Source organism: Schistocerca americana, chromosome 8 (genome assembly GCF_021461395.2).
Source record: "Schistocerca americana isolate TAMUIC-IGC-003095 chromosome 8, iqSchAmer2.1, whole genome shotgun sequence".
NCBI classification, from domain to species: Eukaryota; Metazoa; Arthropoda; class Insecta; order Orthoptera; family Acrididae; genus Schistocerca; species Schistocerca americana.
The window spans coordinates 335,328,241-335,400,329 of record NC_060126.1 but is presented as its reverse complement, the minus strand read 5'-3'; the positions used below and the strand labels follow the sequence as shown (position 1 = coordinate 335,400,329).

Below are 72,089 nucleotides of genomic sequence, written 5' to 3'. Positions count from 1 at the left end.
CTGATTCTTCAGTACCGAAGAAAACATGCAAACAAAAGGAGAAAGCGGAGATACTCGACATCTCACTGGAGCATGTTGATTTCATTATGCTACACATGTGCAAGCCTTAAACGAAATGGGTGTCAAACGTTTGAACTGTGATCAGCGAGTCCGCAGCTCGTGGTCGTGCGGTAGCGTTCTCGCTTCCCACGTCCAGGTTCCCGGGTTCGATTCCCGGCGGGGTCAGGGATTTTCTCTGCCTCGTGATGACTGGATGTTGTGTGCTGTCCTCAAGTAAGTTAGGTTTAAGTAGTTCTAAGTTCTAGGGGACTGATGACCATAGATGTTAAGTCCCATAGTGCTCAGAGCCAATTTGTGACCAGCGAAAGGAACGGGTTGTGATATCGAAAGACATTCTGCGCCATTTGGAAGCTCCAGAGACCTTTCTCGCGCGATTAATGGCTGAGGATAAAACTTAGCTTCATATTTATGACACTGAATCCAATGATGAAATGATGAGGACAACACAAACAGCCAGTCTCTGGGCAGAGAAAATACCCAATCCGGCCGGGAATCGAGGCTGGGACCCCGTAATCCACAGCCAGCAACGCTAGCCACTAGACCATGAGCTGCATCCACCGACCTTGGCAACATGGCGCTATCCGACGCCCCGCCAAAACAGCTGTGGTACACCACGGGCCTTAGGTGAGTGCGGCGAACGACGGCTGCGGAGATGTGTACGGGCGGAAACACGTGGAACTGTTGACCAACTGCCCACCCAGATGAGCCAAGGGGCTACCTACTCTGTCTCCTAAACGACCGTTCAGCATGAGGGCCTCTGAAGTAGGTGCTCGACTGATGCATACTTGCTGAATACTGTTCATTGGCGACTAAGTATAAAATCTGGACAGCAATACCGCAGATACAGATGAATTACGTTTTATGCTCTGTCAGACAGACGCCCGGTATGGCCGTGCAACGTTAGTCGTAAGGATCCAGGCCGTGGAAGGACCATTAAGGACTGGGCGACGCATTCGACACTATGGCATCTACCACCAGGAAAATGCAACGTGCCACACAGCTCGCAGCTCACGTGCACGGTTCGAAGAGAATCAGAATTAGTTTACCGTACTCCTCTGGCCACCAAACCCCCCTGGACTGAAACCCAACTGATAATCTGGGGACGACCTCAATTTGACTGATTGAGCTACGGATACTCCACCGAGAAATCTACCGCAGCTGGCCACGACGTGGAGTCAGCCCTGCTCCATGTCCCTGTCTGTGCGTTACAGAATCTCTTCTGGTACGTTCCTGCTGCAAAAGGTGTTTACATAGGCTTTTGACAGGTGGTAAAATTAATTCGTGTTTACTGTGTATTAAATGAAGTTACAGTAAACGTTTTTCATGAAACTGCACAGTTTCAGTATAGAATTCTAAATGCGTCAACAATACTGAATTTGTTCACGGACGTGTACATAAAGTTATGACTTTTGTCGGTACGTTAATAAAATGCAGCAAAACGTAGGTTTTATGTAAGTTAAAAATGCCGTCCGCTGCGATTACTTTAGCAAAGACCAAGAAGAGCAAATATGGTCTTCTTCGACACGTTGCCATCTACTATCAGGGCACTGTAACGTGTCACACAGCTCACAACATAATATTATTCTGATAATTCTGAGGTTACGTCGGTGTATACGCAACCCAGTGAAACAAATTTTTTTATGCCATACACGATTTTTCTTATACTTTTAACGTGGTTTCCAGTAACAGTGCTAGTAGATGCCATTCAGAATGTTTGCTTGCTTTGGTGATTCTAAAGCTCTTCTTCCACTTTCAGTCTGGAATCAGAATTGACATATCGAAACACTGGAAAGAGAAAACGACGCTAAAACGAGCAAAGAAAGTACATCCGTCTAGCCCCGTTGACAAAACTTACCTTTCAAAAAATAAAGACGAAACAGGCGTGGCAGAATGAAATTGGTTTTACCCTGTTGCACACGGACAGACAGAACCTAAGGATTGTCAAAATAATAAACAAGCAACTGGAAATAATTTGTTTTACTCAGCTACAAACAGACAGATGTAAGCTGAAAATTATCATCGTGCTACACAAGCAACTGAGGAGGTGAAGACAACAAAGGTGATAAAAGCTGTGCTGTTATTATTTCTGTTCAGTTTCTTCATTGTAAGAAACACTGATGAGCAACGACGTAGGCGAAGATTTTGCAAGAATAATCCCGCTTTGCCAGAGTTACGCAGTTCTGGCAGGCGGGGAAACATTGAGGCATCGCCGAAGAGACATATTTCGAGCGAATGTGTGAAGGTCCGCAGCGGTTCACCTGAGCCCTATACCCTCCTACCCCCTCCTCCCCCGCCACAACCGTATCTGAGCCGCCGTATATTTCATCCCAGGGCGCCGTACTCGGAAGCGACCGTAGTGAAAGATTTACAGTAAGCTGAGGATTACCGGCCCAAATCGGAAGGCCGACCCCTGGCAGGAAGCCGTGTATCACAAGGCTGACGATGGGCCGATCGCTGACGGCCGAAACTCGAGCGCGATCCCTGCCGCGAGCAGACAGAGCGGCCGAGAATTCTGCCCGGTACATCTACGAGAATTATTTCTCCTTTCGTATCTCTAGACAGTTGGCAGCTGGCGAGTGTATTACACGCTTGTCACGAACCACGGAATTCACTATATCATAGGAAAGACGATCTCTTAAGAACATATGGAAATATTACGAATTGTTCTAATTTTCTTATGCTGGATCAGTTAGCCGCTGTTTTTCTTCGAATTTTTCCGTTTATAAAGATACGGAAGTCCTAGGCATATGATTTTTGAGCCAAATATGCAGCATAATTACGTTGAAAATATAATAAACTAAATTTTAATGTTGTGATCTTCATTAGAGAGACCATCATACAGCTTCACTGACAGGGGTTTTGAGTCACGAAATCTCTTAAAAATGTCGTAGCTACAGCCCTTCGCGTGTTCACAGCTCTTCCAGAATGAATTCTTACAGTGAAATAGTGATACGTATTGCGTCATAACCTTGTGGTAACTCAAAGTATTGGATGCTTTATTTCCTTCCGTGTCAGCAAGTGATGCTTTATCACAGTCAACATAGGTAGATGGATCTTAATATACTCTCCGCCCAAAGTGAAACCGAGCGAGGTGGCACAGTGGTTAGACACTGGACTCGCATTCGGGAGGACGACGGTTCAATCCCGCGTCCGGCCATCCTGATTTAGGTTTTCCGTGATTTCCCTAAATCACTCCAGGCAAATGCCGGGATGGTTCCTCCGAAGGGGCACGGCCGACTTCCTTCCCCATCCTTCCCTAATCCGATGAGACCGATGACCAAGCTGTCTGGTCTCCTTCCCCGAACCAACCAACCACCCCAAAGTGAAGCGAGCACCCACAAAGGCGTTTGCTACGTGACAATTTGCTAATTTTAATTTGTCTAACTTGTTTGTTACGCCTTTCACGTAAAAATTTATATGTATGTGTATCTTGCAAGTGAATGAATGTAGCTTAACCACGATCTGTGTAGTAGTATTGCTTCGTTACAAGATTTAAGTGATGTCAGGTGGAACTGATCACTGGTTTTAATATTCCATCAATATTCCCAAATGTCATACGTCAAATCTGTTAAACCAGCAAACCCCAGATTTAAGAATCTAACTTCCATGTATGAAATAGTTTTAAATATCTGTACACAAACAAGTATTTCGCGAGATCTAGGTAGCAGACCCGGATGGTTATCAATAACGCATCGCGAAGGGAAATCGTGTACGCTCTAGTTCAGCGCAATAGTACGATTGCTTCTCTTTACTCTTCTAGTGGTCACAGTGGGATTAATCAACATCAGTCTGTGGATTAGATTCTAGAACCATGCCCATGATAGACCGGAGCTTCACCAATGGAGGGGAAGGGTGAAACCTACTGTTGCTAATAAATATTAGTTTACATTTTGCCTGTTGGCTTTTGTCTCTGATTCCAAGCTGACTTTTGTCAGACGATTTTTCTTGCGTTTTGCCAACACGAATGGCTGGCAGTGTCAAAGTTCTACCCTCCATTGCTGGCGGCAGATAGTCCGCCACCAACGATGGAGGATAAAGTTTTCACAACGGCAGTCACTCTTGCTGCGAAGCCTCAAAAAGTTGTCAAAGAAACGTCGATCGAAGAATCCATGAGAGAAACCAACAGGCAATATGTCAAAAAGTGCTCACGAAAGCGTCAACAATTGTGTGAATATTAATTTACTTAGTACCTACAGTACTTTTTGCAATACTATTTCTGTGGAGACCACGAAACTCCATCATTCGTCTGTGGTCACACCAGGGTATGTGGTTTCCTTTTGCCTTCGAAACGGTGAATTACCGACCATGACAGTAGCATCACGTGCGAGTTTCGCTTTCAGCAAGATGTACTTTGATTTTTGTGCTGCTATCGCAAGTTCACACCCGTTCAACTGTTGCGTTAAAATGTTCATAGCACTATCTGCTTCTTCTTCTTGTTCGTCTGCCAATCCACGATCAGGCCTCATGGCCTGTTCCGCCTCACCATCGCTTCCTTGGACTTCATACATTCTTTCTTCCAAGAGGATTGTATTCCATCGCTTTTAGTTAATGGCTGTACTTCTAATTATTTTATTACTTATCCATTTACTTCACTTGGGCAGCCTTTCGCTGATCTAAGAACCTTCGTTTCTGATGTTTCAAGATGTCTTAGGGCTTTTGATCTTAATGTGCAAGTTCCTCTTCCGTACAGTACTGTGGGTAGTGTTATGACTTTATAAAATTTTGCTGGAGGTTCTCTGCTCGTTTTACCCTTCAATTTAGTTATTATATGTTGATAGCTGTTAATTTTCGTATTTATATCATTCTTGTCCTCAAAAGTTATATCACATCCAAGGTACTGGAAACCGGACACCTGACCTATTACTGTATTGTTGATGATTATCTCAGTCCTTATGGGGTATTTTCCTAGAAAGGCCATTGTTGTTGATATCTATTCAATAGATTATAATTTAGACATATATTGTTTAATCTCTGTACCGTAATTTGTAATTCGTCTTCACTGTCCTCTATGATAACCTGGTCGTTGGCAAAAGCATCGTATTTAGTTTTCCTGGCTCAGTTCTTATACTGTCAGGTATTGTGTCCTTCATTCAATCCCTGACCAGGTCATTAATGTAGATATTGAACTGCTGAGGTGACTTACTACTGCACTGCCTTACTTCCTTTTTCATCTAAATTCCTAGCACCAGCTCTTTACCAGTATCTATTCTTATTCTGTCTCTCAGCTTTTGGTTCGATTTCTTGACTAGTGTCCCCTGCGACCAGCAGAAGCTATCACTTCCTGTACAGCTCATTCCTGTTATAACTACCACGAGATTGGTTCCAAGTTTAGGAATTATGCTTAAAGTTTTTTCGAAGCTACTACGTGTTCCAACTATGAAACACTCGATGTATATAGTCTGGATAATTTCGCTGCCTTTTAACCTAAAAACTAGTTTTTAACGTGTTTTAATGTTTGTGATATCGTATCTCGTCAACTATGTGCCTTACAATAATAAATTTTTGCAGTTACATTCATTGATATATGTCGACTTAATCTACAAAAGTGTCTTGCGAAAAGAAGTAGCAGTAAAAAAATCATAAATTACAACAACACGCGTCATGTTGAAGTTTCACTGGGTGCCATTTTATACAAAAGCTAGTTTTCCTATTCATCTAAATATTTTTGACGTCATATCTCCTGAACTGTGTGTTGTGCGTTGATATAATTGACAGGTACGAGTACACTGAGTGGTATATGCGGCTACTGTCTACAAACTGAGTTGCGAGTAGAGTCAGTAGTTAAGAAATAATTAATTTAAAAGTCATTCGTCACGCTGCAGTTTGGCTGCACGAACAGCACAACTGTAATTAAAGTATTTTTCTTTCATCATTTTTTCTGGGGAGAGGAGCACCAAAGAGAAAAGTAAAATTTCTTAGGAGTTTGAAATCGCGTTTAGTCAGGATTGTTGCGCGCAATCAAGACAAACACACAACTTCTAATTGTATATCTTATCTTGCTTTGTTAAACTTGTAACATATGATTATAACTCTTAATCAATAGCTTATGACAGAATATTATCGCATTCGGAAGGACGGCGGTTCAATCCCGCGTCCGGCCATCCTGATTTAGGTTTTCCGTGATTTCCCTAAATCACTCCAGGCAAATGCCGGGATGGTTCCTCTGAAAAGGCGCGGCCGACTTCCTTCCCCATCCTTCCCTAATCTGATGAGACCGATGACCACGCTGTCTGGTCTCCTTCCCCAAAACCAACCGACCAACCAACCAACCAGAATTTTAAATGACTCATTTCAGTCTACAACCACGCGAAGTATTGAAAATCTTTAGTACCCCCAGCAGCCATTAGGTAGGACATCTTTGAATAGAACGTGATTCCGGGATAGCTGTGTACTTTCATAGTAATCCGCACAGCACTATTATAGTTTGCTGACCATCCAAAGTTTTGGTAGTGTACCGCCTCAATGTACACTGAGGTAACATAAGCAATGGGATGCCTCCTAATATAGTGTCGGACTTCCTTCTGCACGGCGCACTGCAGCTACTCGGCTTGGCGCATTGTCATCCATAAATATTCCATTGTTTGTTTGAAACCATGAAGTCCATGTACGGTTTCAAATGATCTTCAAGTAGCCGAACATCCAGAGCTACCACTCTCTTCCATGTAAACACAGCCCACACCATTATAGAGCAATCACCAGCTTGTTGACAACTTGGGCCCATGAATTTGTGGGACCTGAGCCAAACTCGAATCGTATCATCAGCTACTACCAACTGAAATCGACACTGATATGACCAGGCACAGTCTTCCATTCAGAAATGGTTCAAATGGCTCTGAGCACTATGGGACTTATCTTCTGTGGTCATCAGTCCCCTAGAACTTAGGACTACTTAAATCTAACTGACCTAAGGACATCACACTCATCCATGACCGAGGCATTATTCGAACCTGCGATCGTAGCGCCTAGAACCGCTCGTCCACCCCGGCCAGCAGTCTTCCAATCGTTTACGGTCCAGCTGATATGGTCACGAGCTGATATGGTCACGTCCAGCTGATATGGTCACGAGGAGAGATGCTGCAGGCTATGTCGTGCTGGTAGCAAAGGCACTCGCGTCAGTCGTCTGCTGCCACAGCATATTAACCCTAAATGTCGCTTCAGTGTCCTAAGAGATACGTTCGTCGTAGGTCCCACATTAATTTCTGCGGTTATCCAATGCAGTATTGCTTGGTGTTAGCACTAAGACCTCTTCACAAACACCATTGCTCTCGGTCGTTAAGGCCGTCTACTGGTGCGTTTCCGTGTTCAGAGGTTATGCTTGAAATGTGGCACACTCTTAACACTATGGTCTCGGAATACTGAACTACCCACCGGTTTCTGAAATGGAATGTCCCATTCCTCTAGCTCCAACTACCACTCCGCGTTCAGTGCCTGTTAAATTCCGCTGTGCGGACATAAAGAAGACAGAAACCTTTCCACACGAATCACCTGAGTACAAGTTACTTCCGTCAAAGAGATGCTCTGTTATACCTTGTGTACACGATATTACAGCCACCTGTAAATGCGCATAACGCTACCCCAAGACTCTTGTCACCTCAGTGGAAAAGTCTTCTACATATGTAGCTACCTGCTAACAGCTTTTACCAAATTTTAAGATGCATCGATATAAATACAGTTCTCTCCCACCTGTTATAACTTTCAATAAAGTTATTTGTTTATGCCATATACTCTGCTGTAGGCTAGAATCTAAAAACTCAATTGTCCGTATCCAAAATCTGACAGTTAATCAACATCAGAAAAACGAACAAAATGCCATCGTGAGAGACAGAGCATATTGACCAATTTTGAAAACCGCCGAGCAGTTGATCCCTCTCATGGAAATGTGGATTATATGTCGCATTGGAGGAGGGACATTGAAAAATTCCATAAGAAACTATACTATCAAACAGGAGGTTAGACTTTGGTCACAAGCAGGGCAAAGGCGAGAGATCAGCCCTAGGTGGTTTTAGTGTACAGCCAGCAGCGCAGGCCACTGTGAATTCTGAAAACCATATCAATTTTGATGGACAAAAAGAACGAGGAAAGCCAATAAAGCTAGGGTCTAACGTTCCATCGTCTACGATATCATAAAAAATTATGGGAGAATTGGAAAGTAAGCTCCCCTTGAAAGTATACATCCTGGCATTTGCCTTAGACGATGAAATGAAATGATCGTGTTACATTCTGACATTGTTGGCCTGGAGGCCCCATCCGGGGAAGTTCGCCCGTCGGGTTGGAAGTCTAATTACAGGTGACGCCGCATTGGGCGGCTTGCGCGTCTCCAAACGATAAGTCTACGACCAAGGACGAAGAACATTTACCTGATACACTTCATCACTTTACACACGTAGGATAAAATGCACTGGATTGAAGAAGGAGCAAATGCTCCTCCACAAACAAGAAACCATGGAACAGTGATAGAAAGAAAAAGATTACTGCCTCAGCGTTCAACGGTGCCTAGTAAAATCTCAAGTAAAAGTGTTATAGGATTCGAGTACAAATTAATGGTAAGTCATCGGCGGATTTTTGTGGGTACCTTTCTCTGTATTCCATACACAGCTACGAAGGCGAGCATAGAGCACGTTCACGACAGTTGTGCCACTTAACACCGCCTGCCCTGTTGGATACTTGCTGTTTGTAAACTATTTCCGTTTGTCCTCCTATCTTCAGCAGCTGTTAGCTTGTAAAGCATCAGACATTAAAGAGGAATAAATAACATCAGGCAACGGAAGAAATGCATCGGACGTGTTTGCTAAATATACCACTATAAAAAGGCACACAAGGGAAGATTAATATTAAAATCCCACTAGTATCAATTTCAGTAACTCTTTGTTTCCCGTCTGTGCCGATAACAGAGTTCTCCAATTGAAGATACCTAAGTCACGTATGACACTTGATGAAAGTGTGGCAGTTGCACCGTATTTTGTTGTCATAGCGAGAATAAAGCATCAGACAAATCGATGGATCGCCCCCACGCTATCTCCGTCCGCTGTCTGCGAGACTGTCGACAGCTCTGTGGCATATACTATCTCCTGAGGAGACTTCCAGTCGCATGTCTGAATGTCTACGGAGGACTGACAGCTTGTGGTCACACAGAGTATATCGGTATATCATTACCGAGTTTGGCCGCATTAGCGATCTGGATAGTCACACTACTTCTTCATTAATTTTTATACTAGGCAGTTAGTACATATTACGTGAAGTCTAATTTTATAAAATAGGTTTATGAGTTTGTATCCTCTTTTACGTGAGGGACACGGCAACTGAGTGAGTGGCGACGGTGATCACGACTTCACTGTAGACTAGGGTCGCAGGAAGTAAGCTTCACAGAGTTGGTGGCTGTGCAAAAGAAGAACATGCCCAAAGCTACGCTGAATTCATGTGTGCACTATTCTTAAACAGTATAAAATTAAGTAAAATGGTGCATAAAATCTTATACCTTCAGTTCTGTCTGAAACTTATATTGGTCAAAATCGATATTACCCACGATTACTTTAATATAACCGCTGACGAATTTCAAGTTCTTATGTGGCAAAAGAATGTAGCTCTGTGTAATAAAACTGTTTAAAGTGTTGAAGAGAACTGTGTTGGTGTAATAAATTTCTTCGAATGTTTCTTAAATAAAGATGAATTGAGATTTTTCTACTAAACTAATCATAAAGTTGACAGGAAACATGGAGATAAAATCTCAGCTGATCGCGATGCTTTAGGGGTGATATGTAGTGACTGGTAAATAGTCATATCTTAAGTTCCAATATTACAGATTTGCACTTTTAACTTGGAGTATTTGATAGTAGAGTAGTGAAGTAACAAGAAGTGTTGTAATAGTGGGAAGTCCTTCAAGTAAATTTCCATAAAGTGATCAGATTGAGAATAAAATGAAAATCATAAATGTGCTTTTATGTGACTATACTTAGTTGACTTATCAGATAGTCTGGTTGATAAATTACTGCAGTTTTGTGTTATGTTTGACTTCGAGCTTTGCAATTGTCTCAGTCTTCTATGAACCACGTCCTGATTTACCAAGTCTAAGTGTACTGTCCACGTTACGAACTTAAAATAAAAACAGGTATTGACTCGCATGTAATCTTTCTTGGCGGTTTTCCCAAAACTGTCTCTTATCTTGTTAAATCCTTATGTAGGCACAATGCACTAGTAAATCAAATCGTATCTATAATTGTGCATGATGACTACAAGCAATAATGACATATGCGAACGATTGCAGTTCTAATTCGCTCCATCTTTTTTCCTTTTGACGTGGTGAATGGTCCCTGTGATGTGTTGCGTCCTGAGGCTTTTGGCTGTCTGGCGAAGACGGCGGATAACTACAGGAACTGCAAGTGTCATAAAAATATTTTTCCCGTAGGCCCAAGTCTCAGCCAGGTAAACGCTGAAAAGAGCATTTTCCAAGCTGAACCCAGTAAGGCGATGAATAAGGGTGGCACAGCCTGTTAAGAAGTTTGACTGTGCATGTAGTGCAAAGAATCTCTTTTACCAGAGATAAAATCTGAAAGACAAGAGAAAACATAATACTGCTAGGAGCCTGTACATAAGAACAGAATGAGTCCAACATTAATTTTTGCTTAAAATTTACCAGTTAGGCCCCTGATTCGCATGTGGCATTTCTTTTTATTATTCAGGAGAGTTCTCACATATGTGTACTTACGTACATTCTCATTGGCCATAACCAGAAATCTTCTACTGCCCTCCAAGGGCGCAAGTACTGCTTTGGTTAACCATGGTATTAGCATATTTACTAAACTGTCATTGGCCAAACCTCGCAAGAGCTGTAGCTGTTGGTCAGCAACATTATGGTGCTGGCAGAACCAGCTAAGCTTTGAAGAGGAATTAAGGAACTACTTGCTCCAGAGGCCTGATAGGCCTTAAGACAGCTTAGTGACCATTTGCATAATAGGCATCATCAAGTACAGTATGCCTCGTCTCAGAACTGGACAGTGAGACGTCTCCAACAGAGGACATAAGTCAGATTCCAGGCCTGAACTTAGAATGCTCAGTGATTGCTGCAGCAATCCCTTATTGTCATACGTCACTAACATCGTGAGCATGGCCATATCAGCATTGACCCAGCCAAAGCAAATGCAGAAGTCGTCTATCTTGATTATTTTATCATGGTTTGAGGCCAAAGTCGTATAACACTTTTTAAATGAAAGTTCCGCCATATGACTTTATAGGACGTTTTTTTACTAAACGATCATGATTTTAGCCTTCGGTCATTTTCAAGCATCGCAGTGTTGGTTATGGTCAGTATATATTAAACTACGTAACCAATATTTCGATGATAACTTCCTTTATAGAAGTCTGATCATGTCCATCATTTTAGCAAGCAAACTGCCCCAAGACCGAAATCTTTATTGTACAGTAGAATAAACGGTCTATACAGTTGCATGGCGGTACTTACATGTAAAAAACAATAAAAAATTAAGAAACCGTTTATTTTGCAACAAGGTTGCATTTTGCTGATCTAATGTTCGGAGCCAGTTAGCTGCGCCTACTATGCTCTTACGTGAGGCTACTGATGTTCGATCATGCTTTTCCTGAAGTCTAGGTCGGAAGTCGTTGGTCATATCTGCAAACACTGTTTTATATCATACCCATTGTACCTAGCCATTTGTACCAAGGCTGTAGTACATGTTTTCAATCTCTTGTTTTTTCAGTCTCTTGTTCCCCTGATAACTGATTGTATTCTTGATTCAGCGGACAAGAGGTTTTTGCTGTCCTTTAGCAATAATTCAGTTTGCTATAGAGACCCTCAGTTTCATGTCATGGTTTGATGGATCGTATTACCAATATGTCCGTGTGAGACATGGCCCCCCATATTTTCATTCTTAGTTGCTTGACCTTGGAAATTTAATAACACAAACCCTTTTCATCTCTGTGACTTCGTTTTCTCTTAATTTGTATGATTTTATGGAGAGTGGTCTATCGCTGTGTATCACCGGGGATAAATTATGTAGCATCTCAGAATTGTGCTACATGATGAACCGACACCGCGGAGTACGTAGTTCATATATCAGCAATTCATAGAAGTCGAAGCTAGAAACCAAATCATTATGTCACCTAACTATGCAGCTGTTGTATTACAACAGCTGCTATAGCCGGAAGAGCTATTATGTGTAAAATGTAACAATTTACTCGATTGCAGGCCTAGGGAAACAGATATTTCAGTTTTTGTCCCCATTGCCACTATCGGATTATGATTCGTGGATGACGGGTATTCACAGCCCCTTCGACGGTGCTGTCCCCTTAGAAGGAGCCGAGTACTTCTACCTTTTGGTTTCTTAGTACTGAAGTGCGTCTTTACCTTCACGTTTTGATGAACGACCGATTTGCTAAGGTTGAGCAACCAGGCGATGTGCATTAGTTAAATGCAGCACCTCTTGTGCCGTTCTTATCGTCCGTAGCAAATGTTGTGGGTTGGCAGGAGAGCCAACACCGGGTTACAAGAGGAAGCCAAAAGGCACGCGTCTTAGCTCACGCAGGCTGGCGTGAGGTCTGGAAGAGGACAAGGAAATGACGGACGTAGCTGGTGGAATACTTAACTTTAATCCATAAATGGTGAACGTCGCTCTTGAAGGTACTTTATTCTTAATATCAATAGTAACTGGTAATGGCGCCTTGCTAGGTCGTAGCAAATGATGTAGCTGAAGGCTGTGCTAACTATCGTCTCGGCAAATGAGAGCGTATTTTGTCAGTGAACCATCGCTAGCAAAGTCGGTTGTACAACTGGGGCGAGTGCTAGGAAGTCTCTCTAGACCTGCCGTGTGGCGGCTCTCGGTCTGCAATCACTGATAGTGGCGACACGCGGGTCCGACGTATACTAACGGACCGCTGCCGATTTAAAGGCTACCACCTAGCAAGTGTGGTGTCTGGCGGTGACACCACAGAAAATATTTCTCCCAATTACAGCTCGTAACGCCACATTCCAGACAAACGCTAATTGGTGTGGTTAAAAAATACAGTAACCCCTGGCTTAGGAGTTTTACCTATATTTTAAATCAACATCGTGCATTTTCTGCTTTATTTATCGATGAGCCGCAGAAGATAGATATTTTCTGATGCTCATTCCATTTAATATTAAAAAAATTATGTTGTGTGTCCCTAGCATGTGTAGCATACACGACGCAGCGCTTCACGTTATCCATTAGTTGGAAAGCTCTCGGCCATGTCTACTCAGTACAGGAACTGTACCCAACAAACGAAACGCTTTAGAATATTGGTGAAAACATTCTAGCATCCTAAATAAAAGAAATGAGTTTTCTTTATGTTACATGGGAATATTAGACTGATTGTTGATAGCTGATAGCAGGGCACAGGGCTGCTGGAGTGGAATATCCGAACGGAATTGAGGATACTATGTAACAATATTCATTATTTAGCAAAACATAAGGGTACTGCACACTGGTAGAAACGTCGACATCCAGATTGTAACAGCAGGTGTTTAGCCCATAAAAAAATTAAATACATAAAATCTTGAGTTTAATATATGTATGAATATATACGTACTCCTCAGGTCATAAAAAATTAATAATCGTACGTTAAACATTTTTAATGTGAGAGGGGGTGGGGTATCGAAACTAAATCGATGTTTCAAAGTAAATTCAGAATTTAAGTCCAAAAATAATAATTTCATGAATCATAAGCACGCTGAGCATGAATGATGCAACCAGCCCTTCCGAAAAGGGGAAATTTAAGCAAAATACAATTCTGAAAAATTGATATAATCAAAATTACTGCGGGGAAAGTCATTTAGGCAAGAGGTTAAGCTATCAAAACTCTGGCCGGATGGGCCCAGTAGAATAGGAACTCTTTAATCCTTTAACTTAAAACAACATGGCTTATAAACTATATAATTTAGAGAGAGGGCATTTTCTTGGCAATATACTCCATTTATGGTGCCATTCCACTACGGCACCCCTCAGAGAGCAGGTCCGGCCTGACTGCCGTCCAGTGTAGTCAGGACTGCCACAACGCCTGAGTAAGCGTCCGACACGACAGGGATAACATAGATCCCACTCTACAACACAGAAAAAAACAATAGTTTCACGGCCAAGAGTGACGGTATTTGTCTACCCGACAAGCATCAGTATAAGACAACGAACCTTCAATTTAATCATCAAGACAAAGCAAGTATATTTTTAATAATTCTCAACAAGGGCAGCTGTCACGGTTCATTTCGCCAACATCAATCTATTTTTAAACAGCCACCGAAGGAAGTGAAAATCAATGAAACCACTACTCCACCTTTCTGATGTAGCTACAACCACAGGAGACAGTGCACCAGTATTTAATTCCATAAAACAATCGACTGAAGCACTAGGTAATGAAAACAAATACAGATTCACCTAAGCAAGCCCAATTTTATGTAAGGTGTGGAACGTCCCCTTTGAACTATTATACATGACTGTGCTTAAACTGACACACAGTATTTTTTTGGCGCAACGCAATCTGACTTTCAATAATCCCTACAAAGGAATGGCCCAGACTAACATTAACCTATACCTTTCACAAATCACTTACCTCACAAAAATCTTCGTTACTCGAACTACTGCAATACAGCGAGCGCCACTACTGCCAGCTAAATAAAAGATTCAAACTACTGAAGGCACTGACTACTGATAGGCATAGATAGCAAATGAAAGATTTTAATAGAGAACAAACAATGTATTTATCTTAATAGTCATAATATATATAGCAGTTCACGACATCCAGTCTTACAAATTTCAAAACACCGCCATCTCTCTCCCCACATCCACCACCTCTGGCGGCTCACCTCCAACTGCGCAACGCTACGCGCTGTTAACATCCAGCTGCCCAACACTACAATGGCAGATATTCCAACAACAATGCAAACCAGCCACAGGCTGCACACAGCACATACAGAGCGCTACGTGGCGTTACCAGTATAAAAAATTAAACAGCCTACTTACAGGTGAAGCGGACAGCTTTTGATCTTACAGTGATTATAATGATTAAAAGCAGTTTGCGAATAACGGCAGAACTACGTAATCAGGATTTGTACTGGTTTAACACAAGAGCACCTGAAACAGTACGCACCTTCCACTGCGATCGCCAACACACTTCGAAGGCACAACAGTTAACACTGGCCTCATCAACAGGCACAACCTAACCACCTAAGCATACCTGTCTGCTGCACTGTAGGAGGTACAGAACTGGGGTACTGCTGAACCTAAACAGACAGTGCAGTCACAGCATTACCGTTTCAGACAAGAAATGAGCCGATAACAACTTGATACTTCGGGGTGCAGTATTTACACTACTGGCCATTAAAATTGCTGCACTACGAGGATGACGTGCTACGGACGCTAAATTTAACCAACAGGAAGAAGATGCTGCGCAAATGATTAGGTTTTCGGGGCATTCACACTAGGTTTGGGCCGTTGGCGACACCTACAACGTGCTGACATGTGGAAAGATTCTAACTGATTACTCATACACAAACAATAGTTGATCAGCGTTGCCTGGTGAAACGTTGTTGTGATGCCTCGTGTAAGGGGGATAAATGCGTACCATGACGTCTCGGAGACCATGGCTGCGGTTACCCTTGCCGCTGCATCACAGACAGGAGCGCTTGCAATGGTGTACTCAACCACAAACCTGGGTGAACAAACGGCAAAAAGTCATTTTTTCACATGAATCCAGGTTCTGTTTACAGCATCATGATGGCCGCATCCGTATTTGGCGACATCACGGTGAACGCACATTGGAAGCGTGTATTCGTCATCGCCATACTGGCGTATCGCCAGGTGTGAAGGTATGGGGTGCCATTGGTTACACGTCTCGGTCTTCTCTTGTTCGCAGTGAGGGCACTTTGAACAGTGGACGTTACATTTCAGATGTGTTACGACCCGTGGCTCCATCCTTCATTCGATCCCTGCGACACCCTACATTTCAGCAGAATAATGTACGACCGCATGTTGCAAGCCCTGTACGGGCCTTTCTGGATACAGAAAATGTTCGACTGCTGCCCTGGCCAGCACATTCTCCAGATCTCTCACCAATTGAAAACTTCTGGTCAATAGTGGCCAAGCAAATGGCTCGTCACAATACGCCAGTCACTACTTTGATGAACTGTGGTAACATGTTGAAGCTGCATGGGCAGCTGTACCCGTACACGTCATTCAAGCTCTGTCTGACTCAATGCCCAGGCGTATCAAGGCCGTTATTACTGCCAGAGGTTGTTGTCCTGGGTACTGATTTCTCAGGATCTATGCACCCAAATTGCGTGAAAATGTAATCACATGTCAGTTCTAGTATAATATATATGTCCAATGAATACCCGTTGATCATCTGCATTCGTTCTTGGTGTAGCAACTGTAATGGCCAGTAGTGTATATAACAGCAAACAACTCACACGTAGGTAAGGGTGCAGATGGAAGCAGCACTGGGAAGTCCGAAGACACCGCACGATGCCACAGGACAAGACACTAATCGCACCCAGGCGTTAACCGCCCACGGACAGAAAGGGCTTCCAATGTGGACACTGCCAAGCCCAGTTGCCCTGCGCTAATGATGTCCCGCTCCGGTCAGTCCCACGCAGCTGCGCGGAATCCGTGCCTTGCGTCGAGCCAACAGCGACCCCGCCCTACTTCAGCGTTGGAAGCCGGTCCCTGCAACAATCACCTCGCCTGTAACTGTCTCTCCAACCTCAGCTTAATTATATCACAGAAGCAAAAAAAAAAAAAAAAAAAAAACACTTCTACGAATGTCTGTATGAAGCCTTTCCACCTGTGTGCTGTCACCTCGCTAATATTGACGAAACAATGTGCTGGGAAGATATCGCAAGAACCATAAGCTACGATCAAGAAAGCCTATGCTTCTAATATGGTTCACATCTTTCCAAACGCGACGACGAAAGTAAATGCTCCTCAATGGACTCAGAAATGGCTATTACCCTACGATCGAAATCTGTCTTCTTGGTAAGAGTAGCCGGCGGTTCTAGGCGCTACAGTCTGGAACCGCGCGACTTCTACTGTCGCAGGTTCGAATCCTGCCTCGGGCATGGATGTGTGTGATGTCCTTAGGTTAGTTAGGTTTAAGTAGTTCAAAGTTCTAGAGGACTGATGACCTTAGAAGTTAAGTCCCATAGTGCTCAGAGCCATTTGAACCATTTTTGGGTAAGAATACCCACTGGCAGGCAGTACTTGAAATGTAAACTTATCTACATATCACAGCGTAATGCAAGGTGTATTGTTAAAGGACAAGAGACGCAGCCTCAACATATCTGAGCAACAACGAGGGCTGTATGTTCTAACATCCTGTGGGTCGGGAAATTAAAACTACATTGAAAATCTGGTGAAGCTTTGCGTAGATGTGTTGCACAGCGTCGCTAGAATGCTTTCTGTCGCGTCATGTCACACTTTCCAGTTCTGAGGGCACAGTAAGCACTCAGAATGCCCAGAGAATGGTTTCTCTCACAAAGTGTGAAGTGCCTACGGAAAGGATCCCCTGATTTCATGCAGCCCATAAAACGTAACTGTCAGACGGTTCCTTCTTCATGAAGAATCTAGGCTGCAGAGTGTAGGTGCAAGAAAGTGGCTCCTGCAGCGTTTTTTATGTTTTATTATGACCAAAAACCTCGGACTTGGTAGTCTCAGATTTTCGTCTCTTCGGTAACATCAACTGTTGGCTATGGGGACAGTATTTTGACACAGATAGCGAGCTGCAGACCAGCGAAGGGACTGGGCAGGAATCACAAGCGGGTGCTTTCTATGATCAGGCTATTGGCAACAAGCGACGGCACTCTAAGCCGGAACGGCGTTTATATAGAGAAATATCTGGAACGTTTAGCTTAAAGTTGCAAATGTAACAACATTTTTGATTTTCACTGTGGTTTACATTTCACTGCCAGTCAGTGGTTAAAAAAGTAGCTCTCGCTCAAATCGCAAACATTTTAAAATATTATATGGAATTGGACTTTATCCCTAAGCTCTTAGGAGGAGGTAGATTATATAGCGCAGTATAGCGACTGCCACATTTATGTTATTAACCGCATGATCAGGCAGTCAGATTGAACAATGATGATGTATGTACACAGAGTGAAAAACGTGAACGAATATTAGAACCAAGCCCGGGAGTAGTACAAATTTTCATTCGTCGCTTCAGTCTCCGTGTATTGGTCATAGATCTCTGAGACCCGACGATCTCTCTGGAACCAAACAGTTTCATTTGATTATGCCTTAAGGTTCGTTTATGTCTCTTCTCTTCTTAAGTCTGAGTCATCTTGTAGTATATACTTTATATTCCTCGCGAGCATGTGATTTCACTTGGAAACAACTCAGTGATACATCGAATTTAGTTATTATTTATGAAACACGTTAGTCCATTTCAACGTCTTTAAATATTTAAGCACAAGACAGCAAGTAGAAGATAACAAAGAAAATACGATTAATACAGGTGTAAGTGAGCTAATCTGAGCGCCTTAAAAGTAAAGCTACAAAACTATAAATTTAATTAAAACGCAGATATCTTCATGGAACAAAACGAATGTTTTCTTAGTAACGTGTATGAGTTCTTACAATACTAACCTTACGGAATAGAGCTCGAGTACTTTACACACGATGCGAAGGATAACGGGCGGATTCTGTTCTTTGGGACTTTTGGAAAGCTTTTGCTTCATTGGTACAGGGGCGTCTGTTTAGGAAAATATGTTATTAAGAAATCCCTAGCCGGTCTGGGACAGTCAGTTTTCTAAAATACAAAACATTAGGCAGCCTGAGTGTCAGACACAGACACTGTTTTCGTATATTAAAGACTGTTCGTATCCTAAGGTCTTTCCACCTGACCGTAACTTCTGATTTTGACGGTGATGGGCTACCTTACAACGAAATTTTACCTGACAAAGACTTTTATAATTTTTAGGGTGGACTTTTGCTATACATCAGAGTGTTTGAAATGCTAAATGAAACTTTTCAATATAAGTACCTTTTTCTGCACTTCTTGAAAGTAAGTAACCGTTCAGTATATGATAAAATATTCACAAACGGAGCAGGTCAGGTTATTGACGTACGTGAGGTAACAGTACCTGAGGAGATGAACGAGCTCGTAGGCTGGAAAAAACAAAGAGCAGGCTACAACTCATTGGCGTCATACTTTTATACATAAGTGATCACCTATGATTCCTTTTGTAACATCAAGTAAAATTAACCATACACGAAAGAGGTTATTCGTATTGTCATTGGCTTACCTGATGTGTCGAAGAGAGAAATGCGAGTACTGCATTAAGTGGGCTCACACTACGAGGTAGTCACATTCCATCCTAACTACTGTCTACACCAAAATGCGGAAGAAATGGGTTATCATGATGGCATATGGATTATTTCCTGTCTCTACACTCTCTTATAGTATTAATTCACAGAGATTATTCTTTCTACAGCTTCCCATCACTGCAAATCAAGGAATGTTTGATATAAGGGGCGATCAAAAGGTATCCGTTTGAGGGCGTTGCTGCAATGTACATGCAACACAGCGCGAATCCAGATTTGAGAAGCAGATTAATCTTCGAATCGAAAGAGGTTAGGGTCGCCTTTGAAGGAAAGTTTTTTGATTGTGCCTTATGCTGTATTTTGTACTTTTGCCATATCTTTTATAGTGATTACCGGAGTCGAGAAGTAGATTAACCTTCGAAAGGGGTTTTACAATTAACATTAATAAAATTGAAGCAAGGCTCATGGAGGGCTGTCGACTGAAATCAGTTTCTGCTAGGGAAAATACATTAAGAAATTAGTAAACGAGTTAAACAACTCCGAGTAGTAAACAACTCCGACAGAAAAATTAGTGACGACGTCTGAAACGATGTGAGTATAAAATGTAGGCTACAATCGCAAGATGTATTGAGAAACAGAAAAGTGTTACATGAAAGCGGAATTGAACAATGTGGTTGTCATAGTAGATAATATTTGCAGTGTATTCTTACATGAATGTGAAATGTGGACAGTATACAGTTCAGGCATGTAGGTAACAGTCGTCCTTTTACTACGTAAGATCGCTCAAGGGAAAAGCTATTGATCACAAAGCTAGGTGTGTGTGAAACGAATCTGTGAAAAAGAGTTACGTGGTAAGCATTGATCAACACATCCTAAGAGTTAAAGGAATAGTTAATTTAGTTACGGATCAGGAGTGGGAGGTGAGTGATTAAGTGAACGTGTTCAAGTGTATGTAGGCTGCACTGTGTTTGCAGTGATAAAAGGGCTACCATTGGCCATTGGACAGAATAGCGTGAAGAACTCATCCAACTACAGCAGTAACAGCAGCAAGAACTACAACATACAAAGCAAATATAAATATACCCTGTGATAAATAAAAATAACAAGTCAAATATATCTTATTGTAATTAAGGCTTCGAGCTGAGTTAAAAAACACTTGGCGACAGGTGAAACGTAATAGACTCACTAAACGTCTCAGACAAGCATCATTCTCAATTGCATGTATTTTTTCTAGGTTAAAATAATTACTCACCAACTTAAAAATACACAAAGAGTCATTTGCATTGGAGGTACTTTTATGGTGCTGTAAAGTGTCTGTACAGTTGTTTCAACTCACGTATCAGAGGTGTATATTGTATATCAACGATGTATAATATGACTTATACAGTAACAAATAGTTTCCAGTGCCTGATTTCATTCCATTTGCGTCCTATTAGTAACAACAAATGAATTCACAGCCATAGCTGCTCGAGGGCCAAGAATAAACTAGTAAACAAAGGCCTTCTGTTCAACACACAAGGTCCCTACAGTTTTTCTCAAGCACATAAAAGTCACAGTCGAGTTCCAACAAATTTTAAGTGGAGCAAACAGAACGAGACCAACTTGGCGCCCCATAACTTTGAAGCTAGCGGCAGCGGGGCGACTTGTTTCTGAATTATTCATTCGCACACCCGCCAACTTGCGGACACTATAGTCTTTCAGGAAACCGACGTTCCTCAGTGTTTGCCCGCACTGCCACCGCCGCTGCCGCCGCAACTTCTAGGAGACTTATTTAGTCCATAATTTTGCCGTTAATATTCATGACCGACGGCAACGGCAGCCAGCAATACGGCAAAGTCAGTAGCACTGCGGAGGGCGGTTCAAAGAACTGCACCGGAAAAACAATCGCGCCACCCAGCTGTAAAATTACGGCCTTGACACTATATTAGGTTAATGCTTTTGAAATACTATTAGCGTGCTTTCGCTTTTCTCTAGCCCCTCTGGCACCGCACGAGGTGGCGCAGGGTTGGAGAAGTTCTCGCAGTCGAGCGAAGTACGGAAAAAATCTTCATCTGGTGAAGCAGATTTGCGTTACCTCTATCTTCCCAAAAATGGTTAATTGGAAGGTCGACGTTGTGCCTTTGAAACGGAATAGACCGATTTTCTTCTTAGTATTACAGCAACCCTCGCTAGTGCTCTAATGACCATGTTCGCGACGGTTCAATAAATATAACAATTCTTCACTCCATCTTTCCTCTCGGCTCTATAGCCATGGACCAGTAATGTCCGACAGTCTTCAGCATACGTTACATCTGCATCAGTATTTCCTGAGTACCACGAAAGAATAAAAAGAAAAAAAAGAGATACAGAGAACTGCACCACAGAATTATTAGCACTTTGGGACACCTTTGGCCTTCACGCAAATAATGAATCTCCTTGGGATTGACTGACAGAATGGATGGATGTCCTCTTGAGGCATATCGTACCAAATTTGTACAATTGAAGGGTTAGATCGTCAAATCCCAGAGCTGGTAGGAGTGCGCTTACCAAAATACTCCAAATGCATCCAATTGAGGAGAGGTCCGACTACCTTATTGGACGAGATAGGATATGCCAAACGTAAAGACAAGTAGAAACTCTCTCCGTGTGCAGACGGCCATTATCTTGCCGGAATGTAACCCCAAGATGGTTTGCCATGAAGGCCAACAAAACTGGGCGTAGAATGTCGTCGACATATAGCTGTGCTGTATGGGTGCCTCGAATGACAACCGAAAGGGTCCTGCTATGCAGAGAAATGGCACCCTAGACCATCACTCCAGGTTGTCGGGCCATTTGGCGGGCGACAACTAAACTGGTCTCCCACCGCTGTTAGGGAGGTCTTCAGATACGTCTTCGCTGGTCTTCGATTTACCTTGTCCATCAAGGTCACCAGATCTCTCCCCAGTTGACAAACAACGTTTGGAGCATTTTGGGCTGGGTCCTCGAATCAGTTTGGGATTTTTACGGTCTAACTCGCCATTTGAACAGAGTCTGACACGATATCCCTCAGGAGGCTCATACCCAACAACTCTATGAAACAATGTGAAGCCGATTAAGCATAAGGGCCAAAGATGCAACAACGTGTTATTTACTTACTCAGTTTGTGAAGTTCTTTATCTTCAATAAATCATCCATGTTTTCTAAATGGTTCAAATGGCTCTAAGCACTATGGGATTTAACATCTAAGGTCATCAGTCCCCTACACTTGGTACTACTTAAACCAGACTAAGCTAAGAACATCACACATATCCCTGCCCACAGCAGGATTGAAACATGCGACCACAGCAGCAGCGCGGTTCCGGACTGAAGCGCCTAGAACCGCTCGGCCACAGCGGCCGGAACATGTTTTCTGACTCTGTAATAATTTGTTTGGCTGTACATTTGCAACACATTTACGGATTTCTGGCCCATTCGGATAATTCATTTATGATGTGTCCTTTCTCGGTCGTTGAGTGTAAGTCGATCAAAGAAAATTTCCTTGCAGTAATAAATCCAGCATTCCCTTTCAACTGCTATATTTTCAATAAATGTGTCAGTTTGCTAATCTGCGGAATGATAAAGAAATTTCACAATCTATTAATGCAACTTTCAAGCGTCCGTCTTCTCCGTGCCTTAGTTACCTTAGTCATAACTCTTATGGCACGATTCCCACTGATGCAACACAATACGAGAGGCGACTCGCGATATGACGCAGAAGCAACGCATACTGTTAGAGATCACAGAAAAGTAGCTAAAATGACTTAAATGGTTCACGCTGAGGCGACAGTGATATGACACCGACAGGTTTTCCTGTCTTATCGCCCGGCGAAAGAAACTGGACTAGCATTCCGGAGGACGACGGTTCAAACCCACGTCTGGACACCCTCAGTTAGGTTTCCTGTGATTTCCCTAAATCGCTGAAGGCAAATTCCGGGATGGTTCCTTTGAAAGGGCACTACTGACTTCCCTCCCCATCCTCCCCTATTTCGATAGGAGCAATCGCCTATCCGTTTGGTCCCTTCCCCCAAATCGACCAACCAACCAACCAAAGCTTACTTAAATCATGGCTTTCAGATTCGCATCTGAAATCGGCTATATGGTTTTACCATTCTATTCCAATGACCTAGTCTATAAAATAATACCTTTTTCTTCTCATTTTATTGTACCAGTTACATGAGTCGAGGGGCATAAAAAGGAAGCAGTGATTGAGAATGGAGTGATGAAGGTCTGTAGCAAATTCCGGATGTTATACAGTCTGTACCTTGACCAAGCCATTAAGGAAACCAAAGAAAAATTTGGAGAATGGTTTAAAGTTTAGGGAGAAGAAATAAACTTTGAGGTTTGGCGGGAGACCTCTCTTGGAACCATAGCCGAACTATGTTAGACTTTAGTGGCGTTGTACGGGCGAGCCCAGCATTTCCTTCGAAATTTCGGGAGTTTCATAAAATAGCAACAACCTAACTACGTCACAAGCCACTGCTCTGCCATCAGAAAAGGTGACAGGAAGTTTTGTCCTGGTGCAACACGTGTACGCAAACAGGGAGTACAAGTACTTTTCACGTGTTCATTAGTGCTACTGACACATGAAATGATTAACCAGCTGACCTTGGGCGCTGATACAGGTATTAACTCACAACGGATAGATAACAACGGACTTCGAATTTAATCTGGACTTATCGCAGCGCATGGCAGTGCCTCACGTCATTTCGTATCATCGGCGATCGGAGATCACTCCTTCTAGACCTCTTGCATTAATTTTCTCCGCAAGTAAAAGTACAAAAGTTCTGTACCTGGTGCCCGTCTATGCCATTTTGTTTTTCCCGAAGGACCTATGTAGCCATCTATAAATGTTCTGTGAAAATTGTGTGTAGTTATTTGTGCCCAGTAGGTGGTACTTCCATTATGGTAACTACCACATGGGTCGTCTCATGTCCAGTGGGATGACCTCCAAAAACTACCGCTCTATCTCTGTGGAAACTGTAGATACTTGTACATTCCCTAGCTGATCCAACTCGCAGATTCAGGCTGCTTCGCAGTGAGGTCTAGATTGTGTGGCACCACCGTTAAAATATTTCATTTTCGTTCGCCAGTTTAATTCTTCATACCTCCAGTTCCTCTAATTTTGTATGATGATTCCAAGGATAGCTCGTGAGTCTTTGGCATGAACAGGATACCTTTTAGCATATAGCCAAACTGTCGCTCTAAACCTTTGGCTACATTCGTCATGAACTAAACTGGCATTTCACCGTTTCGACTGTCGTATGTAGTGTGAAAGACTGTTGAGATTCTCGAGCAAGTTGTCTGATTACTAAAAGCAGCAGACGACTAACATGTGTGCTTCAGATGGGAAAGTAAACACAAAAATGATATATTGAATTACGTGTTTGTTTACATGTGCTACAGAAGTCACCACGCTTGACATACGTCTTCTCTCGACGTCGCGACATTAGTTTGTAGCACATTCATCCCGTAAATATCTTATCAAGTTTCACACATGTAGAAGTCATCTTCAAAGACCGCTTACAATCCTATAGGAAAACCTATACAGCTCAATTACAAAATAAATTAATTAAGTCCATTATACAAACATTAAAAATCGCTTACGTATGTCATAAAATTCGCCAATTTTTTTCCATAAATTAATTAAAAACTCGCTTCTACGCATTCTGTTCCAGTTGTACGTATTTGGGGTGGTCCGTTTCACTGACAGCCTATATGCCACCTACATGTACACCGCGCAAACAATTACCTTCTGCATCTACATATATGTGCAAAGGCTCTTCCGGAAGCGGGCGTGCAGTGTATAGTGTTGGGTTCAAAACTTCACCACTCTCCCTATCTGATGAAATACTACTGTGGGTCCCCCAGAATGGAAGGGGGTAACGAAATGAAACTTCACAGGTTTCCATGAGATGTGACGTTATGTCACTAATTTCAACATCGAGCTACCTTTGTGACGATATGTGATTAAGGAGTGGAGGGCGGGGTTCGTTTGATTGACACAGTTCAGATAACTTTATTTATTCAGATTTCATAACAGAGGTAGAAAGCTCAGCGGAGCTTCCGCCACCTTTTCTTCCTTACAGCGAAGGATTACCGGCACCATACGCAGTAAGCTGTAATAGGCTGTAGAAATTCGTCCAATCCATGTGTGGCATACAGCAAAATAGTGCTTGACAGTGCTTGGTTGCAACCAAGACTGTTTTTAACCACTACTGTTATAGGCTGTTGCGATACGAAGACCAGCAGTGTATTATGAAAGAGACGTCCGTTTCTTTCTGGCGTCTGCCATAGGAGGAAGGCGGTAGGTAATCAAAACACTGTGATTTAACAATTGTAGATTATTTACCACGATTCTATCTGCATCTTAATCTACTACTACAGCTACGCAACTTCAAAAATGTAACATTACTGCGTAACTAGGAAGCATATTTTATAATTATTAAAAATGTGTTACTTTAGAATGGACTATAAGCTTCAAAATACTCGTATTTCAGTAATTTAAAAAGTAATTCTATGGCCTGAACTCATAAACACAACAAGACTTCCAACGATTTCATCTACATGCTTAAAATTTCAAGGCCTTGAAATATGAAAATGAAATATAATTAAGAACAGAACACTTTTAAGAGGTATATCCATAATGGTGCTGATCAGCATCGACCGAAGACATATATACGACACTGTAACGACGTAATGAAAAGGTGACAGGACAGATACACAGAGGACCAATCATACGAGGCAGTCAACCGGCACTTAGTGTCTAAAATATCATATTTTTCAATCTGGGATGGTAGTACACTTAACGACAACGTAAAAGCACTACTTAAACTGGTTATAACTTAGTACTAGGCAGCCATAGATTTTTGGCGCTTGCGTTTGTAATAATAACTTAATCAAGTAGTAAGAGACAAAACCGAAATACCAAATACCTTAATTAGTAACCAGTGGCTAGCATCAGTGGATAGCCCTACTTAACATTCAGATGATAAACTAGCAGTTAACCTTACCTTAGAGGTGTGTGTGTGGTTTGAGGTTTTCGGGCGCTAAACAGCGTGGTCATCAGCGCCCAAACGCATAGAAACAGGAACACATGCAGTGAAGGGACGAAGACGGACAGCGAACAAGGAGAACGGCTAAGAGACACAGGCCTGACGCAGTTCCAAACCCTCTTATGCAGAGGCAAAACAAGAGGAAAAGAAACGCACTTAGAAAGGAAAGGAAACACAAGGAAAAGAGAACATAAATCGAAGTGAAACAAGTAGGTAATCGTGACTGGCGGACCTCTTACCTAAAACCTGGGTGAGACAGTCACCCAGCAGCACATTAAAATCCTCTCCCTAATATCCGAGGCAACAAATTGGACAGGACACAAAACCGTAAGACCTTAACCACAGTCGTAGCGTCGTCTTGCAAAATAGAGGGCAGATCCGGTGGCAAGGAAACCACCGCCCTCTGGTCAGAGAATAAAGGACAATCAAGTAAAATGTGGCGGACAGTAATCTGGACGCTACAAGCACTGCAGATTGGGGGGTCCTCCCGCCGGAGTAAAAAACCATGCGTTAAGGGCCCGTGCCCGATGCGGAGGCGAGTGAGGAGAACCTCCTCCCGCCTGCACGACTGATAGGACGTACGCCATGGCCGCGTGGTGGCCTTAACCAAACGCAGCTTATTTTCACCGACTGCCAGCCACTTCTCTTCCCACTGACGCATAACACGAAAACGCAAAAGGGAGGTAACAGCATGGAGGGGAACGGCACATTCAACAACTTGAGGGAGGGAACATGCATCTTTGGCAGCCACATCCGCCAGTTCGTTTCCCATAATACTCACGTGCCCCGGAACCCAGCAGAAGGAAACCTCCTTCCCCTGCCGTTGCAGGTGGAGTAGGGCATCACTGATGTTCTGGACGACCGCATCCGCTGGGTACAAGTGTTGCATGGTCTGAAGGGCACTCAGGGAGTCAGAACAGATGAGAAGACTGGGAACACGTCTCATCTGCTCCAATGCCCGCAAGATCGCAAACAATTCGGCATCAAAGATGGTAAACGCCGCAGGAAGCCGTAACTTGACGACTCGATCAGGGAAAACAACAGCACAACCAACAGAGTCCCCCTGTTTAGAGCCATCCGTAAATACTGGTACATGGTCGGGATGCTGGTTTAAATTATCGTAAACTAAGGAGGTAAAAACAAACGCAGGAGTGCAGCTTCTCTGGTACTCTGACAAGTCGAAAAAGACGCTGGGCCTCTAGAGCCACCAGGGAGGCAGGCGGGTAAAACCATGGAGTTGGGGTGCCACACGCTCCACACCAAGGGACTCAAGCAAATGCTTGGCACGAATCCCAAATGGTCTCGTTACCCTTGGACGACTGGAAAAGAGACGTTCCATAGGCGGTCGGGCAACAGTAGGGTACGCAGGGGAGGTAGGACAGGCAAGGAATTGACACACCTGTCGCACCATGAGGAGTTTCCGGCGGATGGCGAGCGGCGGTTCCCCGGCCTCAGCACACAGGCTGGGGATGGGACTGAAACGGAAGGCACCAGTGGCGAGCCTGATACCCTCATTGTGTACTGCGTCGAGAATCTTCAGATACGAAGGCCTCGCTGACCCATACACGGTGCATCCATAGTCAAGACGCGACCGGACGAAAGCCCTATAAAACTGCAGCAGACGCGGCCGATCTGCTCCCCAGGACCGATGGCTCAGACACTTCAAAATATTCAGCGCCTTCAGGGACCGCTCCTTGAAGTATTTAAGGTGCAGCAACCACGACAACTTGGAATCAAAAGGAGGTCCAGGAACCTCACAGTGTCTCTAAAAGGAAGAATGGTGTCCCTCAGACGTAATTCAGGGGAGGTAAAAGCACGTCGAGAACGATTAAAATGAACACACACACATTTGTCTGCAGAAAAGGTAAAACCCGTCTTCGCAGTCCATGCCTCTAATCGCTTTATCGTAAGCTGCAGCTGCCGACTTGCAGTGACAAGACTGGAGGAAGAACAGAAAACAGCAAGGAGCACTGGGCAGGACTCCGGATAGTGGACGTGACACTGCTAATGTCGATGGCAAAGAGGGTGACACTTAAAACGCTTCCCTGAGGAACACCATTCTCCTGCACGTACAAATCAGATAGCACATTACCAATCCGATATCGAACGAGGCGGCGGGAAAGAAAGGACCGAATGAAGATCGGGAGATGGCCACGAAAGCCCCACTGATGGAGTTTATTGAGGTTAAGGCGGCGCCAAGTAGTGTCATACGCCTTATTAATGTCAAAGAATACACCTAGACAATGCTGGTTATGTAGGAAGGCCTGCTGGATGGCCGACTCAAGCAGGGTCAAGTTGTCTATAGTTGAACGACATCTCCGAAAGCCACACTGAGAGTGGCTAAGGAGCTGCCTGGTCTCGAGCAGCCAAACCAGGCGACGGTTGACCATGCGTTCCAATGTCTTCTCGACACAGCTCGTCAAAGCAATACTCCGATAACTACTGGGATGCATTCGGTCTTTCCCCGGTTTGAGGAGGGGAATCAAAATCGCCTCCCTCCACGAGTCAGGGAACGTGCCGGATGACCATATCATATTAATACAATTCAGGAGAACTTTCTTGGATGGCAGCAACAAGTGCAGCAGCATGCTGTACAGGGTTTGATCATCACCTGGCGCAGTATCATGAGCCACAGACAGCGCCGAATCCAGTTCCCACATTGTGAAGGGGCAGTCGTAGGGTTCAGAATTTGGAGACCGGAAGTCCAAGTGATCCCTCTCGATGGCGGTGCGGTAGCGGCAGAAATCTGGGTCACAGTTAATAGTGGCAGTAGATTCGGCAAAATACATGGCCAGTGTCTGGGCAATGTCTCTCGGCGCCGTGAGTAGACAACCCTGATGCAGCAGTGCCGTGACAGGTAGTTGGCTGCGTTTCCCGGAAATCCTCCTGATGGCTTCTCATACTTTCGTAGAACTAGTGGAGAGGGAGATGGAGTCCAAGAACGATTGCCATGACCGTCGTTTGCTCTCTTTAATCACTCGCCGCGCCTTGGCCCTTGCCGCAAGATTTTCAGCTGAGGGACGGCACTTGAAGCGGCGCAGAGCTGCACGGTGGGCTCGGATGGCTGAGCGGCACTCAGTGGTCCACCAAGGGACAGGACGCCTCTTGGGATGACTTGAGGACCGTGGGATCGACAATTCAGCAGTATGGGAGATCACAGCTGTAACATGATCGACCCATTCGTGGACGCTAGCACTGTGTTCCAAAACAGCTAAATGGCTGAAAAGTGTCCAGTCAGCTCTGCAGAGGTGCCACCTGGGCGGCACTGGTAATGCCACAGTCTCATCCAGGAGGCGAATCCAAAGGGAGAAGTGGTCACTAGAATGGAGGTCAGCGGGAACCTCCCACAGAGCAGAATCCGCGAGTGCTGGAGAGCAAAAGGAAAGGTCAATAGCTGACGAGGACCCAGAAGCAGTACAGAAATGAGTGGGAGCACCAGAGTTGAGGATGCACAGTTCTTCGGACGCCATGAGGCTTTCCAGAATGCGACCCCTGGGGCAAGTAGTCGTAGAGCTCCATAAGACATTATGAGCATTGAAGTCCCCCAGAAGGAGAAATGGGCGGGGGAGTTGGCTAATAAGGTCTGTGAGGGCCTCATAGTCTATTGCATCCTGAGGCGGTAAGTAAATGGAACAGATTGTGAGCCTCCGCCCCACATGAAGGTCAACTGCAACTGCTTGCAAGTCCGTAACGACAGGGAGCTCAGACGAGTGGTGCATGTCACGGACAAAAACCGCAACACCACACTTTGCCCTTTCCCCCATCAGATCATCTTTTCGATACACGGTATAGCCCCGTAAAGAAGGAGCATCAGTGGTCCGACAATGTATCTCTTGGAGACATAAGCACAAGGGGCGCTCTCGTGCAAGGAGTTGTAATTCGGCCACATGCTTCCTGAACCCATTCAGGTTCCACTGTAATATGAGAGCCAGTGATCAGGGTGGCTGAATTTTCACCCTGCTTCTGTGCTTTGGAGGAGAGCCCGTACTGGCCGGAGATTTATTTCTGGGGCGAGAATATCGCCCCCGGTCGACAACAATGTCCATCAGCTCCGATGGCGACCCAAGGGAGATGGCAGACAGTACGATGGCATCGTCATCGCACTGACCCTGACTAGTCTCCTCAGGTAGCGAAACCTTCACCTTCGGCGTCTTCGTCTTGGGAGGCTTAGAATGCAGAACCTTGTCCACAGTTGGAGCTTTACTCGCCTGGGCAGAAGGTGCCATATGGGGAGGGGCAGGAAGTACCCCAATGTCAGCAACCACGGCCTTGTCCGACGTTGTGGGGAGAGCTGCAGGTTGCAAAACAACCGCAGCAGCACAAGTGCACTGGCTAACGCAGGTATTAAAGCTGACGCTAACAACATCCGTTTGTGTAGCAACAGTGGCCAACTGTACCGGTTTCTGCAGAGTGGAAACGACAGTTGTTGTAAACACAGGAGGCTGCATGGCCTTAAAAAGCTTCTTGGCCTCACCGTAGGGGATGCGCTTAGATGTTTTGATCTCCTGTATCTTCCGTTCCTCGAGATAGATGGGGCAGACCCGGCTCCAGAGCAATTTACGCACTTCACAGGCGATGAACAGTCGGCTCCTTCATGGGCAGGCAGACCACATTTACCACAAGTGGCTATCCCATTGCACCCCAACGTAGTATGCCCAAAGCGCTGACATTTAAAACAGCGCATTGGGTTGGGGAAATATGGCTGTACTGGCAAACGTAAGAAACCCTCTTTAACATTCTCTGGGAGTCTCGGGCAATTGAACATGAGAATAAACGAGTCGGATTTGACTAGGTCCCCATCGACTCGTTTCATAATGTGCTGCACGTCGACAATACCTTCGTCAGCCCACTCAGACTTCAACTCGTCCTTGGGGATATCCACCAAGTCCCTACATGTCACAACACCCTTACTATAGTTCAAAGTGGAGTGGAGCTCGGTCTCGATAGCGTACTCTCCGAGACAGGTTGCTTTCCGAAGAGAAGTGACTTGACGGGAACTAGAAGTTTCAACTAACAGAGTCCCATTGCGCAGTCGCTTCACAGATTTCAGTGTTCCTACAATTCCCTCAAGACCCTTGTGGATGTAAAAGGGAGAAACTCTCTCAAAGCTACCTTTCTTCCGTTTGACAATCAAAAACACATTCTGGTTATCAGCATGTGCTCTGTTACGGCAGTCTGATAAATCTCTAGTAACACCAGGCGCTGGAGGACTCGCAGCACGAAGTCGCTTTTTCGATGGGGTGTGTTTTCCTACCAGCTGCCCCCCCCCCAATCCACTGGTAGGGGGAAACGTAGAGGTCGAAGGGTCCATTGTGTCCCCACGAGCAGCTATGGAAGTAAAGGTCCGCTCAGACAGAGCCCCGCGTGCCTGAGTAAGCCTTATACAACTGGGGTGCGGCAGGTGCTCCAGAGGTTGCCCGCTTGCGACTGTTCCACCCCAACAGCCATGCATCTTATAGGCGCGCAACACACCGTAAGATTGAGGGTTTTTTATAGAGGTTTACCTTCCTCGCAATCCAGGCGGTCAAGCCAAGATTACCATTCCCCGCAGCACACAACATTCCACCGCCGCGCCTTGCGGTGGTCGCTGAAGCATGTCCGGGGCTTACGGTGACAGCAGACTGGCGGCGCTGACCAGTCCCCAGCTCTGGACCCCGGGGTCGCCAAGCCCGTACTCAGCAAATGAATGCTGAGCCCCTGGGGGGCTTACCCTAGAACAACAGACCTCAAACAACATGTATGAATGTGGCGACACTACTTGTAGCTTCACTTCAGAGCCAGGAAGCTGGCGCTATATTATATGTAACCAAGTCAACAACCGTTAATGCTGCTACTAACACAGCAATAGACAGCATTGAAAATATAAACCAAAGTTCAGGGACACCCATAGGATAGCGTCTAGACAAAAATGGTCAGCACAATGATCGGGTGACAGACATCTTAACAGATATCAGCCACAAATAAGCAGTGCTAAACTTAGTCTTCAAACATGAACTCATCGTTCACCAGGAGACAATGCAAACTTGTAGCAGGAAGACACTGCCACATCCTCACAAAATAAGCAATGTAACAAATACTTAAATAAACAACTGTGCCGCCTCAGCACGACATCCACTGTTTAGCTAAATACGCCATCCAGTCACAAACCCAAGGAATCGACCCAGATCCCCCTTTAGTGATCTAGAAACCTACACTGCTGACAGTGATGGCGGCAAGACAAGTAGTGTTAAATAGCACCCCACAGTTCCAATTCGCTGCTCGCTTTGCTCATAAATTAAATACCTGCAAGAATCCATTGTCCACCTCGTTCAATAACCGCAGGAATCTGATACCTACTGGCCCAACGAAGCTGCCTCTGCAACACCACTACCTGCAGGAGTTGCGCGTCCTCTCACACCGCGCAGCGTAGAGTGACTGCACGCCCACCGAGCGCACCGTCTGTAACAGTGGCGCTCACGTGACAACGCGGAAGGTTGCAGCGAGTGAGCGACATCAGTGGAACAGCACTGCACTCCATAAACGGCACGAGGATGCAGGAAGCAATGGAAACCGCTGCATTTAAGAGGCATACCATGTATCCCCGAGGCACGTGCCATGCATTTGAAAAATTGTCATGATGATCTCTCAATGAACAAAAGATTCTAGAACTGTCTTCCACTCGGTCTGCGGAAGGGGACTACCGAGAAGAGGTGAAAAGACTGAATAACCAACGAAAGGATAACGTTCGACGATTCGGGACACGTAACGTCAGAAGCTTGAACATTGTGAGGAAATTAGAAAATCTCAAAAGGGAAATATAAAGGCTCCATCTACATATAGTAGAGAACACTGAAGTTAAATGGAAAGAAGACAAGGATGTCTGGTCTGATTAGTATAGGATACTACCAACAGCAGCAGAAAATGGTATACTGGGAGTAGGATTCGTTATGAATAGCAGGGTAGGGCAGAGAGTGTGATACTGTGAACAGTTCAGTGATAGGGTTGCTCTTATCAAAATCGACAGCAAACTAACAACGACAACGATGGTTCCGATAAAGGGAGATGAAGATCTTACAGTCATTGGGGGCTGGAATGCAATTGTAAGGGAAGGAGTAGAAAAGAAAGTTACAGGGGAGTATGAGATTGGCATAAGGAATGAGAAAGGAGAACGATTAATTGAGTTCTGTAATGAATTTCAGTTAATAATATCAAATACTCTGTTTAAGAATCATTTGAGGAAGGGATGACTAGGAAAAGACAGGGTGATTCGGGAAGATTTCAGTTAGATTACATCTTGGGCAGACAGAGATTATGATATCAGATCCTAGATTTTAAGGCGTACCCAGGAGCAGACAGAGACTCAGATCACAATGTATTAGTCAGGAACAGTAGGGGGGGGGGGGGGTTTAAGACATTAGGCAGGTAGAATCAGTATGGAAAGAAGTTTGATACGGAAGTGATAAGGAATGACGAGTTACGCTTGAAGACCTCTGAAGCTATAGATGTAGCAATAAGAAATACTTCATTAGGCAGTTCGTTTGAAGACGAAGAGACATCTGTAAAAAGAGCAAAGTTGGAAAGAAAAACATTCGTAGAAAGAAAGTTACTTCAAAGAAATCATGAGTAACAGAAGAAATAATTAAGGTGATCGGTGAAAGAAGGGAGTTCAAAAACGTTGAGCTAAATTCAGGATTACAGAAGTATTAGGCAATGGGAAATGAAATAAATAGGAAGTGCAAGGAAGCGAAGATGAAATGGTTGCATGAAAAAGATGAAGAAATAGAAAATGAAATGATTGTCGGGAGGACTGATTCAGTATATAGGAAAGTATAAACAACCTTCGATAAAATTAAAAGCAAGGGTTGTAACATTAAGAGTGCAACAGGAATTTCACTGTTAAATGCAGAGGAGAGAGATGCCAGATGGGAAGAGTACATTGAAGGCCTCTATGAGGGGGGAGATCTGTCTGATGTGATAGAAGGAGAAAGAGGATTCGATATGGAGGACATAGGGGACCCAGTATTAGAATTGGAATTTAAGAAAACTTTGGGGGACCTAGGATCAAATAAGCCTGAAGGTGTAGATAACATTCCATCAGAATTTCTTAATTCATTTGGGGAACTGGCAACAAAACGGCTATTCACGTTGGTGTGTAGACTGTATGAGTCTGGCGACATACCATAGGACTTTCGGAAAAATATCATCTGCAAAGTTCCGAAGACTGCAAGAGCTCACAAGTGCGAGAATTATCGCACAATCAGTGTAACAGCTCATGCAGCCAAGACGCTGACAAGAATAATATACAGAAGAATGGAAAAGAAAATGAGGAAGTGTTAGATGACGATCAGTTTGGCTTTAGAAAAGGTGAAGGCACAAGAGAAGCAATTCTGACTTTGCGGTTGGAAATGGAAGCAAGACTAATGAAAAATCAGGACACGCTCATAGGATCCGTGGACTGAGAAAAAGCGTTCCACGATGTAAAACTGGTGCAAGATGTTCGAAATTCTGAGAAAAATGGGGTAAGCTATAGTGAGAGACGGCTAATATACACTATGTACAAGAGCAGAGAGAATAACAAGAGTGGACGTCCAAGAAAGAAGTGCTTGGATTAAGACAGGTGTAAGACAAGGGTGTAGTCTTTCGCCCCAACTGTTCAATCTGTACGTGGAAGAAGCAATGATGGAAATAAAAGAAAGGTTCAGGAGTGATACCACAATTTAATGTGAAAGGATATCAATGATACGATTCACTGATGACACTGCTATCTTGAGTGAAAGTGAAGAAGAATTATGTGATCTGTTGAATGGAATGAACAGTCTAATGAGTACCCGATATGGACAGAGGAAATCGAAGGAAGACGAAAGTTATGAGAAGTAGAAGGAATGAGAACAGCGAGAAACGTATCAGGATTTCTGCTACTTAGGCAGGAATGTAATCAATGACGGACGGAGTAAGACGGACATGAGTGCGTGAAATCTTATGGGACTTGACTGCTACGGTCATCAATCCCCAAGCTTACACACTACTGAACCTAAATTACCCTAAGGACAAACACCCACACCCATGCCCGAGGGAGGACTCGAACCTCCGCCGGGACCAGCCGCACAGTCCATGACTGCAGCGCCGTAGTAAGACGGACATCAAAAGCAGACTAGCTAAGAGAAGTCTACTAGTATCAAACATAGGCCTTAATATGAGGAAGAAATTTTTAAAAATGTACGTTTGGAGCACAGCATTGTATGGCAGTGGGGAAACCAGAACAGAAGAGAGTCGAAGCATTTGAGATCAGGTGTTACAGACGAATGCTGAAAATTAGATGGACTGATAGGGTAGGGAATGAGGAGGTTCTGCTCAGAATCGAAAAGGAAAGGAATATGTATAAAATACTGATAAGGAGAAGGGACAGGATGACGTAATCTAACTGAAATCATCCCGAATCACCCGGTCTTTTCCTAGTACACCTTTTCCTCTTCTGATTCTTAAACAGAGTATTTGATATTATTAACTGAAATTCATTACAGAACGCAATTAGTCTTTCTCCTCTCTCATTCCTTATCCCAATCTCATATTTCCCTATAACATTCGCTTCTACTCCTTCCCCTACAACTGCATTCCAGTCCCCAATGAATTCATTTTCCTTTACGTACTGTATTGTCCTTTCAATATACTCATATACATTCTCTGTCTCTTCATCTTCAGCTTGGGACGTCGGCATGTATACCCATCTAACTATCGTTTTCAGTGTTGGTTTTCTGTCGATTCTAATAAGAACAATCCTATCTTTTAAGACGTCAGGGAACGACGTCCATGGTACTAGAGAGAGCTGTAGACGGCCAGAACTGTAGAGGAAGACAGAGGTTGGAATGTATCCATCAAATAGTTGAGGACGTTAATTGAAATTGCTACTCTGAGATGAAGAGGTTGGCACAAGATAGGAATTCGTAGTGGGCCGCATTAAACCAGTCAGAAGACTGACGGCAAAAGCCTAAGTTCCAAGAATATCGTGCAAGTCATTTGTGGATAATCCTCTTTTGATGTAACGCCGGAAGTGCAACTTAAAGTTATTGTTTGTAGCATGGCACAACATAAAATCAAGAAGCCTATATCGTCAGCAGTAGTGACGCTCACGGTTTTTCGTGGACGATGCTACTGCAAAATAAAAATACGGAAATCTACATTGCCATCAAAGTGTTCAACAGTGGACCCTAATTTAGTCAAGGTTTCTGATATGAGAGTAATAAACCTTTTCTTTTTCATGACGTTTGCTAAGAAGCTTTCTTTCTTCCTGGCAAACTTAATAGCAGGAATGAAATTTACAGTCTTGCTAATATTGGAAGCGGTTCGCTTTCTGTGAGTCATGTCCTAAATGAAAGGAGCACTGTTGTAACTCTCGAAGGTAACAATAGCTGTACCGTAAATATGAAATGTGAACTCTACAAAGGAATTTTCTACTTTCAGATATGTATCATCAGCCTCCAAGGCACACGTTGATCTAGGGTCTTTCATATGAAACGTGCTGGGGATTAGTCGCTGTTCTGGAGCATTTTCTGTGCACAAATTAACGCATTTTTGCAGTATTGCGTTGGTTGACAGGTGTCAGCTTTCCTTAATTGAGTTCGTGATTTAAATAATGCCGGTGGATAGGGACAGAGCTCATTATTTTAAGACAAGTTTCGTGTCACCAGGTTCAGCTGCAGTCATCACTCTGTGGAACAACAATGCTGGATCTACGTGAATGTCTTTATTTTTATGCGTCTATAACAGCATACGCTGACCCCCAATGTCTTCAGACTGTCGCGTCTTTTAGCATTATATCTGTAAAAGGGATTTCCAGCTATTTTGAATTTCTGTGCCAAAGGAATGTAGTTCCTGTGCGTTTTCACTCTGATGAGGAATGACTCCTGTAATTATATTTCTGAGAGATGATGAAAACAGATGGGCCGCGTGGGATTAGCCGAGCGGTCTAGGGCGCTGCTGTCATGGACTGTGCGGCTGGTCCCGGTGGCGGTTCGAGTCCTCCCGCGGGCATGGTTGTGTGTGTTTGTCCTTAGGATAATTTAGGTTAAGTAGTGTATAAGCTTAGGGACTGATGACCTTAGCAGTTAAGTCTCATAAGGTTTAACACACATTTGAACATTTTTTAGGAAGCACATTTTATGTATTCGATAACTTTTTCGAAGTCACTACTAACTCTAGATCTCCTGCTCTTCTCAACGACTTTGTGCTGTTGGCTAGTTTCGAATGAAGCCCTGCAGTATTCATGCATTGAGTGATTCTATAGACTACATACAGGCATTGCTTTCAGCCAAGTTGCCGTGTGAGTACCTGTAAGTTCGCTTCTTTCTGTCAGCCCAACTCTGTTTTAAATGGGCCGCATCAGTGATTCTCACTCCCTAAGGCTTTCTTCACACTAGCAAACTCGTCGCGAGGACTCAACTGCACGGTTAAATTGCTGCAGCGCGCGAATATCGCACGTTTGAGCGGCGCGTGACTGAAACGTACTTCAGTAGTTTTATGGCGAGAGCCATCTGTGTTTCTATACGTCCCAGATACGAACTGGATACTGAAGAACAAGTGTTGCTTTTCGCTTTGGTATTGAAAAGAAAATACAATTTATAAGGAACTGTGATAAATCTCCGTAAAATTCATTAATTATTTCAGAATGACTATGGCAAATTTGGTGACCAATGTGCAGTGCTGAGAGACGATCTAACAAAGGAAAGTAGACAAATGAGGAATAGTATAGCATCAGGGGAAGACTAGTGATTAAGTTTAGGTGAATAGAATGCTAATTTTACATGTACATTTAAATTTAAGGTAGGTATCACAGTAATTTGTTCCGATGTATAATATCAAAACACAGTGAAGCAACTATATAATATTTACGCTACTCAGATAATAAATCTGTGACTCCTCATGAATCAGATAGTATAGCAGAAGCCCGTCATCGTGGTTTGATGTACTTGAGCCTGTATTGGATGCAAGTACATCTATGAGTGGATTTCAATATGTGTGAAGTGAATGGAAAATTATAGTTTTCTAGTGAACTGTAAGATTTTCTGTACTTCCTCAACACTCACATTATATAATATCTGGTGTTCACTTTCAAACGATGTGACACAAATTCCAAATCAGTTAACACTGCCAGCAGAAAACGCTTCTCAGGATCAAAAGCTTCAGGCTTTGATCAATTGTTTTCTTGAAGTTTTCTGCGAGTACTTGAAACAATTTCTTCTCCTCTGTTATCTTTGTCTCTTAAGAGAATCGGAGGTAATTCCATCTTGAACACCAGAATAATTTGCCTCTTCAGGATGAGAAACAACTTCCTCTAACCGTGCTGGATAATGGCAGTTGCAGGTGATATGAAAGTCAGCACATCGTAACTAATATACATCCTTGGCTCTGCAGGAAAACTATTTTTTGGGGCTTACCTTTATTTGAGTTAAATTTTCCAAAGTTTCGACCTTTCTCGGATTCAGGTAATCCTCTTCCTTTCTGCTTTGTCGAAGATGAAACATTTACTATTGCAGATGACGATGAACACCCGCACAGTCGACAAAATTTGACAAAGAAAAATCTGTAATTACAAGCTATGTTGGCTTGCCGCTACATACAGTGCACTTTGGAGGTCATATCCAACAAATGCCCAATATTTCGTGGCCATTTAAATGTGAAAGAGGACCTCTGTGCAGCAGTAACTGGAGTAGCTTGCATTCTGTGGTGTCACCGCCAGACACCACACTTGCTAGGTGGTAGCCTTTAAATCGGCCGCGGTCCGTTAGTATACGTCGGACACGTATGTCGCCACTGTTAGTGATTGCAGACCGAGCGCCGCCACACGGCAGGTCTAGAGAGACTTCCTAGCACTCGCCCCAGTTGTACAGCCGACTTTGCTAGCGATGGTTCACTGACAAATTACGCTCTCATTTGCCGAAACGATAGTTAGCATAGCCTTCAGCTACGTCATTTGCTACGACCTAGCAAGGCACCATTATCATTTGCTATTTATCTTGTGATGCATGTACCGTCAGACCGATGTTCACCAATTATGGATTAAAGTTAAGTATTCCAGAAGCTATGTACCTTTTTTGCTAGTATAATTACTTAACCTGTTCCAGACCTCACGCCAGCCTGCATGAGCTTAAACGCGTGCCTTTCGGCTACCTCCTAGTGGCTTGGCTGTCTTGCCAAGTCACTACAGTTTGACGACGAGGATTTTGCATTCTTATTGATAGACTGATTTACTTGTGTAATGGCTTCGCCACCATCTCCAGATGTACTGTCCGAATTTTATCGCTGACAGAATAAGCAGACGCAGGCCTTACTGGATGCCCTTGGACAGCTCGTCCAGCGTCAACGTGCAATGCACAACGATGCGGCGCCGCCGCTTCACCGCTACCGCAGCCACAACACGCAGTTGCACCACCTTTTCGTCCTTTTGATGCGGCACTGGAAAGCTGGACGGAGTGGTCACGCCAATTTGGATTCCATCTTGCAGCCGACAGAATTCAAGGTAATGAGCGGCTGCCTTTTCTCCTTTCTTGCATCGGAGTGGCCACATACCGTGTGATAGTCAAATTATTTCCCCGACGTGACGTAGCAACTCTGTCCTACGACGAAATTTTGTTTGCATTAGATGCATATTTCAAAGAATCAGTCAATGTAGTTGCATAGAGGTATACGAGGTGTGGCTAGAAAAAAACCGGACTAGTACTGGTGAAACAATAAAACGAATGCAATAAGGCTGAAAGTCGCGTGGCCTGTCACGTGACTCTCGCTCCGCCTACTGCTCGAGTTTCATCTGCCTCCTGCACTCAGTCTGCCCGTGGCGACTGTTTTAAGTAGTTGACGTTTTGTCTGTGCGTCGGAAAATGTTGAGTGTATAGAAAGAACAGCGTGTTAACATCAAATTTTGTTTCAAACTAGGAAAATCTGCAAGTGAAACGTTTGTAATGTTACAACAAGTGTACGGCGATGATTGTTTATCGCGAACACAAGTGTTTGAGTGGTTTAAACGATTTAAAGATGGCCGCGAAGACACCAGTGATGACACTCGCACTGGCAGACCATTGACAGCAAAAACTGATGCGAACATTGAAAAAATCGGTAAACTTGTTCGACAAGACAACAAGTCAACTCCTGTTAACTCAGACACTGCTCTGATTGTTAAACGGCGATCTTGTCGAACAAGTTTACCGATTTTTTCAATCTTTGCATCAGTTTTTGCTGACAATGGTCTGCCAGTGCGAGTGTCATCACTGGTGTCTTCGCGGCCATCTTTAAATCGTTTAAACCACTCAAACACTTGTGTTCGCGATAAACAATCGTCGCCGCACTTGTTGTAACATTGCAAACGTGTCACTTACAGATTTTCCTAGTTTGAAACAAAATTTGATATTAACACGCTGTTCTTTCTGTACACTCAACATTTTCCGACGCACAGACAAAACGTCAACTACTTAAAACAGACGCCACGGGCAGACTGAGTGCAGGAGGCAGATGAAACTCGAGCAGTAGGCGGAGCGAGAGTCACGTGACAGGCCAGGAGACTTTCAGCCTTATTGCATTCGTTTTATTGTTTCACCAGTACTAGTCCAGTTTTTTTCTAGCCACACCATGTACCTTCTTTCGTACAAAACGTACGGCTGGTCAGACTAATCGGGAGTGGATTGCAACCTTGCATGGCCTTACTAGGGATTGTGCATTTGAGTGTGAATGTGGACTCCCTTATTCAGATACTATGGTACGTGATGCAATTGCACAGAACGTTTCTGATGTTCGTATACGGGAACAGATTTTAAAACTAGTCAATCCCTCCCTTAAACAAGTGATGGACATATTGGATCGGCAGGACACACTTGACTTTGCTCAGGAATCATTTGAAACTTCGCCACCCGTGTATCAGGTTAACCGGCCCGCCGGGCGAGCTGCACGGAACAGTAAACAGCCCTCGCGCCCGTCCGCGCAGCTGCCACCAGGCTCTCAGCCACGTGTGCCGCGCAGGCAAGCAAATGCAATCCTAAAATCATGCCCGCAGTGTGCTACTAGACATTCGCGTGAGAATTGCCCATAACGCCAAGCTATTTGCTTTTTCTGTAATAAAAAAGGCCATGTTCAAAGTGTTTACCAGAAAAAGCTCTGATCGGGAGCTCAAAACCATTCCAGGCCCTTTGCTTTGCGCCGGAATCAGAATCGAACCATGGAAATTCATGTAATTCATTCCACTCCACCCAGTGCCACTCTCTCTAACAGTGACTGTGTTCGTCCCACAAATAGTGTGCGTCGACGTCGCCGGAAATCACGTCAAGTCACAAGTGATTCTGTACCAGTGTCAGTTCACATTGCACGAGACAGTCGCTCTTGTCGTCAGCAGGACAATAAACTTTTTGTAGACTTGGACATTCACGGCAATGTGATAGCATTCCAGCTCGATATCGGAGCTGCAGTTTCACTGATCAATCACAACACGTACAAACAGATGGGCACACCTTTGTTGCATGCCGCAAATGTTAAGCTAACTATATATTCAGGTCACGGGCTCCCTGTGTTAGGACCGAGCAGCCTTCTTGCAACATACAAAGGAAAAACAAAACTTGTGTCTCTTTACGTCCTTCGTTCTTCTTCTGCAGTGAACTTGTTTGGTTTCGATTTATTTCAGTTGTTTAACTTATCTGTAGTCAATCAGGTCCTATCAGTGAACCAGCCTGTGCCTTCAGCCAGTGTTTCTCGTCTATGTGAAGAATTTGCAGACATTTTTGCACCGGGCCTCGGTTGCGATAAGAACTATAAAGCACATTTGGAACTGAAAGTAAACGCGCAACCGAAATTTTTCAAAGCGCGCAATGTTCCCCACGCACTGCATGATGAGGTCGCAAGAACATTACACGATTTGGAATCACAAGGTGTAATTGAACGTGTGCAGACTTCTCTCCGGGCATCATCCTTAGTAATTTTGCAAAAAACTTCTGGAAAATTGAGACTTTGTGTGGACTTCAAGGCAACAGTGAATCCCCAACTAGGGACTGCAACTTTTCTTGTACCCTGCCCAGAAGATCTTTTTGACAAACTGTGCACGGGTAAATATTTTTCGAACTTGTACCTAGCAGATGCGTACTTGCAAATACCGGTGGACGAAGAATCCCAGCGCGTTTTGGTGGTTAACACGCATCTTGGATTGTACCGATTCAAACGACTGCCATTCGGGTGTGCATCCGCCCCTGCATTTTTCAGCAATATCTACAGACTGTTTGTGCGTCGGTCCCTACTGCAGCAAACTATCTGGACGATATTGTGATCTCCGGAAAGACGGAAGAAGAACATTTCGCCAATCTCAGAACATTATTTCAGTTCTTGCGAGAAAATGGTCTTCGCTTGCGGAAGGACAAATGTGTGTTTTCTGCTCGTGACTTGCCATATCTGGGACATGTACTCAATGCCCAAGGCATACATCCGAGTCCAGAGCACCTCCGTGCCATACAAGACTTGCCTTCGCCGCAGAATTTGAAGCAGCTACAGTGTGTGCTGGGAACAATCAAATACTACCATAAATATGTGCGCCACGCCTTTTCCATTTCAGCTCCAATTCATCGCTTACGCCGTAAAGGTGTCCCGTTCGTCTGGACGACGGAATGCGAACGCGCCTTTCGCCATTTGAAATCGGCGTTGCTTTCCACTACTTGCCTTACGCCTTTCGATCCCCGGAAGCTCCTTTTGTTGATGGTGGATGCATCGGATTTCGGGATCGGTGCTGTGCTTGCGCACAAAGACGGTTCGCACGATCGCCCTATTGCCTTTGCGTCCTAATTTCTCTCGTCTGCACAAAGAAATTATTCACAGATCGAGAAAGAAGCTTTGGCTCTCGTATTTGGTGTTACTAAGTTTCACGATTTCTTGTATGGTCGTCACTTTACCATCATCACAGACCACAAACCTTTGACATCGCTTTTTCATCCGAACAAGCCTGTACCTCCACGTACAGCGCAGAAATTCATTCGCTGGTCTATTTTCCTCTCGCAGTACCGCTACGATATCTTGTATCGGTCGACTGTTAAGCACGGAAACGCCAATGCGTTGTCCCGTTTGCCTGTTGCTGACGATAGAGCATTCGATTCCTCCGAACTTGCTTGCATGTTCATTGATGCGGAAACCGATGACGTGGTCGAATCGTTTCCGATTGATTTTCGTCATGTAGCTACGGCCACAGCTGCTGACCCTGTCCTTGCTACCGTTCTGCGTTTTGTTGCTACGCAATGGCCCTTGTCAAAGTCACAGATCGAGGATCCGTTGGTTGGCCGATTTTTTGCTCACAAGGTGAGACTTTTTGTTCGACGTGGTGTTTTGCTGTTGCATTCTGATAATGATCAGTCCAGGGTCGTGGTTCCACGTTCGTTACAGTCCTCTGTCTTACGGCTTCTCCACCAAGGACACTCTTTTGTTGTCCGGATGTCTTCCATGACGTCATCTGCCACCATCCAAGCGTTATCCGCTATGTATTGCATTGAAGGTCTTCCACAGACTATTGTTTCCGACAATGTTTCCGACAATGGCCCACAATTCATGTCCGCAGAATTTCAGTCATTCTGCAGGGTCAATGGTGTTCAACATCTGACGTCCGCGCCGTTTTCGCCACAGTCAAACGGTGCCGCTGAACATTTGGTCAGGACTTTCAAGTCACAGATGTTGAAGTTGAAAGAGTGGCATTCTCGGGAGGACGCGTAATTGCTCTTTTTGTCCTCATATCGCTCTCAGCCTCGAGATGGTCGGTCGCCGGCTGAGTTGCTTCACGGTCGCCCTCATCGAACCTTGATGTCTTTGCTACATCCGCCGCATCAGGTTCCTGTGCAGCGGCAGACACCTGCTTTTGCCCCAGTCGACGTTGTCTACTACCGCAACTATCGAGGTTCACGGGGTTGGCTCGCAGGGCGCATTCTTCGCTGCCTCGGCCACGCTACGTATCTGGTTTTGGGGGCCTCTGGTGAGGTGCGTCGGCATCTCAATCAGCTGCGCCTCTGTCGTCGCACGGGATCTGCCGCTCCCCGTCTGCTTTCAGCGACGATGCCGTCCGGTCAGCGCCCTGGGGACCCATCTACTGGCTCGCCTCAGCCCCAGGTGTTACCGACGCTGCCTTCCATTTTGCCCCATGGCGACGCGCCGCCGCCGCCGCCGCCGCCGCCGCCGCCGCTGCCTGTTCTCCCGCCGGCAACGCCCGCAGTGGACGCGTCGCTGCAGCCGCCGGGCGCCTCTCTGGGTCACGCGCCGCCGATCGCTTCCCGTGACCAGTTGTCCTCCGGCATGGACCTCTTGCCCGCTCCGGACCATATGTCGTCTTCGCCCGTCGGGTGCCCCGGCTCCATGGAGGTCGACCCTCCGGCCCCTCCTCTCTAAGGGCGCCTACACCACATGTTGGCGTGCACCCTGGACTAGGTTTTCAGGCGTTTCCTAGCTCCCCTCGGACCGAATGACAGGGTGCGGGTGGCACAGTCTCGCCTGTTGTTAGGCTCCCCACCTCGTCGCATACGCCAACATGTGGTCCTCTCCACGGCGGGCGGAAGCCTTATACCACAACCGTTCGCCGATTTGCGGGGGAGGAATGTGATGTCACCGCCAGACACCATACTTGCTAGGTGGTAGCCTTTAAATCGGCCGCGGTCCGTTAGTATACGTCGCACCCGCGTGTCGCTACTGTCAGTGATTGCAGACCGAGCGCAGCCTCACGGCAGGACTAGAGAGACTTCCTAGCACTCGTCCCAGTTGTACAGCCGACTTTGCTAGCGATGGTTCACTGACAAATTACGCTCTCATTTGCCGAGACGATAGTTAGCATAGCCTTCAGCTACGTCATTTGCTACGACCTAGCAAGGCGCCATTATCATTTGCTATTTATCTTGTGATGCATGTACCGTCAGACCGATGTTCACCAATTATGAATTAAAGTTAAGTATTCCAGAAGCTACGTACCTTTTTTGCTAGTATAATTACTTTACCTGCTCCAGACCTCACGCCAGCCTGCGTGAGCTTAAACGAGTGCCTTTCGGCTACCTCCTAGTGGCTTGGCTGTCTTGCCAAGTCACAACACATTCTGAACAATTTCATTCTCAAAAAGCATGATTTTTTTTGCTAGTATAATTACTTTACCTGTTCCAGACCTCACGCCAGCCTGCGTGAGCTTAAACACGTGCCTTTCGGCTACCTCCTAGTGGCTTGGCTGTCTTGCCAAGTCACAACACATTCTGCACAATTTCATTCTCAAAAAGCATGATTTAACCTGGCTGATATTTTAGAAGGAATTGGTTGCTTTTGGAAGTGAGGAAAAAGATTTCATGCATATCTTTTTCCACATTATTGCTGTAATCGTTAATTCCCGAATCCCAAATTACAGGAGAACATTCTACTTCAAAGATGAAAAGTTCCATGTCGAAATTAATTTTTGCAGCAGAAAAGAGCCCAAAATTCTTCAAAACGACGCACTGCATGCACGTGATTCACGATCACCCCTTCTGTAGTGGTTTTTAAGCTTTCCTTCTGTTTTTAGTTTCCCCCCTTTTTTTTTGAGTTTCGCCCCCATTGCTGTTGGTTTCCAGTTTGGTTTTTATACCTTTACCTAAGTCACAGACCGGGCGCTAATGACCGTAGCAATTTTGCGCCCTAAAACCATAACAAGAAAAAGACAAATTGGGGCTTACTTATTTTATGAGATGTAAGACTGACGTAAGTGATTAGGTGATGACGTCCCATATGCCGAGCAGCGTAGCGGACGATGCGAGAAACCTGCACCGCCGACTAGGCAAGGTCCTAGAGGAGGTGGTTTGCTATTAACTTCCTCCTACCGTAATGGGGATGAATGATGATCATGAAGTCGACACAACAACACCCAGTCACCTCGAGGCAGGGAAAATACCTGACACCGCCGGGAATCGATCCTGGGTCATCGTGCACGGGAAGCGAGAAAGCCACCGCAAGACCACGTGCTGAGGACAGTTGATGAGGTATCTTATAGATGTAACACTCCATCTTCCCCCCACCCCCACTCCTCACTCCTCTCCTGCCTTAGACAGTCAACGTAGGCGATAGCGAAACTGTTACAAGAAGCTATTTGACAGGCATCCTCACTTTACTGTTAAGAAACCGCAGGGAGGTGTTCGACATGTTGTTCGCTACCGGGAATCATATAAGAAGGTAATTTTGCATTCAGCACCCCTGCGCGATCTCCTGTCTTGCTTAGTACGGTTCCAGCGAGCCAAAGTTTTCACCACCTTGCATTTAACCGTACTTATTGCCAAATACTCCTTGTAGAGTCATCTAAGGCGTTGCCCGCACTTAGTACAGTTAAACTGGGTTTCTTTCAGCCTTCCTAGCGGTATTGCCACATTATCCCAACTCATATGATCTTCGAAGGGATTATCTTCGAATTTGTGTATAATTATCTGTGTGATCTACAGTGAATCGATGGCGGAACATCTTCAACAATTTTAGACAGCCCTGTAGAGACTATGTAAATGGGCCCCCTAACTCTTTCGACACATATTAGATGGGGTTGCCTTCCCTCATGCGTTAGAGACGCTGGCTGGCACCACTTAGTTGAAAGGGTGTCGAAATCTCTGACACATTTTTAACGTACTTAACATAGGTGCTTTGGAATCACCCATGTTGTTGCGGAACTGGAGTTTTATTCGAGCAAATCAATGTAGTAGACTTCCCTGATCAGGGATCGAAACAGGAGGAATGAAAAGGCATAAGCACCTTTTCGTCACTTCGGATCATTTATTACGTCAAAGGCTTTGAACGGTCCCTAGGTGTTTCACGCTATATACCTGAACAAAACTTGCTGTCGTGCTATTCTCCAAAGGGATCACATGACTTTCCGTTGGATTACAGCACAACTATGTTTTAGAAAAGTGTTCAATCGATCTTGGCTGTTAGAAATTACGAACGTTGTCACGAACGTCGTCCTAGTGCTCATAGAACTGCGAACTGTCTTTTGCTAAAGAGAACTGTGAGGAAAACAACGCCTCAAGGTAAGGAGTGGTTTCACTAACGCTCTTTATACCACCTCAGGGCTTTTCGTGTCGATTCTGAACGACTGTGTGTCTGAAATGTTTTCCCTACCCAACAATAAAAACATCACGCGATTTGAGAAGCTGGGTGTCGCATTCTGCCCTTCATCGAAAAGGCGTCAAAAAAAGGGTGAAATGTGTGTAGTAGGTGGCGTGACAACCTTTCCATCCACGGTGGCGTTAGGAAGAATTTTGGCGAAATTTGGTGCCAATTAGAGCATCAACCCACCTCACATTCTAGATGAATTCCTTAGCTGTGGCCTTTATTCCACATGCGCCGCCCAGCCCGAGGGGTGACATCGTAGAGCGCCAAGCTATTATAACATTACAGAGGAAGGTTCCAGGCACCTTTGAGTCAGCTTTCAAACTCAAGCGTCGTAATAGAATTCACTTAGTGGGTTCCGAAATGGTGGTAGTTCTTTTAGACAGTGTATAGAGGAAAGTTAAATTATCTCTCCACATTTTGATGTTTAGTATTAAAAATAATTAGCTATAATTATTGTAATAATTATAAATATTGTTCATCCTTTTGTGTGACAATATGGACAAGTTACTTAATAAGCGACATGCAACACACATAACGTGGAGGGCATAACATGGGAACAAATTAGTCTTCATTAAATTCAAAAATAGCACTGACACCATTCCGCTCACAACACGTCAGACCGTAATACCATTCGCACAGTTTTTCTTCAGACTATAATGCTCTCGTCAGCTGTACAGTTGGGACATTTATTGCACTTAACCACTTTTACAGAAACCAATATTACAAAAAAGTGCACAGCGATAGTTTAGCAGACCTCAATGCTTTTTGAAATGGAGCATAACGCCATCACATGTCGCAAAATGTATGTGGTGTATGGGATATGTGTCATGACCTCATATCTAATTCACGTAGGTGTTTGCAACTTCTAAGCCAGAATGTGTAGGTTTCTATGATACATTTCTTGTACTTTACATACGCGTATGGCCGTAGACATCCAAGGAAGACATTAAACTATCGAAACTGGTTAAATGAAATAAATATTGGAGTTCTGCAACTCACAAATGAATTCTATTCTTGAGATTATACATAAACCACAGTGTCTGAAATAACAACGACTGTGAACAAAATAATTAAACACAGCTATTGTAGATCGTCTCCAACCTAATTTCACCTGCTTTCCGGGTGCCCGACCGCGTTGAAGAGTCCGAACAGAGACATAAGAGCAGAAATATTGTTTGTATGTAAGACACAGTAAAACGTGTCACTTCCGTTCTCGAATGATGTGGCAGTCTTGTGCGAACGTGCATAATTGCGTACTCTACAATGTTGTGGAAGGAACTAGATAAAAGAAACTTCTTCAGCTGTTCCTTAAATACACCTAACGTTCTCAAATATCTTATTTTTACTGACAAAGCTCTGCAGATTACTTGAACAAAACTTTGATTCTGGATGGAAAAGGGCACATGTAATCAGAGGACGATAATGACGTGCGAATTAATTAATCAAATGAAACGTAAATTAATACACCACATTTACAACAGTAAAATTGCTTTATCACTTAGTAGCTTCCACTAACATCAGCCATATAGGTACTAACACTACGTGCATGCTTATAATATATCTGCCGAAGCGTCTGTTGTTGCCAATTACCTGTAGTACCATTTACGAGTAATAACATGCTCCTATATAAATGTAACTACTGCAAGATATCCAGTGGTGAAACTCATCTCAGCAAAATTATCGAGTTTTTACTTTTACTAACGGAAGAGTTACAAAATCAAATACGTTAGTCTGCAGCGTACTTGCGTTATTATTTCGGCCTGCACCCAATCGTGTCGAGGTGACATTTGCTTTGTCGCCAGGTGCGAAAAGCTATGTTTATACCATCCGGCTCTGCCACTGGAATGACAGATAGCAATTGTGCTGTCATCGTTGTGGCTTCATAAAAAAAAGGTCAACTTCAGTTTACAGAGAATGACTGATTGTCCTTCCCACTGGAGTTACCTCACTGGGACGTATAAAAAATAGCTATAAAAATAGCTGCAACATTCAAACCTTAACAGTTTGGGAACCACGGAAAATTCTGTTGGACCTTTTGCACCACAGTTTAAAGCACATTCTCAGATTTCAGTTGTAACATGAGAGCCTTCCAGATTTGTGCTCTTATATTCGCACTCATAGCCCAGTGCATGGGTGACTTGGACGAAGTAAGTGAATCCCTGTATGCTACATGAAATATCTGTATTGTACATGGCTATTCTTATATATTTCACTAATAACGCTTTCTCAGAAGGACGATAATGCTGAGGGAAATCGGCCATGTCCCATCCAGAGGCACCATCGGCACATCGATAGCAACCGCTGACAATTTAAATCAGTGATATCCCCAGCGTATGCCTCACAAGACCTTTTCTTTCACCCATTATTTCAGATTTCCTTGCATTTCGTTCTTTACTTACTCGCTTAATTATTATATTCTCTTTTTTTAGCAGAACTTGAAAATGTTCACTAATGTACATGTCCAGACAGGTAATCTACTTTCTTCACTCTTTTTAGCTATTTACGTAACTTAACTGAGTAAATTTACCGGAAAGGACGTCACTAAGCCCCACATAACTGCATGTAATTTTTGGCAGGTCTCATTTTATGCAATAATGAAACAAATTCCTAAGGAGAAATAACGTACATATACATTTTCGTGTGCCAAGCATGCTAGTCTCGATATTAACTGCTGCGTCACCAGGCCAGCTATACCTTAAAAAATGTTACTGTCTTTGTTCAACGTCTGGAGTGCATAATTTGTTCTTAACCTTCATAACGTACTAATTTCATTGGTTACAGGTCCAAAATTGTTCTTAATATTTTCCTTTCGTACAATAATGGCTTTTCTCCGTCTTTGTTTCTACACTTAACTCTTCACAACAGTACAACTTTACTGGTAACATAGTTGCTAATCTTCCGAAAAGCCTTCGAGCAAAACCTATGTAGCACAACGAATTCAGAATCATGGGTGAATGTTTGCGAAAAGCTTTGTTTTACTAGTTTTGACGCATGCAATTTGCGAACTGTCAGCCACAAGTCACCACCCTCGTCATCATTATCATCATCATCATCATCACAGTTCTGCCTAAAGGCAGGTTTTCACGTGGTAGTTCTCCAGGTTGTCTGGTCTTCTGCCATCATTTTCGGGTCTGTATAATTTCCTCTTTGCTTTATGTCGTCTATCTTGTTGTATTTCCTTCTTCCTCTCAGTCTTCTCCCACAAACCAATCCTTCCATAGCATCTGCTAGCAAACACTCCTTTCTCAGTGATTGTCCCAACCAGTTCTTTTTCCTTTCTCCTACAGCCTTCAGCAGGCATCTTGTCTCACCAACCCTTTCCAATACTCTTTCATCACTCACTGTTCCCATTCAGCTTATTCTCTCCATTATCCTCCACATGCACATCTCAAATGCTTCTATCCTTTTTTCATCCCCTCGTCTTAGCGTCAATGTTTCTTCCCCATTTAGTGCCACACTCCAGATAAAACATTTGCCAAGCCTTTTCCTTAGCCCTTTATCTAATTTGCCACATACGAGTCTCCTCTTTCTGTTGCATGTCTTCTTCGCTATGGCAATTTGAGTTTTCACCTCCTGGTGACACCTCAAATTATTGTGCTTCCAAGATATTTAAATGCACTTACTTGGCTAATGGTAGGTTATGCTATTTTAATAACGGACAGTCTGAGTCTTGTACTGATGACCATACTCTTGGTTTTTGCTGTGTTTATTTGCATCCCATATTCCACACAAGTTTCATTCAGATCTTTCAGCATGTTATTCACTGTCCGCTCACTTTCTGCCACTAATACCATGTCATCAGCAAATCTTATACATTCTACTCTGTTTCCACTAACACAAATTCCTCTCTTCCCATCTAAACCTAACCCAATAATCTCTTCAATGTATGTGTTAAACATCAGTGGTGAAAGGCAACAACCTTGTCTAACACTTCTGCCAAAGCTGCTTCCTTCTGACATTTCATTTTCAATCCTTATCCTTACCTTCTGATGTAAATACAGATTCTGTACCAGTCGTCTCTCTTTCCATCCACTCCTTTCCTCTTCAAAATATCCATCACCTTGTTCCATTGAACTCTGTCAAAAGCCATTTCTAAATGTATAAAAACAGCAAAGATATCTCTACCTCTTTCCATATATCTTCCTCCTATAGTTCTTAAACTTTCAATAGCATCTCTTGTTCCTTTTCCTCTTCTAAATCCGAAATGAGCCTCTATCCAGCCTGCCATATAGCCTTCTATTCAACACTCTCAGCAAGACTTTAGCTGCATGAGAAATTAGACTGATGGTCCTATGCTCTTCACACATTTTAGAGTTTCTCTTTTTCTCTCTTGGTATCATAAATGTTGCAAGGAAGTCCTCTGGCCACCCCCTTTGTCATGTATCTCGTTACAGAGGTAGACTATTTGTTTCCTTGCTTTGTTTCCCAGATGGTTCAACAGTTCTGCTGGCAAATTATGGCTTCCTATACTTCATTTTCTTCAGCGCCTGCTCTACTTCCGCTTCCAAGATGGTGAATCCCTCTCCATCTTCAGGCAGATATTGCTCCCGTTCAACCTTAATTTCACATTGTATTTCACCCCCCTTATACAGACATTCAGTGTATTCTTGTCAAGTTTTCAAAACCTTCTCGGGTTCTTCTGCTAGAGTATCGTCCGCTCTTTCTATTTCCCTTTTATTCCTCTTTCTTTTACGTTCAAAAACTATCTCATTAGCTAGTCTAGGCATCATTTCGTACTTTCCCTCTTTCTCCATTTTCTCTATTTGGTCGCATTTCTATTTCATCCATTTACCCCTTGCTTCTTCAGTTTCTCTTCTTCATTCATTATTCAGTTTCCTGTACCTCTTTTTGTCTTCTTCAGTTTCTACATTTTCCACTTTCTCCGCTCTTCAATTTTTTTAACATGTTTTCTGTTTTCCATTCTTTCCTGGTATTTTGAGATAGTCTAATTCCTGGTACTTCTTTGGCGGAGTCCATGCGTCCTTCCCTCATTTTTATCCATTTGTCGTTAACACTTTCATCAACACTTCGTCTTTCCCATTTTTCCATAAATCCGTTTTCCAAATCTGGTGCCTTTCCTACCTCTTTTAGTCTTTCTGTGTTTAGTCTTTCTTTTGCTTTAACTATCCAGACATTTTTCAACTTCACTTGCATTTCTTCCACTACTAGATTGTGGTCTGAATTAATATCCGCTCGGCCGCTGTGGCGGAGCGGTTCTAGGCGCTTCAATCCGGAACTGCTCTGCTGCTACGGACGCAGGTTCGAATCCTGCCTCGAGCATGGATGTGTGTGATGTCCTGAGATTAGTAAGGTTTAAGTAATTCTAAGTCTAGGGGGCTGATGACCTCAGATTATAAGTCCCTTAGTGCTTAGAGCCATTTGAACCAAAATCCGCTCCTGGATAAGGTTGGGCAATCTTCAAACAGTTCCTAAATCTTTTACGTATCAGGATGTAGTCCGAATAATTTCTCTCCTTATTGAAATTTGATATCCATCTGTAACATCTCATTTTGAGGTGTTCAGATAATGTGTTACCCACTGCTAATGAATTTTCTCTACACAAACTAATTTGTCGTTCACCTCTCTCATATCTTATTCCCGATCCTAATTTTCCTACTGTATCTTGACCTCTTCCTTCACCCAACACTGCATTCCAGTCACCCATGATGATAACGCAGGCATTTCTACATTTGCAGGCATTTATCTTTCTCGTTGAGTTCTTTTATTTTCTCATAACATTCTTCTACTTCCCCATCTCTATGCTAGCTGGTTGGCATATATACTCGTATTAACAAATAAACTTTTGAACTACTCTTCGGTCGTATCATCATTAGTCTTCCATCAATATATTGTACCTTCATGAGCTTTTTTTTAGCTTTTGCAGTGTCAATATTCCTACTCCGTTTTCACCTCTGTTGATTTCCCCCGAATAAAAGAGCTTATAATCTCCACTTTCTATCTCCCCATTCTCTCCCCACCTCATTTCACACAAACCAAACGCCTCTAATCTGTTCCTTTTCATCTCCTGTTTTGCATTACCTAGCTTTCCTGCTTGCAGTAGTGTCCTCACATTCCATGTGCCAATCTTTATCTTTACTTCCTTCACTGTCCCTTTCTTCCTTTCAAATATGTCTACTCTCAATGTCCAGAAGTATTAATCGGTCGTTATGCTTGTTGTATAATGTATTTTCTACCTCAGCAGGGTTTAGTGACGTGTAATAGGATGAAGGAATGTTTACCATACAGCCTGCGTCTATATTTGTTAGAGATTAAGCTCGAGCACTGAATGCCCAGTGGCTGGAACGGAAATCTGTCAATCCATACCTTAAGGAACCGAAATGATTTTGACCGAATGTATTGAAGGGAAAGAAACTAGAAATAAGGAATATTACATTTGGCCTATGATTCGCTTAGCATACTTTCATCAAATGACGTTGAGAGAATGCTTCTTATTTTAATGTAACTGTTCACCTTTTGTGATAGTAAATTTGTTATACAGAATTCCATTGTTTACAGACTGACCAGGCTTTACGAGCATCCGTGTACAAATGCGCTACCGGCTACGGTTTGTCAAGAGGTCAGTATGCAAATAATTTTCTTCATGTTGTCATACTCTTTCAGTGAGATGCAACAGTTATGAGAATCAGAGTTTCAGTTTCAGTAGGCGATTTTGATTCTGACCAGGAACACTATCAACTGATGACTTTTTAAGATAGTCTGAGTAATGCATAGAAAAGTAATACTAGTTGCATAGAACCGTTAATGCGCACGAAGTATCATCTGATATCGGACGTTTGTTGCTGGAGGAAGGTCTCCTAATGAACTTTCGGGGCATTACAATTTTCAGCAATATGCATGAAATTTGGTTCGTTTTGCTTTCTACTGACATTTACACTCATCCCAATAACCCGTGCATCTCCAGTTCAGTTATGTTGCAAATTTGGTTAAGTATCCCCCTCATCTTTTTGGTTGTTTCTTTTCTGGCAGAAATCTCCTTCCTGTGCTGTTTTCAAGAGCTAAGCCTGTGTCCTCCCTCGTTGTTAAGTTTTCGTCTCAAATATATCAAAAACTTCGCTTTGAGAACTATTCTTAGTGTACTCTAAAAATATTTCAAGCCATTTTTAACCTTCTCTGTGTTTTCGTGTTCCAGCAAGTAGAATTCAACACTGTATACAGTGTGTTCGGAAATTCCAGTTACAAATTTCTAGGACTTGTAGAGGGGAGTGAGTGTTTAAAATTTTTAATGTCTCCAAACGTACTGTTTTCTTCTATGACGGTCTCAGTTGAAATATTTAACTCATCCACTTCTGCCTGTGGAATTTAATTAGGGGAGTGACGCAGTTGTTAGGTACCAATTCGAAAGGAAACATAGCGATACATCCATTTATCACTTAAGTATATTTCTTTGTATTAACACTTAAACATTACGTTTATACGTACTGCATGCTCAGTTCTTCATTGTTTTAGAATAATATACACGAGCAATGTTTCGGTACTGGAAAAACAAAAGTGTGCGGAAGTCATAAATGTTTCTTTATATTCCCTTTCGAGTTATTACCTAATGACTGTACGGCACCACGCAAATTAACTTGAAAGATTTCAGGGGCAAATAATGTTCAAGATGGGTCATAAGCTATTAAAAAGCTATGAAAACTATACATTATAACAATTCTTACTCAGTGCTACATCGTGTAATTTCATCCACGACTTGCCAACAGACGATAGGGATTTAATCACTTCTGAAACAGGGTTGTTCCTATGCTATACTCTACAGAATGCTCTCAATTGTGGTTGGTAATGAATGTCGTCAATAGTATTAACATTACGAAGAGAAGGCTGATAGGTGGGTATTAAGGATCTTAAATGTCTCATTTCTTGTACAATAATATAAGTACAGCATTGTTCCAGTTTGCGGAACTGTCTACAGGACCAATATTATGTAAATACCTAAGCAAGTTATTGTCGTTAACATTTCCTTCAAGTTTAATCATTTATGTTGTAAACCCACTGTCTGCCGACGCTATTTCATTCTTCGTATCTCACATATCCCAATATGTTGTTCCCTGAGTTTTTTCCGGAATGTATTTCTTTCTTATTTACATTGAGATGCTGCATGTCATCTCTTGAGCTGTGCATTCATTTCAGAGAAATTTGAAAACAGATGTTTTTTTTTCTCTTAGTTGTGTCACCCATCATCTTATGGAAAATGGTGTTTAGCTTGTAATAATTTCTGATTGGTTTCCTTCGTATTCTTATTGATTCTAATTGCTATTCTTAATAAATTTTCATTCATAGCAAAACATGTCAAGTTTCTACTATCGTTCTCACGAAACTCTCGCCTCATGTTGAACGGTTCGTTCATTCCAGATTTTATCTATTTTTCTGTATCTTCACCGTACCCTTTTTACCTATCCGCTCTTTCCTTGTAACAGGGTAATCCCCATTGCGTCCTTATTGTTAGCATACTTGCTTTTAATTTCTTCGAAGGTTGTTTTGACTTTTCTATGTGATGAGTTAGTCCTTCCAACGATCATTTCTTTTTCGATTTCTTCATATTTTGCCTGCAACCATTTCACTTTAACTACCCAGCACTTCCTCTTTATTTCATTCCTAAGTGATTTAGACTCCTGCATTCCCGGCTTTCCCCGAATATTTTTGTACGTCTTCCTTTCATCAATCAATTGAAGCATTTCCTCATTTATACATGAATTCTTCGGAGTTATCTTCTTTGTAGCTCTGGCTAATTGTCCAACAACTGTGACTGCCCTTTTCATTGATGTAGAATTCTTTTCAATTGAACTGGTATTCTTGTCGTAGTATCCACATCCCCTTCGAACTTCAAACCTGTCTCACCATGTATGAGTACTTGACTATCCCACTTCTTTCACACTGATTCTTCCGGACGATTCTCTTAAACTTTTGACTCTTCTTTATTATTACCAAATTATGATCTAAGTCTATAGCTGCACTTCGGTACACCTTGCGGTCCAACGTTCGATTTCGGAATCTCTGACAACAATTAATCTGTCTGGGATCTTCTCATATCTACCGGCCTTTTCAAAGTAAAGATCCTCCTCCTGCGATTTTAGAACTGAGTATTCGCTATTACTGGTGAGCTCTCCTCTCTCATTTGTACGTCTAGTCCATAACTTCCCATAATCTTTTCCTGTACTCCCTCTCCTACAACCACATTCCAGTTCTTCATGACTGTTAGATATTCATGTAGTATTATATACTAAATTACACATTCACTATCCTCATACATTTCCCCTAATTCATTATCTGCTTTTGACGCCGACATGTATACCTGCATTATTGTATTTGTGACTGACCTGCAGTCACTTCTCACTGCCATTGAACTGTTCACAGAAACCAATCCCATGCCAGACCTTCATGTGCATAATGAATCCTAGCCCTGTTGATAGCTTTTTACTTCTGTTGATATTATCCTATATTAGTCTGACGAGAATTCCTTTTCTAATTATTATTTAACTTCACTGGTCGCACTATAACTAAATTGAGCCTTTAACATTCTCCCTTTCAGTTTCTATAGCTTTCTTACCACGTTCAAACATCTGACATTCCACTGTGTCCCTCGCTGTACTTTACCCTTTCGTTGATTATTCTATTTCTTTTCTTATTGTTACCTCACTCTTGGCAGTCCCCTCCCAGAAATCCGAATAGGGAACTAAAGCGGAATCTGTTGCAAAGAAAGTGATCGCCAAGACATTTTTTCAATGGCATTCCACATAACCCGTACAGTGCTTTTAATGGACTAGTTATATTGCCTTCTGAACACTCAGACAGTTGATCACTGTAGATTCACCTACATAAAAGCAGTTTCCTGCCCAGAGGGCCATAGCTCATCTATCAGGTGCTGTCTTCAGCCTCAACAGAACTAACGTAATAGCACGGACTTTCCGAAACCATTTCATTTTAGTACCCTTGCAAAATTTACCGTTGCAATTGAACGTTCTAAATGCCAGACCACTCTTTACCAAGCGAAGAGAAATATGTCTTAGTTTCCTGAGGCTCAGCACTTGCTTCCTGCGAAACACATTCAGCTGTTACCTTCATTCAACTTAGCTGGCGCTCGAGGTAGACTCGGTGTACTTACATCACGAGTGGACATTCATCTCGATTTCTCATTGTACATTACGCGTGGTCATGACAGGGACTTGCGTCACGTACGCAGTTCCCTCACCAGTTCCATAGTCGCAGGATTAATGTATGGCCATCCAGTAAATGCAGCTGAGGCATACATTTGTTGATAAACCACAACTACTTACTACTTCATCAGGCAGAACTATTAGTCTTGTTACATATGACGTACGAAAACTGTCGTAAGATTGCATATTTAATTGATATTGCAATTTTGCTCACCTGCAAGACATGTATACATCCATATGCCTGACTTTAGTAAATCCTACTCAGAAATGCAACTGTAACCTACTTATTTTAGCAGTCACTAGGTTTCTGAATCAAATTACATGATAATTGATAATATTATCTACATTTTAAGGTATTGTCGTGTAATTCTGGTACATAGTGGAATTTTTACAGGAATCAAAGTAGACCGCCTTTATAGATATCGTTACGCTGAACACGAATACCACGATGAAAAATGTCTCTTAGCTCGGGGTTACAAGTATGTTGGAAATTTACGTTCCACGTACATTGCTTCCGCAATCAATAGCACATACACATTAATTGAACTTATATACCGTTTCTTTGCCCTTCCTCTCGTAGCGGTGTCCAGACTATTCCTTTGTAGCATCCTGCAGAAATCGGACAACAAAGTACCAGCTGTATCTTATATCAGAGAAATGTCGTGGTGGAACCGCTCACCACGCTCCTTACTGGGGGAAAATATTGACGTGGGAGAATAGGAAGCGCAACTTCAGGGTCATGTTGCATCAATGATCTTACAAGCATGAACGGGTTTGTCCATGAGGTCGCTGTAATTTTCATCTCTACTGTTCCCCAAGAACAATGTGTCACATTACAGAAACAATGCCATGACTGCAGTTGATCAGGGATTAGAGTCCCCCAACAGCTGACGTGTATGTGAATCAATGAATATCCCCTTTGTGATATTCTCTGTCATGTGTAGTGGAAACTGTTTACACAAATAGTGAAATGCTGATCGAACAAGTCAAGGGTGTACTGCCAGTTCATAGTGTCCAACGGGCACAACGTTTCAGTGATCAGGCATGTCACCATAGTCAGGTGCGCTGACGACAGAGCGTTTTAGCAGGTGCGGCCGACGGACACCCCCTGTTCCCGAGAGCCGCTCCCTCTGCCGTCCGCGCCCGCATCTGCGCGTCGGCGGCTGGGGAGAAACAAAAGTCGGAGTCGGTGATAGCGCCGATGTAGGTTCTCTTTCCACCCTGGTCGCCAGATTGTTTTGTTTGCTGAGAGTTTCTTTCAGTTCGACACAGCACCCGACGATGGTGGCATGTCTGATGGACCAAATATTGTGCCCGTTGGACGCTTTGAACTGGCGGTACCCCCTTGGATTGTTTGATTAAAAAATACGCCAGTAGCAACTGAGGAATCACGCTGAAATGCTGCTTCATTCCTGTGCACAGCCTTAACAAATGCTTTAGTGAGTGCCATCTTAATGTGCTATGGTAAAATAACATTTTTGTTTGTGTTCACTAGAGGTTCCTTGGAAATATTTTTTGACCCAGGCACTAGAGCTGTTCGCGAAGATTGCTCCGTCTGTGTTTGTGTTATTCTCTTTCGTGACTATCCTACTCAAAAGGTAGCATCAGTACTTAGTGTAATCCCCTTACAAATCCAGCAGCACTGTAATTACTTTTGGATCTTCACACACCAGCCGTTCATGCTTATTGTAATTAACGACGTGATTCAACATGGTATAAATTTCTTTTTCTAAGGCCTCATATGCCATAAGGATAGATGGCCTTTCGTAGTACTGTGTAAAAATGTTTCCTTCAGCCTTGTTTTTGAGCCACGTATAAGGACTCTTCACTCATCTGGTTTGTATGTAAGGCTCAGGTCTTTCAACAAACCGCCAGTGTCACTGCACAATGTAATGTCGCCATAAGTACTGAAATGTCACTCAAGTTTTTTCTGACTCACCTAAGATAAAGACACGCATACTGTGTCAATGAGAAGATTCCGCTGCTGCACCAGTGAGGTCAAACGTTCAGCCTTACGCTTTGTGCGATCTAAATCCCTATTCAGACTGTGTGATTTTGTGCGGTTCTACAGATGACATTGTTGGTGTGAATGAAGGATCAATGTCAGTAACAGATGGTTGCACATTTTCAGCAGGACGTGTCATTCCAGCATTATAGCTATCACTGCTTGATGGTGGTGCATGTGGGGCAATAGGAACTGGCACATGGCAGATGGGAAGTCATGGTATTGAATATTCCACTTCTTCTGGATATTTCCTTCTTTCCTCAAGCAATTGGACACATGATTTTTGGGTCTACGCCAAATAAAAGGTACTCCAAACTTCATGAAGACGTTTTTGCTGTGCATCCAAGCATTCAGTGTAGAGGAACAAGAGACACAATCCAGGCGTAAAGCCAACAATGTATCTTAGCCTCCAACTCGACATCTGAAATGCAAGGAACTGCTTTTTTCCCTGCTTTAGTCACTGATTGACTTCTTGAGGCACAAATAATTCTACACAAGTGTAACAAAAGTTACATGTTTCTTGCTACAGCCCTGAGGCGCTTTTCTGAAAGTCTGCACATATATAAAAACACAGTTCTTCAGTTTACACACTTCACCTCAGATACATTCGCTGCCAAACGCCATGACATTCGTTACAGTAACAAGTGTACTAATGCAACGCAAGAGCACACAGCGACGGCAAACAATTAAAATCTACATTCATCTTGTTTCTACATTTCGAGAATGTTCACCTGACTGAATGTTGCGCACGTATGTCATGGTGCAAAACAGATTTGGGAAATTGTACGTGAAGGGTCTACCTCAGTTACAGTAGAGGAATCCTTGACAAAATGCCTTTGCACAAGGCGTGCGAATCTTCAAGCGTGCAGCTTGTGTGGGCCACGGGCGGACCAAGCCCGGCCTGTTACTCGCCTTTGCTGGGTCCTTCTTGGAAGTACCCGGAACAGCACAATGTTGTAGCTTGGCAAGACAGCCAAGCCACTACGAGGAAGCCGAAAGGCACGCGTTTAAGCTCACGCAGGCTGGCGTGAGGTCTGGAACAGGACAAGTAATGGAGACTAGCAATTAAAGTACGTAGCTTCTGGAATACTTAACTTTAATCCATACTTGGTGAACATCTGTCTGACGGTACAGGCATCACAAGATAAATAGCAAATGATAATGGCGCCTTGCTAGGTCGTAGCAAACAACGTAGCTGAAGGCTATGCTAACTATCGTCTCGGCAATTGAGAGCGTAATTTGTCAGTGAACCATCGCTAGCAAAGTCGGCTGTACAACTGGGGCGAGTGCTAGGAAGTCTCTCTAGACCTGCCGTGTGGCGGCGCTCGGTCTGCAATCACTGACAGTGGCGACACGCGGGTCCGACGTATACTAACAGACCGAGGCCGATTGAAAGGCTACCACCCGCAAGTGTGGTGTCTGGCGGTGACACCACACACAACATTTCTTTTGGCACTGCAGTGCGGCGTTTTTCGGTCGGCACAAGTCTCTCTGATTCGGCAAAATTGTGCTGTCAGCACTATTCAATCTTCACTGTTTGTTGGTGGGATGAAGGTTATTCAGAGGTCCAGTAGCCGGTTGCACAAAGGAGGCAGTCTAGCGAGCTGTGGTCGGAAGCCTTTAAAATGAATAGGAAAGACAGAAGAAACTGACAAGAATTCTCAGTTTGCGTAAGTCACAGGTAGTGCTTATTTTCTATGAAATAACAGCACAATACCGTAAAGAAGATGAGCGATTTAGTTGACAATGAAACAGCAACAAGCTACAAAGACCTACAGATGGAATTCTTTGTCTTGTCCATCAAAAGCACTTGGTGCTAAATTTGCAGGCTTGGAGCACGTGAAGAAGTTGCTGATGCGAATAGTAAAATTTTTAGAGAAACACACATGCATTATTCAATTGTCAACTGCAACAGTTTCAGTGGATCTGAACAAAGAGTACACAGCGTATGTTAATGCATAGTATGTTAAGTCAAGGGGCATGATATGATTTTTCGATTTACAACTCGCTTCTACTGCATTTATGAAGGAAAAAAGAGTGCAAGAACAAAAACTACATCCAGAACGAAGTGCAGACTTCATGCTTTAAGTGAACTTGATTGCACACTTCCCAAAGTAAGACATTACAAGGTAACTTCCTTCTCATTTGATGGGGATGCATTTAAAAAGGAAATCTCGTTGTACAAAAGGCATGTTCTGAGAAAGACAGACAATTCCCTAAGCTCACTGGTGTTAAACAAAATGCAGGGGTTTGCGGAATTCATAAAGAATTTGAGGACACGGAATGTTTCCGATCTGTTTTCGAGACCGGTTACCGTTTCAGTTGAAAGCGCCCTTGCGTATGCAGATATAACTGACTGATCTGCATCGTAATGTCAGTTATGAAAAATCTTTTTAGATTAAAAGTATCCAGAATATTTACATTGCTTTCCTCGGGTAGGGTTTCCACATCTCCATAAAGAGATTACAAAGGGGCTACAATATTTCGATAAACAAATTTAGGTTAAAGACCGCTTTTGGGTTATGAAACTAAATAAGTCACGATTATGTGGCAACTTGAGTTAAAAACTGTGTGAAATTGTCTGCATCTGTCCATATGCCGTCAGTTTCTTCAGAGAGTCAAAAATGAGTAAATAATACCGAAGATTTGTGATATGCAGTGCGACTGGGCTGCCATTTACATGCAACCCGTTGACTGTTTTTCCCTCTTCCCCCTCCTCATGTTCAGACTGTGTGACGTGGCGATAAGGGAAATGCGAAGCGAGACCAAGCGCTTTGATACTCATGCCCGAGAAATATCACTCGATAATTTTAGAAATTATTGACACTTAAATAAATATCATTATCGGCGCACGATATATAGAATGAAAGTATCGATATACCGGAGGAAAAATTTCGGCGTACCCTCCTACAAGAATATTGGTTGCAGATCGTAAATATACTGCTGGTTTTAGAGCTGTATGTTAATTTTTTATTAGATATTCTGTTAATCAACAAGCTAGTAGCCTGCCTATACCATTTAAAACAAGAATGGAAAGGAAAACGTTGCACGTTCGCGCTAGGCAATGAGCACTATGTTAACAATGGTATCTGCATGTAAGTGGCACAATAAAATGTATATGAAGGGTCCAACGTTCGGTTTCGTCACAACGGATTTGTTCGGAACGTTCATGTCGACTTCTATTTATTTTTTTCTTCTCTGCAAACGCCAGCGACCTAGCACTTGTGTCAGAACTGCGTGGTGAGGTTAACGTTGCAGTTTCTATTGACAGCTCCGAGCGGCAATTACATCAGTATTTCCCCTCTCACGTCTTCACCCACTGTAACTCTCAGTCTTGTCATTTAGATTGTTCATCATTTCAGCAACTGTTTTTGAATACGTTAATGTAAAGAAATAGTACACTAGCTGCGTTAAAAATTATTTTTAATGTAACTGGTGTGCTGTTTCTTCACGTCGGAAATCTTGTTATTTCATTCACACAGCCACGCCGATCCGCGCAATCGGAGTTTTTCTTTTATGCCACATATACTTGCCTCACTCAGTCAAAGAGAAAGACTGGACTTGATGAAAGCTCAAAAAGTAGTTGACTCCTTCGCACGTTAAAAGTGAAATCACGTCGTACTACGATTTCAGAAGAATAACTTCGAATATTTCTATAAAATTGTGAAAAAATATAATATAAAATAAAAATATCGCCACTCGATAGTTCCGTTCTGATATCGATACAGCGTGGGAAATCGTAAATACGATATATATCAATATTAGTTTGGAAACTATCTATGTTTCGATATATCTATATTTTATCAAGAGCCCTTCCGGGCAGAGTCCGCAAGCCAAAGTTTTGGCCGCCACTGCCTTTCCTTGTAACTCTTCTAATGTCCCATAAGTGTGACTATGGGATGCTAACACTTTATTTACTTGTAAATCTGAGCTATTATTTTAAGCTTGATATTCGTGTTCCGGGCTTCTAAATCTATAAAGTATGGCTGCTTTCGTTTCTGCAAAAAAATTAAAAGTGAACATTTCTGAGGCAATTGTAGCCTGTGTAACATAATGTTCGTGGTATATTTCCTCCAAGAAAAACCTAATCCACCATAACTACTTGTTTATGTTTTTCCAGAGACCGCTCGATACATTGTAAGACACAACTTCACACTGCCGAATGAGAAAGATGAGAACCAAAGGGTAAGATTAATTGTCGTCTCTGTATTCAGTTTCCAAATTACAAATATAAATGATCTCTGGCTGTGACTGTTTATTTTGTTTTCTTTTCCAGTGCTTCATACAGTGCTTTTTTCAAGAGATGGGAGACGTGAGTATCACTTTAACTAATGATACAGCTAACACTGAATTTGTATAGCAATCCACCATACAAAAACTTTGGTAGAAAACTAAGAGGAGCTAAAACGTTTTGCATGTCATGAACATATATGTTCTTCTGTTTTACCTAAACTGCAACTCAATCAGTTTTTATTACTAAAGGCACGCAGATACTATTACCTGAGAACAACAAAATTTCCTCAATAGGTCTATCAGAGTGACTGGGGGTCTATAATGGAGACTGAGGGAAGATGTTACATTTGTCTAGTCTTCAGTCGAAAAGAAATAAGACATAGGAAGAAGTTAGATAAATTTCCCCCTCCATAAAGCTGCCTTTCCGCACTTGATGCAGAAGCTACGAGAAGAAAGGCATATTTAGATCATCACACATTTCTGCAGGAAGAGAATCTGTCTTGAAATGACGAACCTTTAGTTACTGCCTGTTACGCCCACAAAATGGAGAACAGCAAATGAAGAGGTAAAATGAGGAGGAATGGGTTTTCGAAAACGGTTTATAGGATAACGAACGATTTAAAGAAAATAGTTTACTTTCCCTTTTAGAAGGTTAGCGGATAATTTAGAAGTAATAGGTCCTGGAACGTTGAAAGCTCATCAGCTATTTGTTATCACTCATTAGTGTAACTAGTTTCACATCAGATTAAATAAAGTCATTGCTTTCTTCTGATGGGTTCGACCAGTTACTCACACGTTTACACCTCCGAGAGAATAAAGGCGGAAAAGTAACCTACACATCATAGTACGGTGAAGGTGTGCCTCATTTATGAGCACTATGATATATGCTTTCGTTACAGCTCAACTCCGATGGCGTATTTGATGTGGACCATGCTACGGAATCAGCGGAAAAGTGGTTACAGGTGCAGGGACGCACGAAGAACAACTTGAAGGAGGCAATGGCGGAATGTGCGAAGTTAGGTGAGTTCATCAGGTTGTATTTAAATGTTCGTACAGAAGTGAAGTCGAGTACTGGGTTAGATGATGCTTCTAGAAAGGGAAGTTATATTAATTATTCCAACTGCCTTGTGGCATATTTGCTTAACAATTTATCATAACGCTCTAGTAATTTAGAATTTACTAACATACTTCTTGTACCATATTGTTCACTGTGATTCCAGTGGTTACCTTATATATCTTGTTTTCTCCTATAATACGTCAGTGCTGCTAACAACTGTCGTTCTTAAATGTTGGCTTTATAGTCTCATTGTCCACACATAAAACAATCATCGGAGATGGTAATAATACGAGTAAATTCTGATATATTTCCCCAATACGCTAGTGAAACTGTAGCACCAGTACTGGAAACCAAGAACAAGAATAAACCGTGGGATGTTTGATGAAGGATATGGTTCAACCAAGGTACACAGAAATTTTCGATGATTTTTGTGAGAACACCTGTGATAAAATCATTTCTCAGAGCCGTGAAGCAATCCACCAGTGCCCATCTGTGAAAAATTGACAAGAAAATATGAGGCGATGGGCTGCATGCAGAAACAACGAATCGTGTACAAAAATACGAAACTTTTTTACATATTTTTTGTTAGCGAGAGTGATAATCAAAAATGTTTTCGCTTTCACTTGTTAGCAGTTGTTCTGCATGATCAATGGAGTATCAGATACCACAGCTGCAATATTGCTTGTCGAAATGATCAACAATAATTATGAAACTTCCTGACAGATTAAAACTGTGTGCCCGACCGAGACTCGAACTCGGGACCTTTGCCTTTCGCGGGCAAGTGCTCTACCAACTGAGCTACCGTAGCACGACTCACGCCCCGTACTCGCAGCTTTACTTCTGCCAGTACCTCGTCTCCTACCTTCCAAACTTTGCAGGAGCTCTCCTGCTCTCCTGGTCTGGGAAGAATAATTATATTCTTTAAACGTAGAACAACGATATTATTAAAATCTATATGCGACTTATACGTCAGCGAGGGCCGGTTAGCATTGTGGATTATCTCAAGAACTGGCTTGGAGTAGACAAGACAAGACAAGACAAGATGATTTAATCGATTATCACATCATTCAAAACCATAACAAATGAAGTAAGGAAAAGTTTTAAAACGTACCTTCCCAGCGTTGATTACAAAGGCAGTACTGCACTATATCTGACGAAAGTAGTGCAATAATTACATACAGAAGTAAAAGGTGAATGAATCTCAGAACTATCCTGTATATGAAACTGCAATTAGAGACTGTGATTGGTCTGGGTGACAGCGCCAATATAATGTTAGCGCACGATGCCAAGTGCACGTAGACAACGCTACGCGCAGTGAAAATCGTCCAAGACAAACTGTCCCCAAACACTTAGGTCCTTGAATCATCGAATTGACAATTCAGCATGAGATATTTACATGTCATAACTTTCAAAACAATCATTCATTATGTATTACATTACCAAAGAAAATCTGTACCTATGACTGAAATGAAAAGAAAGAACATGTGTGCCAAATATTATGTTGTGCCCAGAACAAAAATTAAAAAAAGGGAACAACAAGTTCTGTTTCAAGGAAAGCAATATGACAATAGCTGACTGTAGATGGAAAGTATTTAATGGCGTCCAAGTTCTTAGGAAATATTTTAGTATAAAAATGCATAAATTCTTTGTGATAGTAGCAGCCACTTCAATGCTGATTTAGTTTTATTCTTCAACCACTCAGAAGGGTATTTCTCGATAACATGAGATATGGTCTGTCAGTTAACAGAAGCTCTCGAGAAATGCGGGAACTATAAGTAACAGAGGTGCAGCTGAGACCTCAAATACCAAAGACTTGTAAGTTGCTCACCCAAGTAAAAGTTAATCAGAATGTCAATAAAGTGGACTCCGGCAACGATTTCACTGCTTTTAACTTGTAATTGTTATTTTGTGTATAACTGCAACTTAAGAACTACTTATAAGTATGTCTAATGTTTGTTTCAGCTGGCACAGGAACGTGTATGACAAACTACCTCATCCTTAAATGTGCAATTAAAGCTGCTGAATGACACTGATAATTTTCAAATAAATACTAAGCAAGTTTTCCACTTTGAAAGGATTTCCTTTGGTGCACACCAGTACAGAACGAACCGTTGCTGCCTGTTCGTAAAATTCGATTTCTGTGTAGAAAGAAGTCAATAAAGATCTGAAAATTTCAATTTTCATATTTCATTTCCTATTTCTTTAGGAAACTGGGAGAGTAGTTTTAAGAATCTACTCTCTACATCTTAGTTATAAGTAGACTGTGTGTGAAGAAAGCTGTTGACTAACGTTTATAACTGGATACTGACATATATCAGCCTGTTTAGTTTGTTGCCAGTGCTGTTTTATTTACATATTGCCGTAAAACTGGCAAAGCTTTTTCTTTTTATGTAGTATATCTTGTTTTCTATCCACATCACTGGCACATATTGTCCCGCAGAAAAATGGTTTGTTTTCCATGATACTGTAGCAGTGCCAATGATTATGGGCTCTAAATCATCGTTTCGTGCTATATTTTAATGATATTGGACGGAGGGTATCGGCAGTTGTTACCAACATTTTGAAAATAAAATCGCAGCAATGCATTTCTTACCATATCTGCTTTCAGTAATGAGTTACTCTCTAGTTTACAGCATGTGTTTCAGTTGAATATAAAGGTATACACCATCTGTATTACAAGAAATAATTACTCCACACCTGAGACCGAGCGAGGTGATACAGTGATTTCCCTACATTGCCTCAGACAAATGCCAGAATTGTTGCTTTGATCAGGTCACAGCTGACTTCCTTCGCGATGCTTCCTTAGTCCGAGCTTGTGCACCGTCCTTAATGTCTTGGTCATCGATGGGACATCACTCTCCTCCTCCCTCCTCCACCTATAAACTTGATAATTGCGTACATTCGGTTAGGCAGTGAGTACAATAGTTTCCGCAGGTACGTCGCGTCCAGATTAAGCCACTCTTTGAGGATCCGATCTCGCAGTTCTTACAAATAGCGGGGATGTTCAAGTCGTTGTTTTATCCGCAGATCTAAGGTGTCCTACGGATTTTCTGTGGGGCTGACGTGAGGTGACTTATGAGGGCCGTGGAGATGTAGCAGGGTGGCGGAATGTTCAGAAAGCCGGTCACTTCTTCCAGCACGACGGACTTCGTTGTGGCCGTGTTTAGGTACCTGTGTGAGTAATGGCTTCTTGAGAGGTGACCAACGCTAAAACGTTATTGCAAGCAATTCCCGTTGCTTGGTAAAAGGTGGTAATTGGCCTTCATTCAGTGCCTGCAGCAATTCCCGTCGGGATAGGAAGTGTCTTTGATTCACAGCCGTTAAACCCATCTCCGGTCCCTCTCAATCAGGATATTTTTCCAATCTCAATTCAGATGTAGTGTTTGGTGGCCACGTGTCTTACGTCAACGCTTGTAGATACCTTGAACAGTTCATCGAAAAGTACCTACAAATCAGCGACTTCACACACTGTGTGGTCATGGTCTTGGCCAAACATGGTTGCCCCTTTTTGTCACTCTATCAGTTCTTTACATTTACCCATGTTTAATACAATTTCCACTTGAAACATAAATATCTTACTGACTGCTACTTCCTTTAACTAATGCCAAAGCAGTACGTGCGCGGTTGAGCACATAACTCGATCACTGCGCCACCTGCAAAGGCTTAACGATTCATCTGTGCGTGTGCACTGTAGTAATTAATTATTAGTCAGGTGAGGTTATGAACCGCATAGCTTAACAACACGACAGATACAAGCGTATAAAATGGACACTACTGGAACTGATAAAAGAGTAAGCATTGGAATGTATTATTCTTTTCGACTTAAGCACAAACGGTAGCTCGATGTATTTTTACTGTTTAGGAAATACAACGTTGAGTTAAACAATTTAGTTCCTTTGTTATAAAAGGATACGTTTAACATGGGCCACTTGCCACTTCGAGGACGATGGTCGAGCTTCTTCGAGACACTCTAGAACCTTAGTCCTCAATTCTACAAGTCAGTGACATCAAACGTTGTAGTAATGTCGCACAGTGACTAGTAAATCGTGAAGTGATGGAGATGTTCAAGTAACTGTTCCACGTAAGGGTTCCGAATCCAGACTTTGAGCAACGCATATTTCAGTGCATTCTGCAAACATCAAAAGCATTTGCGTGCTTGCTAGCTCGTGCAATTTAAAATCGTCAACGGTCTCCGCTCCTGAGGGTCTCCTCCGGTATGCTGCCGGGTCATAAAATTAAGAAGATTCGATATTTCAGAGAGCCGTCTGTCCACCATCTTCAGAAGTACGATACTGATACTGAGTCCCGCGGAGAAGTGATGCCAAGGTTTCTGATCGTCATCCTACTGAGGACTGTGTACAGCACAGGGCGCATGCACCGCCCACCACGTTGTTGCCCCCAATGCTGAACTGGTGGAGCCAGTTTTAGTAGAAGACAGGCGGCAACTATTTGTATCGCATTCAAAGAATATTTTGAGACACTAGGTCCGCACAGAAGACTGTTGTGCTTTAACGCCGGACAGCACAGGCTTCCACGTCTGCTAAGAGGAAAACTGTTGTCCTTATTAACCAAATCATCTGCCGACCTAGTTTCATTTACCTCTCTGTACGCACTTATCCAAAAACCGGAAGTACTAGCAACTACCAAAGTATCGCCAAATTTCATCCCGTAACCTTCGTTTAAGCAATGTTCTGTTATAGCCGAATTTTCTTGTTTTTGTGGCGGCGCATGACCGTAATATTCCTCACACCTCTCCTGGAATATGCGAATCGAACTGCGGACGTAAGATTTCTGTCGCGGAATTTTATGTATGCCGGGCTTCCTAAGTCCCGAATCATCTTTCACAGAGGCGAACTGTGCCCTAATCTAGGAAGGGGCACGGAAAAGATCTTAATGATGAAGCTTTTTAAAATTCTTCCAATCTTACCCGATATGTTGACGGCAGCCAGAAAAGTCGGCTACAATAGAACATTGCTGAATGAGGGACATAGGATGAAATTTGACGTGACTGTGGTAGTTGCCAGTACTTCTGCTTTTTGGAACAGTATTTATGGAGAGGTAACTGAAATTAGGTAGGCAGACAATTTGATTAATGAAGACAATGGTTTTACTCACAGCAGTACGTGGACATCTGTATTGTCCCGCATTAAAACACACGTCTTCAGTGCTGTCCTAATGTTTGATAGATATTTCATTACATGAAAACGGATGGTCTGATAAGCACCTTCGTCACACTGAGTTCGGACCATCCCCAGCGGTGCATGAAGAAGAGCATATACCTGTGGCATTTATTCCTTATGGCCTCAGAATATTTTCATTATATGCAGCTATCGAACTTGCACGCTCTAGTAGTAAACTGCCCGCATCTTAAACGGCACATGCTCTGCGAGACTCCTAAGAACGCCATTGCGTTGATACATTGGATGGCAACTCTTATCATCCAGATACCGAACGGTCTTTGTCGCCTTTCGGTGAACGCTGTGTCCCAGAGCATTTTTGTCCACCCTGACATCACAAAAAGGGAAGCCTGTCATGTTGATTTTAGGATTCCGCAGCAAACCTCAGGAGACTATCAATAACTATTACGACGGGAAAGCATACAAAATACAGTTCCCATTTCTGATCACAATTAGGACTGTTATTGGAAAATTAAGACACTATATCTATTGTCCCCTAAGAATTAAAAAAAATGGTTCAAATGGCTTTGAGCCCTGTGGGACTTAACATCTATGGTCATCAATCCCCTAGAACTTAGAACTACTTAAACCTAACTAACATAAGGACATCACAGAACACCCAGTCATCACGAGGCAGAGAAAATCCGTGACCCGCCGGGAATCGAAGCCGGGAACCCGGGCGCGGGAAGCGAGAACCCTTCCGCATAAGAATTAAAATTCCTATCCTTCCCAATAACATGGTGTAACACTTGAATGACAATGGAAGGTGTCGAGTGCTATGAACGTCTTCTCTGGTAGGTAACATTATCTGCCGAAACTTATTGCTTACAAATCACTCTCTTGATGGACGTAATGGGAGACAAACGATCGTGGACGCTGCATGACCTGTCTCTACGACTCGTTTTCCTGCACACAGGCACACACATTCTTAATATGATGGATCTGCAGAGGTTCTTGGTGAGAATCCCACAGCGCACGCGATACACTTAACTCGTTACCTTTTTGTCCATTTTCTTCTCTTTCTTTATCCGCAGTTCACGTGGTAACGAAGACGGTTTTCAAACTTAACTACTTCTAGCCCAAATTAGCGGAAAAGTGGGTGTAACAAACAAAGGAAGATGTTTTTTGGCATACCACCCCGTTGACGGCGGTGACTTCGTCAAAGATGGAGCAAAAACATGTAGGAAAGAAAGTGACTGAGACCAGGCGTGTCTTCCTTCAGAAATATCGCGACAAACCTGCTGATGACTGAGCATAAGTTTCAATGCGCATTCCACACCAGTTCGAGAATATGGTGTTATCCATACCATCACCTCTTTGGATACAGTGAAGAACAAAAGAAACTGGTACTTATGACTAATATCGTGTAGGGTCCCGCAAACTCCCATAAATTCCACAGCACGACTTGACACGAACACCACTAATATCTGAAGTAGTGCTGAAGGTAATTGTCACCATCAATCCAGCAGGGCTGTCCATAGATGTGTAAGAGTACGAGGGGATGTAGATCTTTTGGTGGCCAGCTGAAGTATTTAAACTCAGAAGAGTGCTCCTGCAGTAATTCTGGACGTGTTGGGTGTTTCATTGTCCTAATGGAATTGCCCATGTCCGTCGAAAGGCACTATGGACATAAATGGATGCAGCCGATCGGACACGGTGCTTACGTACATGTCACCTGTCAGAGTCGTATCTAGACGTTTCAGGGATGCCATATCACTCCAACTGCACACTCCCCACACCATTAAAGAGTCTATACCAGCTTGAACAGCCTGACATGCAGACTCCATGGTTTCATGAGTTTGTCTCCATTCCCGTACTTGTCCAAACGCTCGATGTAATTTGAAACGAGACTCGTCCAACCAGGCAACATGTTTCCAGTCATCAACAGACCAATGTCAGTGTTGACGGGCCCAGGCGAGGAGTAAAGCTTTCTGTCGTGCAGTCATCAAGGGTACACGAGTGGGCCTTCGGCTTTCGTTGA

The 72,089-nt window shown here is 43.1% G+C and overlaps 1 protein-coding gene across 1 annotated transcript; it reads left to right on the top strand.

The window, feature by feature from the left end:
* The first annotated feature begins 49,475 nt into the window (after positions 1–49,475).
* Positions 49,476–67,108, top strand: LOC124545437. Its single transcript, XM_047124359.1, has 6 exons — positions 49,476–49,614; positions 53,984–54,044; positions 63,762–63,826; positions 63,918–63,953; positions 64,774–64,894; positions 66,894–67,108. Exons 1-6 carry the CDS (start codon positions 49,546–49,548, stop codon positions 66,956–66,958), a joined length of 417 nt encoding a protein of 138 aa, XP_046980315.1. The 5' UTR covers positions 49,476–49,545; the 3' UTR covers positions 66,959–67,108.
* The last annotated feature ends 4,981 nt before the right edge of the window (positions 67,109–72,089 follow it).

Excerpts from the sequence above, each read along its gene's own strand:
- LOC124545437 (XM_047124359.1), top strand. The coding sequence starts at position 49,546 with ATGAGAGCCTTCCAGATTTGTGCTCTTATATTCGCACTCATAGCCCAG. Across the intron at positions 49,615-53,983 it reads GCATGGGTGACTTGGACGAA|ACTGACCAGGCTTTACGAGC; the intron begins GTAAGTGAATCC and ends CATTGTTTACAG. Across the intron at positions 64,895-66,893 it reads GGCGGAATGTGCGAAGTTAG|CTGGCACAGGAACGTGTATG; the intron begins GTGAGTTCATCA and ends TGTTTGTTTCAG.